The sequence below is a fragment of the Giraffa tippelskirchi genome, chromosome Y (genome assembly GCF_054371585.1).
Source record: "Giraffa tippelskirchi isolate mGirTip1 chromosome Y, T2T-mGirTip1v1.2.pri, whole genome shotgun sequence".
Lineage (NCBI taxonomy): Eukaryota > Metazoa > Chordata > Mammalia > Artiodactyla > Giraffidae > Giraffa > Giraffa tippelskirchi.
The window spans coordinates 8,968,214-9,039,967 of NC_137290.1; the positions used below are offsets into that span (position 1 = coordinate 8,968,214).

At 45.4% G+C, this 71,754-nt stretch overlaps 1 protein-coding gene, 1 non-coding gene and 1 pseudogene across 20 annotated transcripts; 1 reads left to right on the forward strand and 2 right to left on the reverse strand.

Moving 5' to 3' along the window:
• Positions 1–717: 717 nt before the first annotated feature.
• LOC145537645 (testis-specific Y-encoded protein 1-like) lies at positions 718–2,887 on the forward strand (annotated as a pseudogene).
• A 3,365-nt stretch (positions 2,888–6,252) lies between these two features.
• Positions 6,253–23,775, reverse strand: LOC145537644 (ubiquitin-like modifier-activating enzyme 1). Of its 19 annotated transcripts, none has more exons than XM_081568460.1 (25): positions 23,651–23,775; positions 21,159–21,217; positions 20,889–21,057; positions 20,661–20,795; positions 19,923–20,029; positions 19,622–19,712; positions 19,383–19,515; positions 16,968–17,065; positions 16,719–16,865; positions 16,414–16,590; positions 16,207–16,311; positions 16,036–16,116; positions 15,518–15,673; positions 13,513–13,678; positions 13,197–13,393; positions 11,532–11,596; positions 10,965–11,160; positions 9,967–10,041; positions 9,667–9,853; positions 7,917–8,005; positions 7,597–7,689; positions 7,280–7,471; positions 6,910–7,011; positions 6,703–6,803; positions 6,253–6,544 (listed from the first exon to the last, which is right to left on the reverse strand). In XM_081568460.1, the coding sequence occupies exons 2-25, from the start codon at positions 21,212–21,214 to the stop codon at positions 6,409–6,411; spliced, it is 3,054 nt and encodes a 1,017-aa protein (XP_081424586.1). In that variant the 5' UTR covers positions 21,215–21,217; positions 23,651–23,775; the 3' UTR covers positions 6,253–6,408. The 19 variants fall into 19 exon arrangements, with proteins under 19 accessions (XP_081424586.1, XP_081424582.1, XP_081424592.1 ...); XM_081568456.1 differs by having other exon boundaries at positions 10,962–11,160; XM_081568466.1 differs by having other exon boundaries at positions 6,703–6,799; positions 23,610–23,775.
• Positions 17,427–17,499, reverse strand: TRNAW-CCA (transfer RNA tryptophan (anticodon CCA)). The gene has a single exon. It is a non-coding gene; the product is annotated as a tRNA-Trp (tRNA).
• Positions 23,776–71,754: the final 47,979 nt, after the last annotated feature.

Consider the following 71,754-nt stretch of genomic DNA (forward strand, 5'->3'; position numbering starts at 1 on the left):
CCAGAGAAAACAGTGCTGTGCCAGAAGCAAAGACAAAGAGACACGGAGAGAGCTCTGTATCCTACGTCTCTGGTGCCCCTGAACGGTGGAGCTCGACTGTAGCAAACGCTAGGCTTTGAACCCACTCCCCTACCATCCGGACAGCAACAGGCTCTCTGTCCCACGGAGAAAACTATCCAGCCACTTTGCGTCCCTGCCTTTCCTTGGACACTCCGGGAGAGCTCCCAGGGATGAAGGTCCCGTGGGACACCGGAGTGTGCTGTTCGGATTGTGCAGCGGAAAGATGTGGATAGAAATTCCAGAGGCCAAGTCAACGTCAGAGGGGGGAAGCGCAAGATGCAAAACCCGCCGCCGCCCGGGAGCAGAGTTGGGCCACGTGGGGGCGCTGGAGCCCAGGAGCCTGGGACGATGCCTCTGGCCTAGGGGCGTGTCCATCGAGGGTGCCGCCCACCACCCTCTCTGCCATTGGACTAGATATGGGTCCAGCCTGGCTCACAGCCGGGGTATCCTGCGTGCTGGGCCCATCTCCCAGGGCCAGGGCGCCTTGCCCCAGGACATCCGGCACCCCGTTCTTCAGCCTCAGGCCCCACCCCACCCCCGCACACAGCAGCCCCCGCCCTGCGACCATCTCCCCCACTCCCCGCCCCCAAAGAGCCAGTGGTCGCGGCAGGGTGACTGCAGCCTGGGCCGCCGGTGCCCACCACTTGCTCTGCTATCATGTCCGGCCCCTTCGCATCGGCCCCAGCTCGGGGTCATGGTCAGGGCTGAGAGGAGCGTCAGAGGCGGCCCGAAGAAGGCGGGAGAGTCCCGGGACTCTGGACCTTCTTAGTTGGGAGCCCGGGTGCTCAGGGCGTGGGGTCCACGCAGCCTGCCGTCGCGATGCTGTGCGCGGCTGGGAACTTGCAGGCACCAGGTGGCACGCCAGGGGGAGAGGCCACCCTCTTCAGGCTGGAGGCGGTGGAGGGAGGCGTGGCCTGGGGAAAGGAGAGGTTTCCGGGGTTGGACGGGAGTTCCCTCTGCTGGCGGACGACCTCATGGAGGAGGTGGAGGTTGTGGCGGACGAGGAGCAGATCCAGGGGTCCACCCAGGAGCGAGAGGGGAAGATGGAGGAGGAGCAGGGCCAGGAAAGGCCCGGAGGCCCGAGTGAGCGGCCGGAAGTAAACGCCCTGCAGGTGGAACTGAGCTCTGATAATGAGAAAAACCGCTGGGCCTACTGCACAGGAACCGTCGGAGGAGGAAGTGTCACTTGGCTCAGAGAAGCGCCATCATCCCGGGCATCCCTGGCTTCTAGGCCAAAGCATATCCTTACTGCTGCATCTTCGTCCGCGGCCAAGGAGGAGGAGGAGGCCCTAGGGGCAGGAGCAGGTGCAGGAGGGGTGAGGCGGCAAGGGCAGGGGGAGGATGACGGAGGCCCCTGAAGGAACTGGGGGCCGGGGAGTGGTGAGCTCCCAAGGCACAGTGCCACACCTGTAAGTGTCCCAGCCAGGACTTTGGGTGTCTCCATTAGGCCTACCTCTGAGCAGGAGTAGTAGTCGAAACCTCGTGGTCAGGAATGACTAGAGACAGGAGAAGAGAGCAGCAACCCCAAAGAGTTATTGTTGCAAATGTGGATGAACACAGCAAATAGCTGAGACAGTGGGAGACACACACACACACACAAACATAACACCCCTTGTAACACACACACACACACACACACACACACACACACACACACACACACTGCCCCCCACATAGCTTTCAGACGCTGTTTGCACAGGAACTGCAAATCTGGACCATGTTAGCAGTGACATGCCGCTACCCAGCGCACACAGGCCAGGAGGACAGGAGCGGTCAGAAAGAGACCCTGCTTGGGGGATGCAGACCACCTCGGATGCAGAACACTGCAGGGAACCCAGAGCCATGAGCCTGTCTGGTGGTATTGCAGGGCCTGAGGAGTCAGTGGTGGCTGGGCAAGCGGAAGTGCCCAGAATCCTCACAGATGCCTGTCGTAGTGTCATCCTTCTGCCCCAGACTAGGGCTGTTGCTCGTGGTTCTTCTTGGCCCAGCATGTGGTCTGACTGGCTCCTTGACCTAAAGCAGATTATGAACCACCCCCAGGTGTCCGTCATGATCGGTGACCAAGATGAAGACTTTCTTAGCTACATGATGGACTTGAAGGTCAGTGAGGCTGACGACGGGTGGGTGGGGGCCCTGGGCGGGGAGTTGATGGATCCTGTTATCCGTGTGCCTGTGCTGTGAGTCCTTGGAGAGGCATCACAGAAGCATTTAATGCCCGCCTGGGAGGCAAGCTGAGGCCCCAAGAAGCTTGCACCTTTTTCCTCCTCCCTGTCCTGGCAGGTGCAGGTGCTGAGCCATCCACGGTCCCACTGCAAGCTGATATTTTCCTTTCAGGACAACCCCTACTTCGGGGACATGGCGATCATTAAGGAGTATTAACTTGACATCACTGGTACGGCAAGGCTCCTGGGCTGGTGTGGGTGGGTGCGCAAGTGTGTGGATTCTCCACCCGCGGGACCCTCCCCTGTCTCCCCTGTCTTCCTCCAGGGTATAGGGCGCATCATTCCACTCCGGTCCGGTGGTTCTGGGATTTTGAACGGGGAGCACCCAGCCGCAGGCTGGATGCCAGGAGTCTTAACTTTCTCGACTGGTTGTCAGACCACAACTGCCCAGAATTGAACAGGATTGCTGAGGTGGGGTTGCTTTGGGCCCGCGCACAGGTGGCGATTGATGTTGGAGTTCTTGGCTGCTCACGGGAGGGTACAGGGACTGGTCAGCCCTGGGCTGACCTTGCTCATGTTGCCAGCAGATCATTGGCAAAGACATGTGGGAGGATCCCCTGCAGTCCTACCCCAGGGAGGAAGGTCCTGCCATGAGAGGTAACTGACAGAAACACGGGTTGTGAGGGGGTCAGGTGGTGGGCCCTGATGGGTCAGCCATGTAGAGGCTGGGACACTCTCCTTTCCCAAATGCCTTCATGCAAGCTGGCTGCGGAGCCTAGATTCGGGTCATACGTTTGGCAGGTGACCTGCTGAGACTGGAGGCTTGGGGAGTCGATGTGTGTGTGAGGGAAGCAAGTCTCCCTCAAAGCAGCTGTGGTTGCAGCGCGAGAGTCCTAGGTGATTCTGCTAGAGGCAGGATGAATTAACGATCTTTGTCAGAATCATCCTCCCCCGGGTCCTGCCAAACCCCGGCCTCCTGCTGCTCACTGAGTTTGAGATTGCCTGGTCCCTTCCTTCCTGCGCCTCCTCCTTTGAAGGCCTATCATTGGAAGGGTGTCCTCTCCAGGTTCGCAGTGCACTTGTGTGCTGACTTTGGGGTCTTCTGTGAATTTCCACATCCACCACTCGGCCTCTCACCACCACCACACAGGCAGCCCTGGAAACAGCTTCAGGCTCGCTGGGGAAAATACGGAAGAGCTGGGAGAGGAGGTGGACAAGGAGCCCCAAGGGAAGGACATGGTGCCTACTGACGCCATCTCCTACATTGCTGGACACAGGTGTCTTCAGCTAGTGACACACCTGCGTTCCCTCTTTGGGTTTGTGGCCCCATGCCGTGCATGTGTGTGTATATACACGTGTGCTTGTCTGACCTGTGTTTGTGTGGGTCTGTGCCTGTGTGTCTGGCCCAGGGCAGACTCAGAGATGAAGGTGACAGGAGAGGAGGCGTGGAGCAACCAGAAGAGGAGGCATGAGGCGTCCCCAGACTGACGGTGGTTGGTCGACGTATCTCCGCAGTGACCCTGTCCAGGACGGGAACAAGGAAAGGATGGTGAGTGATAACTCAGGACCGTGACTCCAGAAATATGCAATTAGACCAAAAGGCAAAAACACGCTCAGCATTTCTGCCGAGTTGTTTTGTTGTGTTTGGACCGGGAAGAGGGGTGGAGGGTCTGAGGAGTCACCCAGAGCAAATCATGCGGCTTGGGGCTTTGAAACCCATGCCTGTGGACCCCTCCGTTTCTGGGGATGTGAGCCGGCCTGCGGAAATGCTGGCCATGCCTACGACAGACCCAGGATGGTGAGGAGGCTAAGGTCCCGCGGACAAGGGCTGAGACCCAAAGGAGGAAGAGGCACAGAGAGCCAGGTTCACTGGAGATTTGTTCCACACACGTGAGGAGGAGACTGGGGAAGGTACTGGGCAGGGCTGCCTAGGATCAGCCCATCAGCCAGCACCCTGCCTCCCCGAGGGTGGCACACCCTGGCACAATGCGAGACGGAATGCGAGACGTGCTGAGGGAGGATGTCTGTGCGAAAACATAGTCATCCTAGGAGAGACGGGCTGTGTGTGTGGCATGCCACCAGGCACTTCCAGCCTCCCTGGCAGTGCAGAAAGGCGAGGAAGGTGCAGGAGTAGGGTGTACGTGTGTGCCCCTCTGCAGGGTGTGCCTGTGAGGGAGGGACCAAGGAGAAAGCAAGGGTGGTGGGCTGGTTGCCTGCAGAGTCCTTGGGATTGTGAGAGACGCGTTGGCATGTCAGCTCCCTGGGGGTCAGTTCAGAGCCTGCTGTCATCCAGTTCCAGGGACTAGGCAATAGCGGTCCTTCTGAAGATGCTCCATTCCTCGGCCTTAAAGTCCTCACGTGAATTCTTTGCTTTGTCTGGGGTCTTGTCCTTGGCAATTTGTTTGTCTCCTGAGTGATTCAGAAGTTGATGGGAGATGAAGGCCAAGGAGCAGGGACGTTTTGCTGTTCATTGCAATAGCCCCTTTCTACATGTATGTATTTCAAGTTACAAAAAAATGAAGCATTAAGTTAATCAGTAGCAGTAGCCTCATTTCAAGTGCTAAACAGCCCCATGAGGTTTAAGGGTTGTAGTGCTGAGCACTGTTTGCCCAGACAGTCCCGTAATGCCATGCTTGAGGATCTGGACCTATGAGAGTGGAGAAAAGAGGTAGAAGAATACAGTTTCTAGGCAGCCTTCGAACACTAGGATGATGGAAACCATGGATAAATGTTAGTGTCTTCAGTGCTGTAGAGCAATGAGGATGCCCAAGTGCCAATCCTGGAGAAACTTCTCCATTTAAACTCGACAACTAGCACCACCATTCAGTAAGATACCAGAGGTAAAGAAAATCTGCTCATTGTGTCCATGGCTTTTCTGGGAACAAAAAGAACCTATGGAAGAACTGAGGTCACCTGGAAGATTAATACTGTGGTGATGAAGAGTCAAGGACATACACAGTGTCTGGCCTGCAGCTGGCCCAGACAGTAGCCTGGATGTTGACAGGCCTGCCTGGTTCATGGACTGGCTTAGCTAGTTCCAATATCCAGGTTTGAGTTAGGAATGAGGGCTGTTTCTAACTGCTGTGTAAGAACAAGGGTCTTACATATCTGGGTGACATACCGAGGGTTTGAGTAGTTACCTTTAAGCACCCAAGCTGGTACCAGAGGGTAAGGAAGAAATACAGTGGCAGCTGAACACACTCGTTCCTTCAGCCGTCTGGTCAGTGTGCCTGCTGTGCTCTGTGCTCTGCAGTGGTTGTGTGTACTCTCACTGTTCATCTATGAGATAAAACCCTTTTAAGTTTTCCCAGTCTGCTGATATCGAAGAAGGAAACAGGGAGACCCAGGGATGAGGGCATCAGGGTACAGCAGACAAGGACTTTTCTTCTCCGGTCAGTAATTTCTTCATAAGTGTACATCTTAAGGCCATGAAACCTCAGTTGAGCAGAGCTTAAGATGAGGATCCCGCACAGCAAAAAGGCACGGTTATAAACCATCCGAGTGCAAGTAAGCTAGAAGAGGACCAAGCTCTAGGACACAGAGAAGCTAAAGTATATTCTCAAAAAAAAAAAAAATAGTATCATGTGCAGTACTACTTGCAACACTTATAGGTATTAATTAAATCTTTTTCTTCTTGCAAACAACTCTTTATCTGATCACTCAAGAGATGAAACAAAGAATATTCACACTGGCAAGATTCAGACCCATAATCCAGACCCAAATTCTACCACCTTGCAAACTGTTATTGCAAGAGAGTAGAACTTGAATCAGATATAATGCATGCGGTAAGGCTAGATATGCTCTACATCCAACCTACAAGTGTCTCTATTTGTCTGTAAGCAGAGGACAGGAGGAAAATGGAGCAAAGCAAGCTCTGGCAAAACAACTGGATTTAATCTTATCTGATAACCCTGGATTTAAGACAAATTCCATGCTGGCGCAGTGCGGAGCCTTTTGGATTAATATGTGAACTTGCTCCTTCCAAAGGCAACTAGGTTCAGGCCTTTGCAAAAGGAAGGATACGGCACACTTGGATTAACACCTCTTTATTAAGAATTCCAACACTAAACACAGGAAGCCACAACAACAAGTTCTCCAAAGGACTTGAGGCTCAGCTTTTGCCAGAAATATAGGGAAAATGGAAACACTGAGTTGACTGAAAACTTGGAAGAGGAGCATAAAGGAATTAGCGAATGGTGTATCGTACATAAGGAACCTCCACATCTTTGCCATCCTCATTATTGCACCACAGCTCAAGCGCCAATGTTTGCACGTGGTGTCCCAGCTTTCGCTTTGATACTTGGCTCACAATTTCTGTCACCCTAGTATGAGGAATAACAGGGTCAGGTAAGTAGAAAAAGAGAAAAGGACATATAGGGGCAAATAACTAAGGAAAACAGTAAATATGAGTTGCATAGAGAGCTGCTACTTCCTAGCCCAGACAGGACCTCTTTCTCCCTGCCCAGGGAGCCCAACTCACGATTGATCCATCCGTTCTTTCAGCTTGCTGGATGGCATGTAAAGGGCGTAGAGCGTGGATACACCGTGGGACAGCATGGTGATCTCCAATTTGTGCTCTGTCTGAAGATAGTTAAAAAGGAGGGACAACCATGTCACTAGGATGGACAAAACCAGGAACCAGGGCAAGCACTACCCTACATGTAGTAAGTGAAGAAGGGGGCCTTACCTTAAAGTGGTCAAGGAACTGCTTGAGGGTCATCTCTTTACCATTAGGCTGCGGCCCCTGCACCTCAAAGCGATCCCATAGTGTCCACTCTTGGTTATAAAACTGTGGGATAAAGCACAGTAGGGTAAATCGGAGGAGAAGCCCAGGTTTTACTCTCCTCTTTCAATCACAAATATGCCAGTTTCACTTCCACAGTGCACGGGTTCAAACAATGAACACAGGATGCACAAAATTAAAGCAACCCTCCAGAATGATGAAAACTAGAGCCAGTTCTCCAAGGGTAAGATACATATACCACCTACTCATATACACATATAGTATCACTCACTGATGCGTAATACCAAAAGTTTCCATAAAAACAAGAGTTTACCTGGTGACGGGGTGGGGCAAGGGGCCCAGAGAAGCAGAAAAAGGGCAGGGCCAAGTTGATGAAGCTATTCTTATAGGACTTAAGCTGTCGGTGTCCCTGTACCACTTTGTACAACTCCAGACATACAAGGCCAACTATAGCTGCTGTGGTTGTAGCAATGGCTGGGATGATCTTCCCTGCAATCAGCTTACTCTAGGACACAGAATGTGATGAGCAGAGGTGGTTGTTATGAGAGGCTGAGGGGCCACTGAAAAGGTCGTTATGTGGCAGATTCAAATTTGGAAAGGGTTCCAGGTTAGATCCAAATTTTTAGTTACCTTTTGCCGGTCTGCGGGGGGAATGTTGTAGTTCTCTGCCCGGAGATTGGATGCAGCCACAATGAAATCCATGTGAAAGTTCGTGTCATCATCCTATTGTTGAGTGGAGACAGAGGAAGAATAGAGGAAGCAGATTAGGAACAAAAGGTTTTCAGCTAGTATGGACTGACATCTATTCTCCTCCATCACCTGCCAGTCCAGCCAAAGATGTCCAGACCACAAAATAACTGGGCCATATGGTAGGCATGTAAACCTCACAAAAGCTAAAGATGGCTCAGCCCGTCCTGTTCTCCTGCTGAGAGTCACCTCCTCCTAATCACCTTCTCAAAGTTGATGGGGTACATCTTGAACCCAGAAAGTCTCTCTGGGTTCGGCAGCATGGCCTTGAGCTCCTGTAAGCTGTTATCATCTGCAGAGAGCAGATAGTACATGTCAATCCTCAGATACATATTCGATTCCATGCCACGGTCTGAGGTGAAAGCAGGAGTCCAAAGTAAGGCAGAGAAAGTTCACACAGATAAAGGATTTAAAAAGGGAAGACACCTTGGAAAAGAGTAAAACAAAGCGGGAAAGGTAAGGCAGAAACACCCCAAAGAAAAAAGAAGTAGACAGGTGTGTGGGTCATGAAAATTGAGTACATCTAGAGACACTGAGGGAAAAAGACTGAGGCTAAGAAAGGTTTAGACAGCGATACTATTTGTAATAACGAGGGAAGCAGCCCAACTTGCTCACTGATGAATGAGTGGATGCAAAGATGTGGTCTATCCAGTCAGTGAAACATTAAGCCTCCTAAAAAAAAGGAACATTTGCAATCCTGGCAGTTTACCAGCATAAATGCACTCAGAACTACATGCTTAGCCGGAGATTGAAAGGCAAATATTGCATAAGGTACCTAAAAATCAAAATCATAGAGATGGAATATACAGTATTGTTTGCCAGAGGCAGAGGGGAAGAGGTCTGGGGTGTTACTGTTTAATGGGTATAGAGTTGAAGATTTGCAAGTTAAGTTCTAGAAATCTGCTGCACCATATAACTGTATTTAATACTACTTAAGAGTCTATTTAAAAATGATTAAGACGGTAAATCTCTTGTGTTTTTTACCACAATAAAAAAGAAAAACACAGGATGTCAATGAGGACATAAATATAAGACATTTTAAAGAAGAAAGACAGAGCCAAGTGGAGATAAGAAAGAAACCACAAAGGCAAACAGGAGACCAGGGGATAAAAGATACAGAAAGGGATATTGCCGGGAAATGCACCAATAGGAAAGAAGAGAGTAGTATGAAATGGGATAAACAGGACACATCTGAGAAGGAAGGAGGAGAATAACAGTGCAGATTGAAAAAAAAAATGTATAGGAAAGAAGACAGTAGAAAGTATCTGAAGGGGAGACAGGTAGGGAGATGCATAAAGAGAAATTTAAAGAGGAGTCGGTGAGAGTAGCTATTTCGACCGAAACTGCAAGAGATATATGAGGAGGGGAGAGATATACAAGGGAAGAAATTGAGGGATACATACAAAGAAGATAAAATGTAGACAGGGGCTTATAGATCACGAGACGGGTAGGGGAGACATGGAATTTTAAGTTGGGGGACAGTTACAGATGGGGAGATGAGGAATATCTTGAGAGAGAGGTGAGGAAAGATACCCAGCGATTAATAACAGGTTACAGATACATATCAAAGAGAAGCAGGGATGTAGATGAGGAGATCTGTCAAGACGAACCAGGGAAGAAATCAGGCAGAGAGAGACTAGTGGTAGAAATCACATCCATTTCTACCTCAGAAGAACACAAAAAGTAGTGGAGGAAAATAGAACAAAACAAAGAAAAAACACAAAAAAAGACATGGTCCACCTGAGAGAAGGAGAAGAAAGAAGTAGTGCAAGAGAGAATTTGTCTCAATCAAACCCTACTGGAAACAGAAGAAGCAAGGAAAAAGGGCACTGGATAAATCTCAGACTGGAGATGACAGAGAAGAGCCAGGGGCAAAACATCAGTGCACAGGAGGCTTGCATGGACATGGGCTGAAGTGGTGTGGTGGCTCCAGCCCAACAAATGTGCTCTCACCAGTGGAGGAACCGGTTTGCAGCGCCTGGTCAGAAACCTGGATCCTGATGCCAGACTTTGGGGTGAACTCAGGCAACTGCACAGACTGAATGAGTATGGTGATAGCAGTCCGGTCCTGAGAGCCCACCATCCCATAGGTCTGGGCAAACAGGTTGGCAGCAGCTATCACGTAGTCCAGGTGCAGGGGCTAAGAGAAAGCAAGGTAAGGAGGGGTAAGAACATCAGTACTCCCCTACAGAGGCTCAGCCTCCTTCAGCGACTTTGCACCCAACCACAGAAGACCCAGGAGAGTAGACTTACATTGTTGACATCAAAGATAAGCGGGTGTGGGCAGCGTTTAGGCCCCGACCAGAAAGGGGCTCCTGAACCTTTGAGCTAGAAAACAGAAAGATTTGGGGGAGCAGAACCTGCCACAAGAAGCCTCTCTCATAACCGTGACTCCTCATTTTCAGTCCTGGAAGGCCCAACTCACTATCCTTTGACACTCACTTTCTGCCAGATAGAGAGATATTTATGAACCTTTTATGGACAGCCAGCCACTTTGTTCTTACTGTTCAGACACTACGTCATGTCCAACTCTTTGTGACCCCATGGACTGCAGCATGCCAGGCTCCTCTGTCCATGGGAGTTTCCAGACAAGAATACTGGCATGAGTAGCCATTCCCTTCTCCAGGGGATCTTCCCGACGCAGGGATTGAAGCCAGAGTCTCCTGCACTGCAGGCAGATTCTTTACCACTGAGCCACCAGGGAAGCCCACTGGGCAGTGTACTAACAATTTACTATTAAATAGCAATTAACCTTCATAAAACTCTCATGAAATTAGGAATCACTATGCCTAATTCCATGATGAGGATACCGAGGTGAAGAGAGGAACTGCATAACTTGTTCCAAGAGAACACAGCTAGATTCTATGCCATTTACCCTGACTTTTTTCTTCTACACTTTTGACAGTCTTGACTGGTATTTCTGCAATGACACATCCTATGTCTAAGGGAAACTGATAACCAAGTATCTGACGGCTAGAGGAAAGAGTGACTGTGGATTAGAGAAGAAGGGTGGGAGTCTTTGACCTCAAAAATCACTTGCTTAATCATTCTAAGAGCTCTCAAAGCCTTGCTGAGCTTGCCACAGCGGGATTAACTGGAATGAATCATGTCAAAAGCATAGCGGAAGCCAACACAATAGTGTAAAGCAACTATCATCCATTTAAAAATAAATTTAAAAAAATTATAAAACGCTGGGGCAGACTGTTTCCGGTAAACCTGTTGACAAATGGTCCCTGCAACTGTGTTACTACCTGGTTAGGAGGAAAGTTGTGCAGCAGCTGTCTGATGCTGTTGGAGTACTGGGTATGCCAGTGGTAGTACGCCCAGGTCACACAGTCAGCCCATGATTGTGGCCGTTGCAGCACTAAGCTGCGCTGCACATCCTTCAGCACCTCCAGAGGTTGGGTGCCTGTCAGGCGCAGCGTTCGTTCCACAAACTTGGGGTCTCTATCAAGAATCAGAGGGGAAACCAATGCAGAATTACACAGTGATCCCAGGAGTAAGCTTATGTCTGTGGAAAGTCAGTCCTGACTTCCAAAGGTATAAGGCCCAAGCAACCATTAATTTATTCAGAAAGTAGACCAGGGAATTCCCTGGTGGTCCTCTAACTGTGCTTCCACCACAGAGGGTATGGATTCAATCCCTGACTGGGGAACTAAGTGTCCACGTACTACTGTGTGATTCTTGGTGTGTCCCCCAAGCCCCCTAAAAAAAAAAAAAAAAAAAAAAAGTACAGTAGCTCCTAACTGTTAAGAAGTTACAGAGTGCTTTGATGGGCCAGAGACAGGGTGAGGAGGCATTTGGACCAAAGTGCTCACGTAAGGTATTGGTTGACATTTTCTGCTGGCTTCTTGAAGAGACGTTCAAACTCATCCCGAGCCCACTGCAGACAGGGCAGAAAACATTACGTGAGGTACAGGAAACGAATGAGATAACAAAAAGTTTCTGCAGGCATAAGAGAGACCATCAGGGAAATAAAGCAAACAGGAAGAGCATGGCTGCTATGGGAAAACAGGCATGAAGCCATCCCAATGGGACACCTCAAACTTTTGAAGCCCCAACCCCCATTCTATTTAAAAATCAATGATGTTAATCTGGGCAGAGATTACTACACAAGCCGAAGTTTGTGGTAAACTTATTCTGAGGTTGAACACGTTACCCTAGGTATGTCATGCCTAAATTATAAAAAAAAGTTCACCCCAACAAGGAAACATGCATTATCTCTCCACAATGATCTTCTGGGGACTTGGGAGAAATAATAACAGCACTTTGCCCCTGAGAATTAAAGAGATCAATAAATACAGTCCCAGGCACAGTGATATGAGGCATCCTGTTGGTGGAGATCCAGATTCAAATGCCAGCTCTGCCACACTTTTGTGACCTTCATGTACATCTTGACTTTTGTATCCTCCTTTCACAAGTCTGTATCACTACTGTCTATACCTCAAGGAGTGAATATCAAAGAATAAGCACACAGGTGTGTATTTAAAACTTATTTTGAATGTCACAAGGACATACCAATGTAAATGCTTTGCAAAAGTCCTGTGAGTAACTCTCAATGTAAAATTTCCATTTCACAAAGCTCTTTTATTGGCCTCTCTATATGTTAGTAGAAAGAAACAGAGTAACGGAAACATAACCTTGCATAGGTTTTACATATTGAGAGAAACAGACACATACACACCAACACATCTTTCTACCTCTCCCTCCGTCTGTCTCTGACTATAAATATATACATACACACACAGACATGGGAGGCATGGACAGGCAGAGAGACACACTGTGTACTGAGTCCATAAGTATAAACTCATCCTGAAAGGAAAAGTGACAGATTCAACTGTTTCTTCTCATTTTCTGACTAATCTCATACTTCCGACACATCCTCAAAAACTGCATTAGGAATTATTTGGGTAAAATGATGGTTATTTTGGGACCGAAAAGGAGACAGGAATTAGGGCTAGCTTCTGAGTTCCAGTTAAAGGGAGGCTTTTACATTGTCAATCTTGATGACAAATATGTTCATACATTTATATATGCACGTTACATAAACAGAATTAGTCTGACAAACAAGTTGCTAAATGTATTTTGGACAAAAAATCAGAACATCAGTCGTAAATATGTACGCAGTAGAGACAGGTTTAAATAACCAGCAGAGCTGATATTAAGAAGTTGATTTTCTTTAGCAAGAAAACTGTATTCTGTATCTAAAGAAAGACATCTTCACTTTTTAGATATACACTTCTTATGTAAAATGTTTTATATAGTATACATAATACTTTCCTGTATGTTACCAAAATAAAATTCCCATGTTAAGAAAAAGCATTCCAAAAAGTTTAGGGTACTAGGTTTAAAGTGAAGGGAGGAGATTTGAAGGGAGGGCACATTTTATATACACTGAGGCTTGCATCATTGGAATAAAAAGAGCTTGGCACTGTCTAGAGGCCTGTCTTGTTCCACCTCTTTCTACCCCCACAGCTGATCACCTGCAAAGTGTGCTCGATGGCATTCGGGAAGTTCTTCAGGGTGCAGATGGGGATGGGCTTCTCAGGAGGGTCCTGGCTGGAGCTGTATGACTCTGTCAGGAAGGGGATAACCACTTGTACATTACCCTTGGTTCCCAGTGTACCTGACTCCAGAAGTGGCTTATGGTAGTAAACACAGCGGCGGTCCATGTATATGCCTGTGGGAAAGAGTCAACAGATGAAGGGGAGGTAAACATCAGTAGAGGAGAAGATGACACTCCCTCCCGAAAACACAAACACGGCTCTGGCCTTGTTCTCACCCATCCAGCGCACTTACGGGCGTCCACATTGTCCAGGGCATTGGCCACACCATCCAGGTTTTGGAAGAAGTCATCATCATATACATGCTCTGTCTCAGGGCCCACACGGTTCTGATGGCTTATAATCCGGATGTGTGGATTTATCTGGCTCACAGCTGCAGCGGCTGTATCAGACTTCAATTTCTGGTTAGGGGCAGGGGAAACAGAATTGTCATGTATAAAATCACCCAACACACCTGTGCAGACCTCTTCTGAAAACTGATTAAGTAATGATGCTCAAGACCAACACTGTTAGTTCAGGGGGCCCTGTGGCATATGACAAGTGCCACAGACCTGAGGCTGAAACAAATTGGGAACAGGGCTGAAAAAGAAAATAGTAATACGATAGGAGACAATGGGTCGAGCCCCTGTTTCTTCTATCTACCCAATATGCATTGTTATTTTTAGTTGCCAGCACCCAGAATGCACATGGTGTGCATTCACTGCGAGAAAACCAAGATCCTCTGGTTTACCGAAAGCACAATCCTCTGAAACCCCGTGTCAGCGCAAGTTCGTGGTCTGTTCAAAACCTTCTATCGGTTCCCACTTTCAACTAAGGATAAGATGAGGTGGCCCCTATTACTTTTACGAGTTTCTTTATTCCCATGATCTCCCACTGTCTCTGTCTCTCAACCACAGAAACAATATTTCAACCTTGAGATTTTCCTCATGCTGCTATCTTTATGTGGTATACTCTTTCCTGAGATTTCTTCCACTTCACCTGTATTATCTTTAATTCTCTGTGGAAATGCCACCTTTCCAATGAGAACTTTCTTTACCACACTGCAAACTATCCTCTCATGGTACTTGTTCTTTATCTTGCTTTTCATCCTTAGCCCAAAACATTATTTTTCACCCCATGTTTGAACTATACATTGTGCTATTGTTATTTATCCACTCTAGCACTTGGCAAAAGCAGAGCTCTTAGAAAGGTTTTTTTAATGTGATGCAAAGCCATCAAGATTCCCTACATTAGACATTTAAACAGAGAAATGTTTAAATTATATAAGTCTGTTTAAAAATCAGATAATTCCATTACATAACACAAATGTTAAGAAAAACATTGCAACATGAAACTTTAATATTAGACAGGAATCAACTGTATTAACAGTTTTGCAAATTTGTCTTAAGCTGTTTTAGAAGACAGATGAATTTTCACGAGTACTGCAGTCAATGCATTGTATATGTTGCTTAAAAGAACATAAGGGGTATTCAGCCTTGCCAAAAAAAGTTCCAGTAACAGTTTTCAGGTGATATTTAAAAAAATACATAAAAGTAGACAAGTGTTTACAAATGTAGTTGCAAGGTGAAATGTGGAATCCATAGCAACATCCACTGGTTTTCACTGCATTTTGAAAGGATCTCCTTTAATGCACAATTCTGTACCATCATACATTGATCTAGTCATGTGGAAAACACTGTGTCCTTTTCAGACAGCTTTCAAAAGCAGAGAGGAAGGTTCCCCATCCCACTGGTGAGATGAGAATAAGAAGAAAATAATATCCCCGTAAGTCTTAAAACAGCTGTGGACTTGAGGAAAGAGCGCTGTCTACCTCCACCGAACTTTGAGACTCTCTCAATGTTATGTCATCACATCAGAGAAGAGCAGAAACTTCTCTACTTTCTTATATATCTCAACTATCAAAGTAGAGCCTAGCACCTGCATGATAAAATGAAAGGCAGACACCGAGCAGGCAAAAAATAACCCTGACTTTAACAAAAGACTTTCCTCTATAACCTAGCTTCTGTAATCTCACATAAGCAGTAACTAAAAATCAAAGGAAAAAAAGAGTAGGGAGAGATGTAAAATGGCAAATGCAAGATATAAGTACTCAGTGAATACCTGCTGAAAAACTGAACTGTAGAGAAAAATTAAGGGAAGAGCTGAAGGAAAGGGGGAAACACAAAAGACCTAAGTCAGTATGATGGATAACAAGAAAAAGGAGAAAAACTCAACAACTTAACCCTGTCCATCTCACTCACCGTGACATCCCAAGGACGGAACAGAAACTGTCGGTTCAGATTTGACTTCTCAACGACGTCCATGTCTGTAACTGTGATTGACCCACCATCCCCACAGCCGAGGCCAATCATGGCAAAGTTCTTGAGCAGCTCACAGCCAATGCCCCCTGCACCCACCTGAAAGGCAGTCAAGAAGAGAGAGAGGTAATGGTTAGGGGGCCTTGGGTAACAAAGCCACCCCTCAGTCCTTATTCTTCCTGGAGACTGTAAGAGAGGTTGGTTAACAGAATCTAAGACTGCATATTTAAGGCCCAGGAGCATAAAAATGCATGCTCATCAGGAAAAAGGCAGAAGACCAGGAATCAAGGACATGGTATGAAAACAAAACAAAACAAAACAAAACAAAAACACAACAACAGTAAACAGAAGAGATGATAGTACAATCAAACACCCTCCCTTCTAAGGCAAGGGGAGACTCCAGAAGAGGTGGCCAGAGCTAGAATAAATAAAAGTAGCTTTTGCCCAACAGGCATTCTCACCAAGAAGTATCTCTGCTTTCCCAGCTTCTCTTGCAGGCTGGAGCCAAATACAGCCACTTGCCCATCGTAACGGTTCTGGCACTGCGTCATGTGAAGGGAGGAGAGGATTAGAGAAAAGGTCCATTAGAGAGGACAAAAGTAATACCTTCTCTGTGGGCCCCCATCACGTACTGGAAGGCATTTGTCCTCTGTGAGAGCCTCTTGGTCCTCAGGGAGACACTCAAGGGCATCAAAGTACAGCCACTGCATAATAGGCATGAACTTTCCAGAGCAGGCCTGAAGAGGAGGTAAGAAAGGGGAAGTGATCCCTGGCTAATCATAGCCTGACAGCAAGTAGCAGAGTCAGGAAGAAACCTGGCCCACTCCCACCACACCTACCTTCATAACCTCCTGAGCAGCCAGGCCCCCAATGAAGGCGTTCATGGGTGCTAGATCCCCAGCAGCCACGTAAGCCAGCTTCCTGATGAGGTCTTCACGCAAACTGTCTTGCTGCACTGCTGGCGGGGCTTGAGCACTCACAGCCTCTGCTAGGACCACCAGTTCTGTTGCATCCTCCTGGTAGGACACAAGAAACAAAGGCTCAGTCATGCCACTGTGGGGAGAGGGAGAAAAAGTAAAGAGATGGAAGAAGTAATGGCGGAGCTTTGGTGCAAGGACCCAGGCTGGCTTGATCACCCACCTACCTCACTGTGGGGCCGAGGGGGCCGGCCATGCCGAGCACAGAACTGGTGCAAGGCCTGGAAACCAATGTGCAGTTGAGCAGAGCGAGAATACTCGGCAATATCTGTTATCACAAAGTCTGGCTCTGCCAGTGAGTTGAGCAAGGATTTCTGGTGGAGAACAGAGAATAGCACATCAGAACTAGAAAAGCAAAATGAAACAAAAGAAAACATACCTGGAACCCTACAGTATACCCTCCCATACATACTCACAAAGCTTATCTTCTTAGGTATTTTGACCTGACTGACAATGCCTCCACGGATATAATCAGAGAAATTTGAAGTATCACAGATACTAAAGGTGTAGGGACCTAGAGGATAAAAAGCATGAAGGCTTATCTGTCAATTCACACCATCCCAAGATCAACAGGTCTATCAAAACCAGAATGGCAAAACCTCCCACTCTCACTCTTCGCCACCTACCTCTACCTTGGATTGGAAATGGGATTAGCAGATGCAAACTATTATACCCAGGAGAGATAAACCATATTCAATACCCTGTGATAAACTATAATGGAAAGAAAGAAAGAAAGAAAGAAAAGAAAGGGAAGTCGCTCAGTCGTGTCCGACTCTTTGCGACCCCGTGGACTGTAGCCCACCAGGCTTCTCCGTCTGTGGGATTCTCCAGGCAAGAATACTGGAGTGGTTTGCCATTTCCTTCTCCAGGGGATCTTCCCTGACCCAGGGATCGAACCCGGGTCTCCTACATTGGAGGCAGACGCTTTAACCTCTGAGCCACCAGGGAAGCACTATAATGGAAAAGAATACATAAAAGAATATATATACAACTAAATCACTTTCCTATAAAACAGAAACCAACACAAAAGATGCTAAGTCAACTGCACTTCAATTAAAAATACTTTCATTAAAAACTAACAAACAAAAAACTCCACAATCCTGACTTCTTCAATACCATAGCTACTCGATGTCTAAATTGTCACTCTGAAGAAAAAGCAGCGAGCTCTTACAGGATCCAACATCAACGAGATAAGCTCAAAACTTATGAAAACAAGAAAATGTAGCTTGACAACTCTAAAATCCACAATTATGTTGCTTCCATCAAAAATTTCCAGATTATGGGTCTCTGGCTTTAGTTTTCATCAAGTCTGTAAACTGTGAAGCATTATATCTTTAAAAAACATTTTTCTGCTCATGCCTTTGTTGGGATTCATTAAATTCCATGTATTTTTTTTCACTTGAAGCAGCTTGTGTTTTTTTCTATCTTCCAAATCACTCTTTACTTAATTTATGATTACTGAGAACTCCACTGACGTATGAAATGTTTTTATGACTTGACAGGGGTTGTTGTTGTAAAGAACCTGCCTGCTAATGCAGAAGATGTTAAAAGAGTTCCAGGTTGGATCCCTGGGTTGGGAAGATCCCCTGGAGAAGGAAAGGCTATCCCACTCCAGTGTTCTTGCCTGCAGAATCCCATGGACAAAGGAACCTGGCAGACTATGGTCTGTAGCGAGGCAAAGACTTGGACACAACTTCAGTGACTTAGCGTGCATGCATGCATGCGTGTGTGCACTGACTTTATATACTTGGTATGTTTGCCAAATTAACACACAAGAAACAAGTAGTAGATTTGACACGGTAGGAGAAATTATCCGCAATACAACAAAGAGGGGGGTAGAAAAACCAAAAAAGTAATGTGGCTTAAAATACGTGCAATTGGAGATCTGCAACAAGATGATGGAGTGGGGAGTGAGCTGAGAAAGTAGTATTTTGACCAAGGAAACAGGGGTGGGGAGGACACAGAAATTTTCCAAATCTGATAAAGCTATGAACTCAGAGTTAATATAAATTTGATAAATCACAAAGGAAACATGGAGAAAATTACACAAAGGTCTATCATAAGTGCAAAATTACATTCAGGTGTATCATAATCAATACATTGCTGAAGATCAGTGACAGAAAATATAAGCACATTAAAGACAAAGGAACAACGAAAAGAACAGGAGACTTTGCAGGGAAAACAGGCAAGAAAGAACAGAACCACATTTTTAGAATGCTACACTCTGCAAAAAATTGTTTTTCAAAATCAAGCATTCTGAAAGAAAGACAATTTCAAACATCAAAAAGCAAGAAGAGTCACCACTAAAATACAACATAAGATAAAGCGCTTGGGCGGAAGCAAAACGACACTGGATGCACATGTAAACCTAGAGAACATGTAACTGTCAAACAGAATCAAATAATTTTAATTTGAGCATTATAAAATAAAAATGCTCTTCGAGCTTTTTCATGCTTGAAGAACTTTATGACATGTATGAAATTGCAAATATTTTGTTGTGTGTGTGCAGTGATGAAGTATTACTTGGAAAAGTCAATGCAGAACTTACTTTTATACAGTCTGAAAGTTAAAGAAAAAAAAAAAGAGAGGTGCAATCAATGAGCCAGATGGAATCAAACGCTAGTGGTATTAATCTATTCTGCTTCTAGGTTCAGTTCACAGTTCTCAACTAAGGCTACTTGGATACCTGTATTATAAATCCCAGGTGAGAGATTAGAGACTTATCTCCCCTTGGCGTGTGGTATATATAATTCAGCACACGTCTGTATGACCACAGGGACAATTCTCCTTTTGCTCTAGGTAATCACTTCTTGACCCCAGGCTTAGCATACCCAGCACTTTGATCTCTAGTGGACAGATGCCGTTGAGTTCATTCATGCCCTGAATTTCTGTAAAGGAGACAAAGTCACCGCTCTCAAATCCATGTCGGGCTTCATCCAGGCAAGTGACAACACCAGGGTTGCCCTGGTTGGAAGAGAAGTAAAGAAAACCTCATATGTAGATCAGGGTACCAGGAGCATACACAAGGACCACGGCTACAAACATACCATCCTGGGGCCAGACTCCATACCTTGGTAACCATAGAAACCATAGCACTGAGAGGCTGTTCCCCATTGGAATCTGTGAGGATCATTTCCTCTCCAAAGTCACAGAACAATTGCCTGTAAAAGGAGAAAACAAGACTGAGACCAGGAACCTGGGTATTGAGGCATCATGCTGGTAATCAGACAGTGCTTACGCTGTATGGGCAGAGGTGGACATGCAGACCTGCACACCTGGTTTCCTTAAGAGAATCATTAGGGCACTGAGAGCCAGAGGGTTTGGGCCTGGGCTAGGAAGGAGTTAGGATAAAGGGAGAAGCAGGCACTCACCCAAAAAGACCTCGAGTGTCTGCTACCACCAGCTTGATTCCGTGTCTGTGACAGAACTCACCCACCTGCAGCTGGTCCTCCAAAGGAGAGTTGGTAAGGACCACCACCTGTAACAAGAAAGAAGCTCACTGCAAAAAGGACTGGCACTGAGGAAGGGGAGTAAGAAAATAAAGGAGAAAGGCAGGTCAGGAACTGCCAGATGTTCAGGGCTCAGGCTTACTAGTTCTGACCTGTTCTACAAATATAAAATACACGTATCACACTCAGTGAGGGCGAAATCTCAAGATGAATATGAATTCCCAGACTATGACAAGAAAAGTAAAGAGGTAGTAGTGGGACAGAATGTGAAGACCAACTAATTCACTTTTTTGAAAAGCAAACACCCACTCCTACCTTCCTACAACCATGCGTGCCCTTTTACATACTCTGTAAAAGTTGGCATTTCACCCCCAATCCTACGCTTTCATTAGTTTCCATTTTCAGACTAAACAAAATAGGACAAAGCTAACCCTGTTCAGCAATGATGTGGAAAGAATCATTGTCCAAATGTTCCTCCCTAATCACAAGGGTACGTTTCTACCACTACAACAAGGGTAGATGGGTACCCAGTACCCAAGTTCTCTGGGAAACCCCAGGCAGTGTATCAGCACCCACAGGCCCAATCCATTGAAAAAAAAAATAGTGAACAAACTAGAAAATGGATCTGAGAAAAGTGAGGCAGGTTGATGCTGCAGATACCTGGAAATCACTAAGGAAGTCTTCAACAAGGGCCCCAGAGTAGGTGCTGACTAGCACATAGCGGTTGAGTTCAGCAAGGCGGGACTGTGAGGCTTCAGCCCGGTTCTTACCAATGTCCTCCTCTCGCAGGCAGAACTAGAAGAAGGTACAGAAAGGAACAAAGTGAAGTGAATGCAGAGATCAAGCAGTTAGGTGCCTGTGCAAGGAAAGGGAGTCAGGAAGGGGTACCTGGGACGAGAGGTCAGCCCACTGAGCAGTGCCCTGATCATGCAGGGTGACAGCTTTGACACCACCGAGGATGATATTCTTGGCAATCTCCACCCCTAGGCCCCGAAGGCCTGATACCAGCACACTGGATGCTTGGAGATGCTTCATAGCCTCGTGGCCGAGGACATATCTGCCAGGTTTGAAGAAGACTCTGGGTCAGGGCTTGGCCCACCCTCCTTTGTCTTCTATGTCCCTCTGCTGCTTCATATACCCAGGTTTAGGCACACTTACAACTGTCGAGAGTAAAGACCCTCATCTATGTCTGTTTCACTGCACTTCTTTGGCATTTCCTAGGAATGGAGGGAAAAAAAGTTTCAGCAAGATAAAATAAGGGCTTAAATAACAGAGATACTGCTACTCAACCACCAACTACAACACCATCCCACCTCCAAGATTTATGTTAGAGACACTGGCTGATCCTGATGGCTCTGTGGACATCACAGAACAAGCAGAGGAGAAATCAGGACTTGGTTTTGAATCAGGTCCAGACATGCATTGTTTCGACAGTGGCAAGCTGGGCATCTTTAGAAAAAGGGTCAGAGATGAGCCAGATGTTGGCAGACTTTTCTTTTTGTTAATGGTAACTCTAAGGGAGAGAAGGGGTTTAGTACTAATAATCTCATTTTAAGAAAAGAAGAATGAAAACATGCTAGGTACTAAAGCCACTGAGAGGAAGGAAACAGAAAGCCGAGCTCAGACAGCTGACATTCCCTAGGAAGAGAAAAGAGTTTCAGGAAGTAACAGACTGAAGACTCAGGACCACACCCCGGCTAGATCACAACGTCTGCCTGGGTTTCAGGCAGGCTGAATAGATGCTGAGCAGGGGATGCAGGCTGATGTAAGGCTGTTGGAGTAGGGGATATGATAATGCTCTATGGGCCAATGAGACCACAAGTGAAGACTTGCAGCTTCTGAATGAGGATGCTGGGGGCCTCCCAAGGCCCTCAGGGTGTAGTATAAGGTAAGATGTGGAGTAACAGGATTTTTTAAAAAGCTAGAAAATTAGCTATTTTTCGAATGCACAGATAGAGCACCAGCAAGACTGGGAAGATGATCCTCTACCAGGGATGATTAGGACCAAAATCTGCAAGGGTGTTATCAGATGCTGCCACAGAAATGGGGGGAATTGGGGAAGAACTGGGGAAGGATGTCTGAAGGAGTATATATCCAAAGAATTTCTGCCTGGTGTCTTATCTCTTAGGGGGTTCTGAGGGATGATACCTGGGATTATTTGAAAAGAACTGTGCCACAATGAAAAACCTGGGTATTCTCCAACAGCAGATAATGGCTTAGGAGTAAAGCATATTAGTGAACAACAATATTGGATTCAGAGGTGTTTCCTTATGGAAATGCTAAAGTGGAGTTTGTGGAGCTGGGCCGCTAAGCAGAAATCTTGGCCTTAGGAACATTGCTTAAAGGAGATGTAGAAATGAAAGGTCTTTAAACTGACATGCTAAAAAAAGATTGTATTTTAACTGGAAATACTGGGTCCAGAGTGATCTCTGTGATAAGAGATTACAATGAAGGTGAGCTGTGTGGACGGGGTCTCTCAGCAGGGGTTAGTTAGGGTCAGTAGTATTCACTGGTCTTGTACTTTGTTTTAATCTCTGCAAGGTTGCTAGGAGGAGAAAACGAGTGAGTGAAATGGTGTGTCAGCAAAGATGTTCGAGAAAAGTCTCTTTGAGGGAACTGAAGGGTAAACACACCGGGCCCAGGCTTGGGTTCCTCCTGGAAGCTGTGAAGGTACTAATTTTGATTTAAGGTCTTCATAGGAATATATGCCTAGCAATTCTGAGCCTGGTGCTGTAAGATACTAGGCAGTGAGATTTTTGACTAGACATGTGGACCTGAGCCTCTAAAGGCAGAAATCGGGGCCTCTGGAGCCCTGAGGTGCGATTTTGGAACCCAAGGGAAGAAAGGGTAACATCCACCCTGCACTTGGCTGTTATGCCCTTGCACCAGCACTTACACGGCCCCTTAAACTCAGTTTAGGGTATCCCAGTTCAGTTCGGGAGAAGGCAATGGCACCCCACTCCAGTACTCTTGCCTGGAAAATCCCATGGACAGAAGAGCCTGCTGGGCTGCAGTCCAGTGGGGTCGCGAAGAGTCGGACACGACTGAGCGACTTCACTTTCACTTTTCACTTTCATGCATTGGAGAAGGAAATGGCGACCCACTCCAGTGTTCTTGCCTAGAGAATCCCACGGACGGCGGAGCCTGGTGGGCTGCCGTCTATGGGGTCGCACAGAGTCGGACACGACTGAAGCGACGCAGCAGCAGCAGTTCAGTCCGGTCGCTCAGTCGTGTCCGACTCCTTCCTACCCCATCAACCGCAGCACGCCACGCCTCCCTGTCCATCACCAACTCCCGGAGTCCACCCGAAGCCATTTCCACTGAGTCGGTGATGCCATCCAACCACCTCATCCTCTGTCGTCCCCTTCTTCTCCTGAATCCCAAGAGCTCCCCAAAACCCTTCCGAAAAAAGCTGGCTAAAAATCGCTGCCCGAAAGTGCTACCAGAGGAGAGCAGCAGACAAAAGCCATCTGTTACCAATGCCAGCTCGCCACGTGGCTCCGCCGGCTACTCCACGTGTAGCAGAAGCCAAACCCAGCCAAAGCACTCTTTTTACTCTTCCTTCCCCGCCGACTAACTAACAGATAGTTGCTGCAGCCTCAGCCTTACCTGCTCTCCCTGCTGCCCCTTTCACTGATACACCTTTTTACCTCCAACGCAGAGACAAAATGGTGGCCACTAGGCTTATCGCGGAAAGCTTGCTCTTCCTCTCTGTCTCGCCAACTGGTGAATCACGGCTGACGTCAGCCGCATTAGACACGTCATTACGTATGCTGCAGGAAAGGGGAAGATAGCTCCCTCTGGTGGCTGCATGCACTAGTGTTGATAGCTCAGTCGTTTCCTCCTCTTTGTGACTCCAGAGCTTGTAGTCCCACAGGCTGCTCTGTCCATGGAATTCTCCTGGAAATAATATTGGAGTGGTTTGCCATTTTAAAATTGGTACAAGGTAAAATACAATAGTTACATCGTTTTTGTGGGCTTCCTTCGTAGTTCAGTGGTAAAGTGTTGGCCTATCAAAGCAAGAAATAGAGAAAGTTCAGGAACCCGGGAGTTCAGTGTATTTGGGTGGAAACAGAAATCTTAAAGAAGTAACCTTTCCCATAGCTGCTTTTCTTCTTCTTCTTCTTCTTCTTCTTCTTCTTCTTCTTCTTCTAGCAACACATACTTTCAGTTCAGTTCATTCCCAGTCGTGTTAGGCTCCTTGATACCCTGTGGACTGCAGCATGCCAGGCTTCCCTGTCCATCAGCAACTCCCCCAGTTCTGGCAAACTTATGGCCATCCAGTCAGTGATGCCATACAACCATCTCATCCTCTATCCTCCTCTTTGTCTCCTGCCTTCAGTCTTTCCCAACATCACGGTCTTTTCCAATGAGGCAGTTGTTAACTCAGGTGGCCAAAGTATTGGAGATTAAGCTTCAACATCAGTTCTTCGAATGAAAATTCAGGACTGATTTCCTTCAGGATTGACTGGTTTGAGCTCCTTGCAGTCCAAGGAACTCTCAAGAGTCTTCTTCAACACCGCAGTTTAAAAGCATCAATTCTTGGATTCTCAGCTTTCTCTGGTCTAGTGCTCACATCTGTTCATGACTACCGGAGAAACCGTAGTTCTGAGTAGACCTTCCTCCCCAAATAATGTCTCCTTTTAATATGCTGTCTAGGTTGGTCATAGCTGTTCTTCCAAAGAGCACGTGTATTTTAATTTCATGGTTGCAGTCACCATCTGCAGTGATTTTGGAGTCCAAGAAGATAAAGTCTCCCACTGTACCTCTTGTTTCCCCAACTATTTGTCAAGAAGAGATGAGACTGGGTGTCATGATCTTAATTTGTTGTGTTGAGTTTTAAGCCAGCTTTTTTCAGTCTCTTCTTTCACTCTCATCAGGAGGCTCTTCAGTTCCTCTTCACTTTCTGCCATAAGGATGATGCCATCTGCATACCTAGGTTGTTGAAATTTCTCATGGCCATCTTGACTCTAGCATGTGCATCATCCAGCCTGGCTTTTCCGTGATGTACTCGGCGTGAAGGTTAAATAAGCAGGGTGACAATATACAGCTCTGACGTTCTCCTTTCCCACTTTGGAACCAGTCCACTGTTTCATGTCCAGTTGTAAGTGTTGCACCCTGACCTGCACGCAGATTTCTCAGGAGGCAGGTACAGTGGACTAGTATTTCCATCCCTGTAAGAATTTTCCACAGTTTGTCATGATCTGCACAATCAAAAGCTTTGAGATAGGCAATAAAGCAGAAATAGATGATTTCTGAGACTCTCTTTCTTTGTGTATGATCCAACGGATGGTGGTGATTGATCTCTTGTTCCTCTGCCTTTTTAAATATCCAGCTTGAATATCTGGAAGTCTTGGTCTCCATACTGTTGAAGGCTGGCTTGGAGATTTTTGAGCAGTACTTTGCTAGTGTGTGAGGTGAGTGCAATTGTGCAGTAGTTTCAACATTCTTTGGCATTGCCTTTCTTTGAGATTGGAATGAAAACTGACCTTTTGCAGTCCTCTGCTGAGTTTTCCAAATTTTCTGGCATATTGAGTACAGTATTATTACAGCATCATAGCCAGGATTTGAAATAGCTCAGCTGGGGAATTCCATTGCCTCCACTAGCTTTGCTCATAGTGATGCTTCTTAAGGCTCACTTGACTTCACACTCCAGGATGTCTGGCTCTAAGTGAGTGATCACACCCTCGTGGTTATCTGGGCCATTAAGATCTTTTTTGTGTAGTTTTTCTGCATATTCTTGCCATCTCTCCTTAATATCTTCTGATTCTGTTAGGTCCAAACCACTTCTGTCTTTTTTTTGTGCCCAACTTTGCATGAAATCTCCCCTTGGCATCTCTAGTTTTCCTGAAGAGACCACTAGTCTTTCCCATAGGAAAGACCTGGCGTGTGGGTCTCTGGCACCCCAGCGGCATTAGGGCACTGAGTGAAGACTTGTTACTGAAGGTCATCCAGAGGACCCAACACATGGTGGCTACTAGTCGACACTACCCACAGTGCTTCTCCATAAATGTGGGCTACCACAAGGACAGTGAGCTTCTCAGCTTCCCTTGAATTTGATCTGGGATGTGAGTGAAACTGTCTCCTGAATTGTCTTCTTGATTTTCTGCTGTGTATTGGATTCTTTATCAATGACCATGCCTAGGACATTGCTTAAGGGCAGTACTATTCTCTCAAGAGGGCAGAGTAGAAGGACCTATACTCATCTTCTCCTGTGAGAACTCCAAAATAACAACTCTGCTGAATAACCATCGGAGGAGAATGTTGGATCCCATCAAAAATAGATACCACACATCCAAGGGCAAAAGACACGCCCCAGCAAGTTGGTAGGGGGGACAGAATTGCCTTTAGAATCAAATCCCATGCCCACTAGAGATGCTCAGAGGGTTCAAACAAACTTTGTGTGCACCAAAAGCCAGAGACCCCACAGAGAATGAGCCAGTCCTGACTTTGAGTGTTTGAGGGCCTCCTTTTAGGACTGGATCAGCAGTGGCCTGCTGCGGGGGCAGGGGCTCTGGGTGCAGCAGACCAGGTTCACGGAACATGTAGCATAAGCCCTCTTGGAGGAGGTATCCATTATCCCCCATTGAGTCACTGAGCAGATGACCCATAAACTGAAGAACAAGTATACCAAAGAAATTATCACACTGTTAAGAAAGTTCTAGGACCCATAACAGATTTCCCTACCTGGAGATCTGACAAAGGAACTGAGAAACCCTTTGACTTTGGAGGCCAGTGGAAGTTGATTACAGATCTTCCACAGGACTGGGGAAATAGACTCTTGGAGGGCACAAACAAAACACTGTGTGCACTGGGAGCCAGGGGAAAGGAACAGTGTCCCCACAAGAGACTGAGCTGCATTCCCCTGTGAGTGTCCTGGAGTCTCTGGTGGAGGCGTGGGTGAACAGTGTCCTCCTGAATGGTCAGGGGCACTGAATACAAGAGTGCCGGCAAAAGCCCTTTTGAAGGAGGATGCTATCTTCTTTACCCCTACCACAGTTTGGATAACAGCTCTGCTCATCAACAGAAAATTGGATTAAAGGTTTACTGAGCCTGACCCACCCAACAGGACAAGACCCAGTTTCCCCCAAAGTCAGTATCTCCCATCAAGAAGCTTTCATAAGCTTCTTATCCTTCACCATCAGAGGGCAGACAGAATTAAAACCATAATCACAGCATACTAACCAAACTGATTACGTGGACCACAGCCTTGTGCAACTAATGAAACTATGAGCCATGCCGTCTGTGTAGGGCCATCCAAGATAGTCGGGTCTCGGTGGAGAGTTCTGAAAAAATGTGGCCCACTGGAGAAGGGAAGGACAAACCACTTCAGCATTCTTGCCTTGAGAACCCCATGAACAGTATGAAAAGGCAAAAACGTGGGATACTGAAAGAATAACTCCCCAGGTCATAGGGTGACCAATATGCTACTGGAAAAGAGTGGAGCAATACATCCAGAAAGAACGAAGAGATGGAGCCAAAGGGAAAGCAACATCCAGCTGTAAATGTGACTGGTGAGAGAAATGAAGTCCGATTCTGTACAGAACAATATTGCCTAGGAACCTGCAATGTTAGGTCCATGAATCAAGGTAAATTGAAAGCTGTCAAGCGAGATGGCAAGAGTGAACATCGTCTCGTTAGGAATCAGTGAAGTGAAATGGACTGGGATGGGCGAATTTAATATAGATGACCATTGTATCTACTACTGTGGGCCATAATCCCCATAGAAGAAATGGAGTAGCCCTCCTAGTCAACAAAAGAATCTGAAATGCAGTACTTGGGTGCAGTCTCAAAAATGACAGAATGATCTCTGTTCATTTCCAAGGCAAACTGTTCATCATCATGGTAATCCAGGTCTATCCCTCAACCAGTAAAGCTGAAGAAGCTGAAGTTGACCGAAAAAGAAACTAAAAGAAAAATGTCCTTTTCATCATAGAGGACTGGAATGCCAAAGTAGGAAGTGAAGAGATATCTGGAGCAACAGGAAATTTTGGCCTTGGAGTACAAAATGGAACAGGCAAATGCTAACATGAGTTTTGCCAAGAGAACACACTGGTCATAGAAAACACCCTCCCCCAACAACACAAGTGATGACTCTACACACGAACATCACCAGATGGTCAATTCCAAAATCGGACTGATTGTATCCTGTGCAGCTGATGATGGAGAAGCTCTAGACAGTCAGCAAAAACAAGACCTGGAGTTGATTCTCATTCGGATTATTAACTCCTTATTTGAAAATTCAGACTGAAATTGAAGAAAGTAGAGAAAACCACTAGACCATTCAGGTATGACCTAAATCAAATCTGTTATGATTATACAGTCAAAGTGACAAAACAGATTCACTGATAGACAGAGTGCCTGAAGAACTATGGACGGAGATTCATCACATGGTACAGGAGGCAGTGATTGAGACTACCCCCAAGAAAAATAAATGCAAAAAAGTCAACATGGTTGTCTGAGGAGACCTTACAAATAGCTGAGAAAAGAGGAGAAGCAAAAGGCAAAGGCGAAAAGGAAAGATATGCCCATTTGAATGTGGTGTTCCGAAGAAGAGTAAGGAGGGATAAGAGAGCCTTCCTCAGTGACCAGTGCAAAGAAATAGAGGAGAACCATAGAATGGAAAAGACTAGAGGACATACTATAACAGCCTAAAATTTCACGTCTGTGGCTTCAGCTGGCTGATTTCCGTTCCTCACTCTTGAACTGAATACTTCGCTATGGACGAATGCCTCACTGACCTCTTTTTATACAACTATGATGACAGCAGCACGCTCATATGTTCAGTCAGTTATGAAATTTGAAATACTAGGTGTATAGAAATAAGATATATTATGTAGTCAGTATTGTGTAAAAACTTGCTACAGAAAAGTTAGTGTTCTCTAGGAGTAAACACTGTTAAGTTTAAAGATTACTATAAAATTTATTAATACACCTTTTCCATGAAACTAAAAGAATTACTCCCTATTGTCTCCGACTCTTTGCAACCCTATGGACTGTAACCCACCAGCCTCCTCTGTTGATGGGATTCTCCAGACGATAATATGGGAATGGGTTGCCATGCCCTACTCCAGGGGATCTTCCTGACCTAGTGATGGAAGTCAGGTCCCTTACTTCAGGTGGATACTTCACCATCTGAATTTACTGCCTCTTTTCCATAGTCATATAAAATTAGTTATGGATTATGATATACCCAGGTACCAGAGAAACCTCCATTTGAGAACATGATTTTATAATAAGGCTGTAAAATACCTGTCCAGACTGAGCTTCAGTAGCAAAATGCTGATGTTACCAATGTGATTTCTTATTTTACTACAATGAACTCAGTAAAACACAGTGTCATCCGAGGCACCATCCTTTAATGAACTTCTCAATACACAATAAGAACCCAGTGCATTTCTGTTTAATAAAGATAAATATATATAGCTCTCCAATCAAGAGAAGAAGCTAATATCTCCTTGAGAAACTTTGGGCCTGGAATCTAACCCCAAAGAAAGGTGAAAGAAGAAAGTAATCAAGTTTAGAATTGAAATGCAATAAAATAAACAGAGAAAGAAGAGAACAAAAGTTGAAAAAACAAAGTTAATAAGAATGGGGGGAAAAGTAGGTAAACTGAACAAACAGAAGGGGAAGAGAATCAGTTACTGAAAGGAGAACAAATAAGATGGTCTTGCTATGAAATCATACTAAATAAAGAAGATTGTTAGGTACTTTGGACAAATATTTATGCTAAGAGAAGTTAAGTTGTGTGACACAGTCAAATTGCTATAAGAACAGACTGGCTGAAACAATTTAAAAAATGGGAAAATCTGAGTGGACTTAACAACAAAGCAGATGAATTAGTAATCCTATTTTCCATAAATAAAAGCATAGAACCAGATATTTTTTAAGGTGTACTGTACCCAATGGTTTTCTGTGCATGTAAATGGGCAAATATGAAAAGCACAGGTGTACAATATATATTAGCCATCAGTTAAAGTGATATTTTGTGTGCTAAGTCGCTTCAGTCATGTATGACTCTTTGTGACCACTTGGAAGATAGACCACCAGGCTCCCTTGTCTGTGGGATCCTCCTCCAATGGCAATGGCAACCCACTCACGTAACCTTGCATGGAGACAGGAAAAATCAACGAATTTAATTCATGCACACAGAGGTCTCAAGGAAACGGGATGCCTGAAGTGACCAAAGCATGCTCAATCTATATGATTTTATCTTTAATAAAGATAAAATATACAGCTCTCCAATCATGAGAAGAAACTAATGTCTTCTCCAGAAACTGGGAAAAAAAAAAATATCTAACCCCTAGGCAAGATGAAAGAGGACTCTGTATGATTTTTGGACAGATATTTATTTGCAGTTTTCACAAACAAAGAAGCGTGTGCTTGGAAAAGTACATTCATAGACAACTATAAGAGTTTGTTTATGTAGCTTTCTTACCCTTGAATTCCCTAACTCTGGGGACAAGGACTTTGTTTATCTAACCAGAAGCGAGGCGGCTGCGACGTCTCGGCGCAGAAGCATGGCCGAGAGGAGCTAGGCCGGGCCGGGGGCCGGGAGCCGGGGGCGGCGGCCGAGAGGGGCTAAGCCGGGCTGGGGACAAGGATCATTTCTAGGCTCGTGCCATAGGGATGGTAACATCATATGAATTCATTTCCCACATGCAGAGGGAGGCAGGGGGCTGTAATATTTTTATTTTTCTTTTTAATCATTTTACCTCATTGACCATTTCCCAGGCTGGCTTTATTCAAAACAGTCAACATGCCAGTAAGGTATGTCTTGAGAAGCCTGCTATGAGCCCCAAGAGTGTCCACCTCTGCAACTTCCCTGGCAGTTTCGCAAACTCAAAGCTAAGTTGGAGGCTGTGGAGAGCAAAACTGGGTCAGTAGCTCAGTGTTCAGAGATCTGCAGAGAGAGACAAGAATGTAGGCTAGAATGAAGATGAAGGAACTGAAAAGAACAAGTCAAGTCAAAGTACACCTTCGCAAACCCTATTGAAACAGCTCTGCATTCCTGGGGGTACGTGAGTCCAATAAAACGGCTTTGCTTTACCTGACAAAAGTGTTTTCTTCACTTTCCATAAGTTGTGCATCATTTTCCTCATTTGATTTACATAGAAGCAGCAGTTTTAGTGAAACGATTCACAAGCTTTTCTAGGATGAGGAGTCAGGATGCTCAAAGCAAGTCTATTCGAGGATGACTGAGGCTAGGCTGTTAACTTGTGGCTGAAGCTTTTTCAAAGTTTGCATAGGGAAAAAGAACTGAACTCTTCTTCCACTAATATGGAGAGAGAGAAGATGGCTTTTCTAATTTACAGTCTCCAAAGACGGGGAATAAGATCCTGAAAACTGAAAGGAAATTAAGAGTTCTGATATAGTGTGGACTGTCTATGATTTCCCCGCTGAGACATTTATGGGGCAGAGATACATGAGCAAAGGAGCCAGGTTTTCTAATTTGACTGGAATTTAGGGTGGCAGAAGGACTCAGTTACCCAAGTCCCCATGGTCCTGACCATTCAGAGGGACACTCTATATACATCATTGACCCCAGCTGAAAAAGACCAGTGTGGTTGGTAGACAAGGATAGAATGGAACCTGTTATCTCCAGGGTCTGGTGTATTCCTTGATCTTTGTCATTGTTAATGCAAGCATCCCTATGCCTCCATTGTCCATGTGCTCCCGTGAGAGCAGAATGGGTTGCAAAAGAGTTGGTATAGGAGGTCTGAACTCTGCCATTGCCAGCTCTGTGGCCAAGTGCGTCTAACTTTTTGCACTGTTTCACCCAGATGCAGTTTATATATAGCCTACTGCAGTCACTTACAGTCCTTTTCAAAGATTTGAAGTGCCATTTGTGGTACACTCTTAAGTGTACCACGGTCCTGGGGTGTCACTAGGGATAGGCCTAGTATCAAGTTTGTTTTCACAGTAAAGGGACCGTTTTCATTTGTACAAGGGACAGTTCTTGAACTTCCACAGAGGTTATCCAAGATCCATCAACTCAGCAGAAAAAGAATCACAGGAACATTTTCTTAGCTGTGGGTTCCATAACTTCTTCATTCATCTCCCATATTTAGACCATCAAATGTTCACATCTGTAGGAACAAAGAATACTCCAGGTTCTTTAGCCAGTGTCTAGAGGCCAGCATGACTATCAGTCAGACCAATTTTGTCAGGCAGTGGTAACCTGGCATAAGTTAACAGTTTGGATTGTACTCTTTGTATTGAAAAAGTCAAAGTTAATAAGAGTACCAATGGGTTGTAAAAAGACTATTAGTATTGGAGGAGACGAAGTACTATGGACAGATACCAGCTGATAGTACGGGTGACTCTCTGAACATTCTCTGACATCTCACGTCTCAGGCAAGTAACAGTTGTTTGCACATATTGAAGCTTAGATCTTGGGGCTACCTGGCCTCATACATGTATTCTTAAGAGAATGAGGGAGGGTATAAGCACAACCTGATTAGTTTAGCTCCAAGTAAAAGGGCATCAACCCACTAGGTAAGCATGGAGCCCAGGGTGAATGCTACAGGGTGTATAGTGGCCTTGAGAACTTGACAGAATTTTGAGGAGAACTCATAACCTTGCTGAGAAAAGAAAATGAGTCACTCAGTCATGTCCAACTGTTTGTGACCTCCTGGACTGTACAGTCCATGGAATTCTCCTCACTGGACTACTGGAGTGGGTAGCTTTTCCCTTCTCCAGGGGATCTTCCCAACCTAGGAGTCAAACCCAGGTGTCCTGTACTACAGGCAGATTCTTTACCAGCTGAGCCCAAGGGAAGCTAAAATTTCTAGGCTAAGGTCAAAAGGGTGAGGAGGAGTTGGCAAACAGTTTGTGGCCTTTGGTCTTGTACAATTTGATAGATCTGATTAGATTGCTGTATTAATCAAATTATCCTTCTCTCTCTACTGACAAGACAGCAGTGTTACAGGGTGGGGAAGTACACCCTAGTATATCTGCTGTGAGAGAAGCTCTATCGTAAGGTTAATTCATCCCTCTGCATCTCTAGAGAGAGGCTATTGACTGAGCTACTGATGTAAATGGCTTATTATTTTTCCAGGTTATGCACACAGGTTCTGTCCGCAGTCACAACCCTACTTCAACTTCAGTTATCTGTGTGGCCCAGAGACTGCTTAGGACATCTTGTAAACATTCATCTTCAGAGAAATGTAAATCAGGATGAATTTTTGATAAGCAAGTGGCTTCATCAGAGGGGAGGGAAATAAAACTTTTTTCTGAAAGTATGTCACCATCTAAAGGCTGGTTCTGCCAGTTCTTCCCAGAGCACAGAGTTCCTCATACTTGATCTCCACCCTGAATGCCTTTTGGATGTGTTTAAGCAGCAGTTTAGTTGCACTCACCAGGGACATAGTCCTTGTAGAGGCAGGTGGCCAGTGACAGCTTTTAGCTGGCGGAGATAAGAATGCATCAGGAAACACATTCACCCCATCCCACTAAATCTGTATATAAAATCTCACGGGCTCTAAGACAGCCCTTGGTGAAGGCCTGGAATTGTGGGGTCAAAGACTGTGCAAATGCAGAGATCTGGGAGACAACCTACCTCACAGCATAGTGACTTCCCAGACATACTCTTTCTGCATCTAGGTTTTCACTCTCAGATTCCCAAAACTCCTTGACCTAAAGCAGAATGAACCACCCCATGGTGTTCGACAGGGTCAGTGACCAAGATGAAGACTTGCTTAGCTGCATAATCAATTTGAATGTCAGGGAGGAAGACTGACAGAACAAGTTTGAGTAGAAAAGGGGCAGAGAACACAGTTTATCTGGAAACAGGCCTCAAAAGAGCTTGTTCTACACGTTACCCAGAATCATGGGAGAACAGCACAGTCACAAGAATTTCTCTAGGATCACATGACTCTTGCAGAATAACTTTGTCTTCCGGATGATCACTGTGTATTGTCAGGTTAGCTCCACTCTGTGGCCCACTGTGGAGAAGATGGTGGTGGCAGAGAGTAGGCAAAATGATCCAGATTCTCCTCCACATTTTCTTTCCTCCAGGACATAGGTTGCCATGTTCTCCTGCAACTCAGTGGGTCTTGGATAAGAAGTTGGGGCCTGAAATGCAGGCCTAAGCACCAGCTGATTCTCTGAGCTCTCCAACATTTTCACTCTCTTCTTTCACTTTCATCAAGAGGCTCTTTAGTTCTTCTTCGCTTTCTGCCATAAGGGTGGTGTCATCTGCATATCTGAGGTTATTGATATTTCTCCCGGCAATCTTGATTCCAGCTTGTGTTTCTTCCAGCCCAGCATTTCTCATGATGTACTCTGCATATAAGTTAAGTAAGCAGGGTGAGAAGACACATATATGGCTTATAAACACATGAAAAGATGCTCAGCCTCACTCATTATTAGAGAAATTCAAATCAAATCTACAATGATGAGAGAAAAAGATGGCAGAGGAGTACATGGATGTGGAGTACATCTCTCTTCATGAATACATCAGGGATACACCTGCAGACACATAAGTGCATTCAGAACACCAGCTGAGAGTGGACAGGAGTACCTGACCCGCAGAACAGAATAACTAGAACCACCAAAACTCAGTAGGACAAGGGAACTAGGGGGAAACACAGGAGTGTTACTAGGAATGAACCTGCCCTCAGAGGGTGGTGTAACTGAGAAGTGTTCAAGTCTGAGAGTGAAACAACTGATCTGTGGCAGCCTAAATGAAATGAGAAACAGATAGTCCTTGCTGCAGCCATACATACCCCAGACATGGATGCAGATGCCCTAGAAGGCACATAGCTGGGAGCCTGAGCTTAGGGGTTGTGAAGCCATCCCAGGGTGAGGGATTAGCTGTTATTAACTGTGGAGAGATGGACTGCAGGGATGTGAGGCAGGAGATCGTGGTTGGAAATGCCTGTGGAGGAAAAGCAGGCAAGCATGGAAGCAAGGCAATACTACTGAGTCTTGTGTAGGGGGTGGAGCCATCACTTTAGCCTCTCTCTCCCCACATGCCAGTGTAGGCAGCTGAATAATAAAGACTGTGGCCCATCAAGGACCTGACACACTTAAATACAGAGTAGACCCTACCCAGGGTGCTCCTTTAAGTGACTGATGTGCCAAACTACAGAGTAGGACCCGAGCCAGGGAGTCCCCTCTACGTGCCTGATGTGCTAACAACAGGGAAGGACACCAGGCAAGGGAGCTCTCTAAGTGGCTGAATGGGTGGGGCTATGAAGAAAGACTAGCCAAAGAGGCATTCTGATCAGCAGCTACCAGAGGCTCAAAAACAGACTCTGATATGGTCATAACTCCTGCAGCTGAGGCAGTCCATGTTCCTGCACACTTGGCACTACCAGGGTCCCTGTGACCCAAGCAGCTGCACCACCTTCATGCTCATCCCTCACTGGGGTAGAACTGCCACAGGCAAAAAAAAAAAAAAAAAAAAATGTCTTTCATCAATGCACGTGGGGTCGTTTAGGTCGTGTCCAACTCTTTGTGATCATGTGGACTGAGGCCTGCCTGGCTTCTCCGTCAGGGGGGTTCTCCAGGCAAGAATACTGGAGTGTGTTAGCCAATACTGGAGTGTGGTTACCATACCCTTCTAGAGCACGGTATTGCCTGCTGCCCTATCTGCCAACTCCTCTGAATACCTGTTGCTGCCAGAAGCCCTGTGATCCAAGCAGCTGTACCACCTCTGCCCCTTGCCCTCACTGGGTCAGACCCAAATCTTCCAAGGCAGCCTCAGAAGCAAACCCCAGTGGATGACGCACACACAAGTTCAGTTCAGTTCAGTCGCTCAGTCGTGTCCGACTCTCGGCGACCCCATAAATTGCAGCACGCCAGGCCTCTCTGTCCATCACCAACTCCCGGAGTCTACCCAAACCCATGTTCATCGAGTCGGTGATGCCATCCAACCATCTCATCCTCTGTCGTCCCCTTCTCCTCCCGCCCCCAATCCTACCCAGCATTAGGGTCTTTTCCAATGAGTCAACCCTTTGCATGAGGTGGCCAAAGTATTGGAGCTTCAGCTTCAACATCAGACCTTCCAATGAACACCCAGGATTGATCTCTTTTAGGATGGATTGATTGGATCTCCTTGCAGTCCAAGAAACTCTCAAGAGTCTTCTCCAACACCACAGTTCAAAAGCATCAATTCCTCGGCGCTCAGCTTTCTTCACCGTCCAACTTTCACATCCATACATGACCACTGGAAAAACCATAGTCTTGACTAGACGGACTTTTGTTGGCAAAGTAATGTCTCTGCTTTTAACCATGCTATCTAGGTTGGCCGTAACCTTCCTTCCAAGGAGTAAGTGTCTTTTAATTTCATGGCTGCAGTCACCATCAGCAGTGATTCTGGAGCCCAAAAAAGTAAAGTCTGACACTGTTTCCACTGTTTCCCCATCTATTTCCCATGGAGTGATGGGACCAGATGCCATGATCTTAGTTTTCTGAACGTTGAGCTTTAAGCCAACTTTTTCACTTTCCTCCTTCACCTTCATCAAGCGGCTCTTTAGTTCTTCTTCACTTTCTGCCATAAGGGTGGTGTCATCCGCATATCTGAGGTTATTGATATTTCTCCCGGCAATCTTGATTCCAGCTTGTGTTTCTTCCAGCCCAGGATTTGTCATGATGTACTCTGCATATAAGTCAAATAAGCAGGGTGACAATATACAGCCTTGACGTACTCCTTTTCCTATTTGGAACCAGTCTGTTGTTCCATGTCCAGTTCTAACTGTTGCTTCCTGACCTGCATACAGGTTTCTCAAGAGACAGGTCAGATGGTCTGGTATGCCCATCTCTTTCAGAATTGTCCACAGTTTATTGTGATCCACACAGTCAAAGGCTTTGGCATAGTCAATAAAGCAGAAATAGATGTTTAAAACCAAAATTGGAACCCAGGGGCACTGTGGGTAAGGAAGAAGACCCAAATCCTTCCCACCAGCTGTACAAGCTGCAGATTAAATCCATGTGATCAACTAGGTAGGTTCTGTGTCCACAGATTTTATAAAAGGAGCATTGAGAGCTCCCACAAAAGAAAACACACTACTTTTGATAGCTGTAGATACTGGAGGCAAGAACACACGGGAGTAGGACCAGATTAGAATCTGAGCTTCCCTCACATCAGGTCCAAAGACTAGCACAGAGTTGGAGAGTATTCTAGGGAGATGAGGTGAACTGTGGCTCCCAGTAAAGGAAAGGACCCCGACAGCAGTGACTCAAGAAAACACTACTACTATATAAAAGGAACATTGAGAGCTCCCACAAAAGAAAACACACTACTTTTGATAGCTGTAGATACTGGAGGCAAGCACACACAGGAGTAGGACCAGATTAGAATCTGAGCTTCCCTCACATCAGGTCCAAAGACTAGCACAGAGTTGGAGAGTATTCTAGGGAGATGAGGTGAACTGTGGCTCCCAGTAAAGGAAAGGACCCTGACAGCAGTGACTCAAGAAAGAAACTTATTATTCTTATGCATTGACTTATCTGTAGTTTGTTTGGGATTTTTTTTTTCTTTTTCCTCCCCTGCCACTCTGCTGTAGTCATCAATGTTAATGGCACCATGAAATCTAATTAAGCTTTTTAATTTCTTTTTTAAATCACAGTTTTCATTGTTGTTATAAATGCTGAGTCTTCGTTGGGCTTCCACTGTTCTATTTTTTCCTTTTTTTTTTTCTTTTCTTTCCTCTTCCTTTTCTCTTTTTTCAAATTTTAATTTCTTTAAACCTATTATTGCTATTTCCACATTTATGCCTTCATTTGATTTTTTCTACTGTCCTTTCCCCTTGCAGTTAATCTTTAATGTATATACATCTTCTATATGTACATCTATTTAACTTTGCAAGTCTATCCTTTCTTTCTTTTCTTTCCTTCCTTTCCTCTCAACATATTTGCTGGTTTTTTCATTGCTTTATTCCCCACTTGGCACCTTGCTTTAATTTTGTTTCCTAGTTTCTGCTCTAGAGAGTTGTGTTCTTCACCGGTAGATATCATTTTTGGTTTCCTTTGATCACTGTGTCAATCTGTTGTACTTTATTTTTGTTGGATTATTTCATGTTGTTTATGGGTGTATATGTATATGTTTATATTCCATTATTTATTATTTGTCTGATTTCGTAACTGCCATTTGCCTGGGGTTCATCTTTGGATGGTTGTTTTTGGGTATTTGTCCTAAACTCATTTAGTGCCATAACAAACCACTTGTGGAATCTTTGTTCCTGACCAGAGATCAAGCCTTTGACGTGAGAGCACTGACTCCAAGACCTTAGACTATCAGAGAACTAACCCCAGGGAGTATCAGATAGTGAGAACTCCCACAAAGGAAACCAGCTGACACAAGACCTGGCATCACGCAACCACAAGTAACACCCTGTGCAGGACGGCTTATCTGAAAAATGAACAAAACAAAAATACAAACCTAGTCATCAGCAGACAGGATTACCAGCACACTCAGCCTTGCCCATCAGAAGAAAAACAAACAAATCAAAACAAGCGAGCAAGCAAAGAAACAAAGAAGAAAACTCAGCACAAATCTCACTCTATGTGAAGCTTACACAAACCACCAGACCAACCTTAGGTGAGCAGAAGCCAAAAGGAAGAAAGAATACAACCTTGAAGACTGGGAAAAGGAGATCTCAAACACAATAAGGTTAAACAAATGAAAAGGCAGAGAAATACTGCACAAATGAATGAACAGACTGGAAATATAGAAGTCTAAATAAATGAAGAGGAAATAGGCAAACGACCTGGAAAAGAATTCAGAATAATGATAGTAAGATGATCTAAACCCTTGAAAACAAAATGAAGAAAACACAAGAATCAGTTAACAAAGACCTAGAAGAGTGAAAGAACAAATATACAAAGACACAATAACTGAACACAATTACTGAAATTAAAAATACCTAGAAGGAATCAATAGCAGAATATCTGAAGCAGAAGAATAAATCAGGCAGCTGGAAGATGAAATGGTGGAAGTAACTTCTGAAGAGCGGAATAAAGTAAAAAGTATGAAAAGAACTGATGATAGTCTCAGAGACCTCTGGGACCACATCAAACGCATAAACATTCAAATTATACCGTCCCAGAAGAAAAAGAGAAAAAGAAAGGGTATGAGAACATTTTTGAAGAGATTATAGTTGAAAATTTCCCCTACAAGGAAAAGGAAATAGTTAATCAAGCCCAAAAGGGGCGAAGAGTCCCATACAGGATGAACCCAAGAAGAAACATGCCAAGACACATACTGATCAAACTAACAATGATTAAACAAAGAAAGAATATTAAATGCAGCAAGGGAAAAACAACAAGTAACATAAAAAGGAAACCCCGTACATTTAGCAGCTGATCTTTCAGCAGAAGCTCTGCAAGCCAGAGAGGAATGGCAGAATAGATTAAAATATTAAAAGGGGAAAATCTACATACAAGCTTACTCTACCAAGCAAGGATCTCATTAAAAGTTGATGGAGAAACCAAAAGCTTTTCAGACAAACAAAAGTTAAGAGAATTTATTACCACCAAACCAGCTTTACAAAAACCATTAAAGGGACTTATATAGTCAAGAAATACAACAGAAGAAAAATGATCTACAAAATCAACCCCAAATAATTAACAAAATGGCAATAGGAACATACATAGTGATAATAACTTTAAATGTAAATGGAATAAATACTCCAACCAAAGACACAAACTGGCTGAATGGATTAAAAAGCAAAAAGACCCAAGTATATGCTGTCCACAAGAAAACCACTTCAGACCTAAAGACCTATATAGACTGAAAGTGAGAGGGTAGACAAATATATACCATGCAAATGGAAAGCAAAAGCAAGCTGGAGTAGCAGTCCTCATGTCAAACAAAATATACCTTGAAATAAAGAACAATACAAGAGATAAGGAAGGACTCTGCATAATGCTCAAGGGATCAATACAAGAGGAAGACATAACAATTATAAATATTGATGTGTACTCAACATAGAACAAACTCCATACATAAGACAAACACTAAACGACATAAAAGAAGAACTTGACAGTAACACAGTAAGAATAGGAGACTTTAACACCCCACTCATATCAATGGACTGATCATCGAACTAAGAAATTAACAAGGAAACACAAGTCTTAAATGATACATTAAATGAGATGAATCTCATTGATATCTTCAGGTCATTGCATCCAAGTGCAGACTACATCTTCTTCTCAAATGCACATGGAACATTCTCCAGGATAGACTGCATCTTGGGTCACAAGTTAAACCTCAGTAAATTTGAGAAAATTGAAATTGTTTCAGGCAACTGCTCTGACCACAATGCTATGAGACTAGATATCAATTACAAAAAAAAAAAACCTGTAAGAAACAGAGACACATGTAAATTAAACAATGCTTGTCTAAATAACCAACAGGTTACTGAAGAAATCAAAATATTTCTATAAACAAATGACAGTAAAAACATGACAACTCGAAACGTATGAGATGCAGCAAAAGCAGTTTTCAGAGGGAAGTTTATAGCAAAGTAATCCTACCTTAAGGAGCAAACAACAAGAACAATGGCAAACATTGAATATGCAGCCTAGCTTTACCCCTGCAACACCTAGAAGAAGAAGAAGAAGAAGAAGAACAACAACAACAACAAAACAGCCAAAATTAGCAGAAGGAAAGAAATCATGAAGGTCAGAACAGAAATAATTGAGAAAGAAATGAAAGAAACAATAATAAAAATTAATCAAACTAAAAGCTGGTCCTCTGAGAATATAAACAAAATTGACAAACATGTAGGCAGACTCGTCAAGATAAGAAGAGACGAGAATCAACTCAAGAAAATTAAAAGTGAAAAAGAAGAGGTTAAAAAAGACGATGCTGAAATATAAAGGACTCTAAGAGACTATTATGAACAACTATATGACCATAAAATGGATAACCTGGAAGAAATGGACAGATTCTTAGAAAAGTTCAATCTTCCAGGATGGAACTGGGAAGAAATAGATATTTTGAGGAAGCAAATTACAAGCACTGAAATTAAAGCTGTGATCAAAACTCTCCCCCAAAATGAACGCCCAGATGGCTTCACAGAATTCTATCATACATTTAGAGAAGAGCGAACTCCTGTCCTTCTAAAATTATTTCAAAAAATTGCAGAGAAAGGAACACTTCCAAACTCAATCTACGAGGTCACTATCCCACTGATATCAAAACTGGGCAAAGACAACACACACAAAAGAAAACTACAGGCCAATATCCGTGATGAAAATAAACACAAAGTTCAGGTCAGTCGCTCAGTCGTGTCTGACTCTTTGCGACCTCATGAATCGCAGCACGCCAGGCGTGTCCATCACCTGTCCATCACCAGCTCCTGGAATTGACCCAAAGTCTTGTCCATCGAGTCGGTGATGCCATCCAGCCATCTCATCCTCTATCGTCCCCTTCTCTTGCTGCCCCCAATCCTTCCCAGCATTAGGGTCTTTTCCAATGAGTCAGCTTTTCTCATGAGTTGGCCAAAGTATTGGAGTTTCAGCTTCAACATCAGTCCTTCCAATGAACACCCAGGACTGATCTCCTTTAGGATGGAAGGCTTGGATCACCTTGCAGTCCAAGAGACTCTCAAGAGTCTTCTCCAACACCACAGTTCAAAAGCATCAATTCTGCGGTGCTCAGCTTTGTTCACCATCCAACTCTCACATCCATACATGACCACTGGAGAAACCATAGTCTTGACTAGACAGACCTTTGTTGGCAAAGTAATGTCTGTTTTTTAATATGCTATCTAGGTTGGCCATAACCTCCCTTCCAAGGGGTAAGTGTCTTTTAATTTCATGGCTGCTATCACCATCTGTAGTGATTTTGGAGCCCAGAAAAATAAAGTCTGACACTGTTTCCACTGTTTTCCCATCTATTTGCCATGAAGTGATGGGGCCGGAAGCCATGATCTTAGTTTTCTGAATGTTGAGCTTTAAGCCAACTTTTCCACTCTCCTTTTTCACTTTCATCAAGAGGCTTTTAAGTTCCTCTTCACTTTCTACCATAAGGGTGGTGTCATCTGCATATCTGAGGTTATTGATAGTTCTCCCGGCAATCTCGACAATCTTGATTTCAGCTTGTGCTTCCTCCAGCCCAGCGTTCTCAAAATATACTCTGCACAAATGCAAAAATCCTCAACAAAATTTTAACAAACAGAATTAAATAAAACATTAAAAAGCTCATACACCATGATCACTTTGGCTTATTCCAGGGATGCAAGGATTCTTCAATATATGCAAATCAATCAATATGAAACACCATATTAACAAACTGAAAGATAAAAACTATATGGTAATCACAATACAGGCAAAGAAAAAGCCTTTTTCAGCACCCATTTATGATTAAAATGCTTCAGAATGGACATAGAGGGAACCACCTCAACACAGTAAAGGCCACATATAATAAGCCTATAGCAAACATTATTCTCAATGGTGAAAAACTGAAAGCATTCCCCCTATTTTCAGGAACAGTATAAGGGTGCCCACTTTCACCACTATTATTCCACATAGTTCTGGAAGTCCTAGCTACAGCAATCATGGAAGAAAAAGAAATAAAAGGAAATCAGATTGGGGAAGAAGAAGGAAATCTGTCATTGTTTGCTGATGATACTGTACATAGGAAACCCTAAAGAAAGTATCAGAAAATTACTAGAGCTCATCAGTGAATTTGGCAACATTGAAGGATACAAAAGCAATACACAGTAATCACTTGCATTTCTATATGCTAACAATGAAAAATCAGAAAGAAAATTAAAGAATAAAGCCCACTACCATTGCCACAAAAAGAATAAAATACCAGGAAATACACTCATCTAAGGAGACAAAAGAACTGTACACAGAAAATTATGACACTGATGAAAGAAATCAAAGATGACATAAATAGGTGGAGAGATATTCCCTGTTCTTGGGTAGGAAGATTCAATATTGTGAAAATTACTATACTACCAAATGCAACCTACAGATTCAGTGTGATCCCCATCAAATAACCAACGGCATTTTTCACATAACTAGAACAAAATTTTCACAATTCATATGGAAACACAAAAAGACTCCAAATGGCCAAAGCAATCTTGAGAAAAAAGAAGAGAAGTGGGGAATCAACTTTCCAATCTTCAGATTATACTACTAAGCTACATTCCTCAAGACAGTATGGTACTGGCACAAAAGCAGAAATATAAACCAATGTAACAAGATATAAAGCCCATAAATCAATCCAGGTGCCTATGGATACCTTATTTTTGACAAAGGAGGCAAAAATATATGATAGGGAAAGATAGCCTCTCAATAAACGGTGCTGAGGAAACTGGACAGCTACATGTTAAATAATGAAATCAGAACACTTCCTAACACCATAGCCAAAGATAAACTCAAAATGGATTTAAGACCTAAAGGTAAGACCAGAAAATACCAAACTCTTAGAGGAAAACTCAGGCAGAACACTTGATGACATAAATCAAAGCAAGATCCTCTATGACCCACTTCCCAGAGTAATGGAAATAGAAACAACAGTAACAGGTGGGACCTGGTTAAATTTAGAAGCTTTTTCACAGCAAAGGAAACTCTAAGCAGGGTGAAAAGAAAACCCTGAGGATTGGAGAAAATAATAGAAAAGAAGCAAAGGACAAAAGATTAATTTCCAATATATACAAAGAGCCCATAGAACTGAATACAAGAAAAACAATCAACCCAATCAAAAAGTGGGAAAAAGCCCTCAACAGACATTTCTCCAAAGAAGACAAACAGATGGCTAAGAAATATACATGAAAAGATGCTCAGCATCACTCATTATTAGAAAAACGCACATCAAAAGTAGAATAAGATATCACCTCACACTGGTTAGACTGGCCATCATCAAGAAGTCTACAAACAATAAATGCTGGAGAGGGTGTGGAGAAAAGGGAATGCTCGTACACTGTGGTGGGAATGTAAATTGATCCAGCTGCTATGGAAGACGTTATGGAGATTCCTTAAAAACTAAGGATAAACCCAACATATAACCCAACAATGCCACTCCAAGGCATGTACCCTGAGGAAATCAAAACTGAAAAAGACCCATGTACCCCATTTTTCATTGCATCACTATTTACAATAGCTAGAACATGGAAGCAACCTAGATGTCCTTCAACAGATGAATGGGTAAAGAAATTGTGGTATATATGTGCAATGGAATATTACTCAGCCATAAAAAGAACAAGTTTGAAACAGTTCTAATGAGGTGGATGAACCTAGAGCCTATTATACAGACTGAAGGAAGTCAGAAAGAGAAAGATAAATATCGTACACTAACGCATATGTATGAAATCTAGAAAAATGGTACTGAAGAATTTATTTGCAGGGCAGCACTGGAGAAATGCTGTCTCTTGAGAAACCTGTATGCAGGTCAGGAAGCAACTGTCTCTTGAGAAACCTGTATGCAGGTCAGGAAGCAACAGTTAGAACTGGACATGGAACAACAGACTGGTTCCAAATAGGAAAAGGAGTACGTCAAGGCTGTATATTGTCACCCTGCTTATTTGACTTATATGCAGAGTACATCATGAGAAACGCTGGGCTGGAAGAAACACAAGCTGGAATCAAGATTGCCGGGAGAAATATCAATAACCTCAGATATGCAGATGACACCACCCTTATGGCAGAAAGTGAAGAAGAACTAAAGGGCCACTTGATGAAGGTGAAGGAGGAGAGTGAAAAAGTTGGCTTAAAGCTCAACGTTCAGAAAACGAAGATCATGGCATCTGGTCCCATCACTCCATGGGAAATAGATGGGGAAACAGTGGAAACAGGGTCAGACTTTACTTTTTTGGGCTCCAGAATCACTGCTGATGGTGACTGCAGCCATGAAATTAAAAGACACTTACTCCTTGGAAGGAATGTTATGGCCAACCTAGATAGCATGTTCAAAAGCAGAGACATTACTTTGCCAACAAAAGTCCGTCTAGTCAAGGCTATGGTTTTTCCAGTGGTCATGTATGGATGTGAGAGTTGGACGGTGAAGAAAGCTGAGCGCCAAAGAATTGATGCTTTTGAACTGTGGTGTTGGAGAAGACTCTTGAGAGTCCCTTGGACTGCAAGGAGATCCAATCAATCCATGCTAAAGGAGATCGGTCCTGGGTGTTCATTGGAAGGTCTGATGTTGAAGCTGAAGCTCCAATACTTTGGCCAGCTCATGCGAAGGGTTGACTCATTGGAAAAGACCCTCATGCTGGGTAGGATTGGGGGTGGGAGGAGAAGGGGACGACAGAGGATGAGATGGTTGGATGGCATCACCGACTCGATGAACATGGGTTTGGGTAGACTCCGGGAGTTGGTGATGGACAGAGGGGCCTGGCGTGCTGCAATTCATGGGGTCGCAGAGAGTCGGACACGACTGAGCGACTGAACTGAACTGAACTGAACTGGAGAAATGCACACAGAAAATAGACTTATGGACACTGGGAGAGGGGAGGAGAGGGTGAGATGTATGGAGAAAGTAACATGGAAACTTTCATTACTTTATGTAAATTAGATTGCCAATGGGAATTTGCTGTATGTCTCAGGAAACCCAAAAAGGGACTCTGCATCAAACTAGATGGCTGGGATGGGGAGGGAGATGGGACAGAGACTCAAAGTGGAGGTAATATATGCGTGTCTATGGCTGATTCATGTTGAGGCTTGACAGAAAACAAAATTCTGTAAAGAAATTATCCTTCAATGAAAAAATAAATAAACTTAAAAAAAGCTTAAATGAGAAATAACATTACACTGGTCATAGTGGCCATCTTCAAAATATCTTCAAAGAGTAAATGCTGGAGAAGGAGTAGAGAAAAGGGAACTCTCTTGCTCTATTAGTGGGAAAGAAAATTATTCCCATTATGGATAGACACTGTGGAAAACAGGAGGGAGATTCCTCAAAATCTTGGAAGGAAACTACCATTAACCCAACAGTTCCACTGCTGGGATACGTATACTGTGTGGAAACTGTTATTGAAAAAGGCACATGTACTCCAGTGTTGCTCACAGAATTGTTTACAATAGCTGCTACATGGAAGAATATTAAATGTCCATCCATTGACAGGTGAATGAATGAAGCAGTTGTGTTACATATACACAATAGAACATTACTCAGCCACTAAAAAAAAAATGCATTTGACCCATTTCTAATAAGGTGCTTCAACAGGGCGTGAACCGTGACTTTCAGGATGTTTAAGTTAGATTAAGAAAAGGCAGAGGAACCAAAGATAAAATCGCCAACATCTGTTAGATTATAGAAAAAGCAAGAGAGTGCCAGAAACACAGCTACTTCTGCTTGATTGACTATGCCAAAGCCCTTGACTGTGGCAATCACAACGTACTGTGGAAAATTCTTCATGAGAAGTCTACCTTACCTGCCTCCTGAGAAATCTGTGTGCAGGTCAAGAAGCAAGAGTTAGAAATGGACATGGAACCACAGACTTGATCCAAATTGGAAAAGCATTACCTCAAAGCTGTATATTGTCACCCAGCTTATTTAACTGATGTACAGGGTACATCATGTGAAATGCCTGGCTGGATGTATCGCAAGCTGGAATCAAGCTTGCTGAGAGAAATATCAATAACCTCAGATATGCAGATGACACCACCCTTATGACAGAAAGTGAAAAAGAACTAAAGAGCCTCTTGGTGAAAGTGAAAGAGGAGAGTGAAAATGTTGGCTTAAAACTCAATATTTAGAAAACAAAGATCATGGCATCAGGTCCCATGATTTCCAGGCAAACAAATGGAGAAACAAAGGAAACAGTGACAGACTATTTTTTGTGGGCTCCAAAATCCCTGCAGATGGTGACTGCAGCCAAGATATTAAAAGACACTTGCTCCTAGGAAGAAAAACTTCGACCAACTTAGACAGCATATATTAAAATGTAGAGACATTACATTGCCAATGAAAGTCCATCTAGTTAAAACTATGGTTTTTCCATTAGCCATGTATGGATGTGAACATTGGGCTATAAAGAAAGCTGAGGGCTGAAGAACTGATGCTTTTGAAATGTGGTGTTTGAGAAGACTCTTGAGAGTCACTTGGACAGCAAGGAGATCCAACCAGTCAATCCTACAGGAAATCAGTCCTGAATGTTCATTGGAAAGCCTCATACTGTAGCTGAAGCTCCAATACTTTGGCCACCTGATGTGAAGAACTGACTCATTGGAAAAGACCATGATGCTGGGAAAGTGTGAAGGCAGGAGGAGAAGTTGATGACAGAGGATGAGAGTTTGGGGTGGCATCATCGACACGCTGGTCATGAGTTTGAGTACGCTCTGGGAGTTGGTGATGGACAGGGAAGCCTGGCATGCTACAGTCCATGGGGTCACAAAGAGTTGGACATGACTGAGGGACCGAACTGAACTGAATAAGGGGGATGAAACTACAGCCTGTTATATAGAATGAATCAAATCAGAGAGAGGACTTCAAATATTGTATATTAAAGCATAGATCTAGAATGGAATCTAGAAAAATGGTACCAATAACCTATCTGAAGGGAAATATTGGAGACGAAAACATAGACAACAGATTTCTGGACCCAGCAGGGAAAGGAGCAGTTGGCACGGTTTGAGAGAATAGCATCAAAACCTATATATTACAATTCATAAAATTAGATAGCCACTGCAAACAAGCTATGTGATGTAGAAGCTCAAATCCAGTGCTCTGTGACAATTAGAGGGGTGCAATGGGGTGGGAGGTGAGGCAGGCTCAAGATGGAGGAGTCATAGGTACACTATGGCTGATTCGTGTTGATGTGTGGCAGAAACCAACATAATATTGTAAAACAATTATCCTCCATTTAAAGATAAAAAAAAAAATCTATGTAGAGAATTATATCATCTGCAAAAAGTGAGAATTTTACTTCTTCTTTTCCAATCTGGATTCCTTTCATTTCTTTTTCATCTGATTGCTGTGGCCAAAATTTCCAAAACTATGTTGAATAGTAGTGGTGAGAGTGGGCACACTTGTCTTGTTCCTGACTTGAGGGGAAATGCTTTCAGGTTTTCACCATTGAGGATAACGTTTGCTGTGGGTTTGTCATATATTTATTATGTTAAGGTATGTTCCTTCTATTCCTGCTTTCTGGAGAGTTTTTTTTTTTTTTTAAATCACAAATGGAGGTTGAATTTTGGCAAAGGCTTTCTCTGTATCTATTAAGATAATCATATGGTTTTTATTTTTAAATTTGTTAATGTGGTGTATTACATTGATTGATTTGCAGAATGGCATTGAAACATATATATTATCATATGTGAAACGAATCGCCAGTCCAGGTTCAATGCATGATACAGGGTGCTCGGGGCTGGTGCACTGGGAAGACCCAGACGGATGGGATGGGGAGGGAGGTGGGAGGGGGGTTCAGGATGGGGAACACATGTACACCCATGGCGGATTCATGTCAACGTAGGCAAAATCAATACAATATTGTAAAGTAAAAAAAAAAAAAGAAAAAAAACTGAGATAAATTCAAAAAACTAAAATATAATAAAATAAAATAAACAAATAAAAATAGAAAAATTACATTAGAAAAAGTAGAAATATACCATTCAATTCATATTTAGTCAAGTAGGTGGAACCTAGCTAATTTTTTAGCTAAGCAAAATTCACATTCTCTCTCTCTCTCTCTATATATATATATATATGTGTATATATATATATATATATATATATATATATATGCGTATGTATATACAGAAGCTCTTTCACTACACTTGATAAAGACTTGCAAGATGATGATAACAATAACAGCAACCAAAAAGCATGGACAAAATGGAAAACAAACCAAATGAAATGGGAGAAATGAATATGAAGTAGGAAAAGTGAAACAAACTAGAAAAAAAGTAGATCATCCTATATAGTCCAGTTGTTTTTAGACATGGGTGCTCACTAGAATCACATCTGGGCTTTGGACAAAAACCATTATTCAGCATTTGCATTTTTCAAAAAATTCAAAGATAATTTTACTGTGCACATGGAATTTAAAAGTGACTACAAGTTGTTTTATTAAATGGCAGTTTTAGTAATATAGAATGCTATTGTTTTCTGTTGACAAATACAAGAATATTAAAACAAATAATAGTTTCACAATCACAGTAAAAATATTTATCAGTATTCACAATCAATAGTCAGAGAAAAGATAAAAGATAATTACAATTGCAAGGCATAATGGCAACACAATTAACCTAACTATATAAAATAACTACATACAGTTTGGGGGGTTGAGTAGAGTGATGTGGGAAGCAGATGTGTACACATGCACACGTTTACATACACCTAGCCAGTGTATGTCTTTCCAATTTACAGTTAAGGTGATTAATGATATGTATGTGCCTATACCATTTTCTTAATTGTTTTGGTGTTATTTCTTGTAGATCTTTTCCCTCTCTTATGTTTACTGCCCAGAGAGTTTCCTTTAGCATTTGTCATAAAGCTAGCTTGCTGCTGCTGCTAAATCTCTTCAGTCGTGTCTGACTCTGTGCGACCCCATAGACGGCAGCCCACCAGGCTCCCCTGGCCCTGGGATTCTCCTGGCAAGAACACTGGAGTGGGTTGCCATTTCCTTCTCCAATGCATGAAAGCGAAAAGTAAAAGGGAAGTCACTCAGTCGTGTCTGACTCCTGGCAACCCCATTGACTGCAGCCTACCAGGATCCTCCATCCATGGGACCCTCCAGGCAAGAGTACTGGAGTGGGTTGCCATTGCCATGAGGCCATTTGACTAGTATACCCAGGTAGAACAAAAGTTGTTTATCTGCACTATATTTAGTGCCTGCAACTCTGAAGTCATATCTGTATGAATTAAACCAAAAGGTTTCCGTCTAGAGCTCTGCCAACTGAGTTAATTCAGCCACTTAAACCAACAAGCTTAAAGTTAGCTTTTATTTACCAAAGATTATCCTAGATTATGTGAACTTGAAAAAATATTTGGGTTAGATTTTATTGTATTTTGAATTTTTCTTTTTTTTTTTATAAATTTATTTTAGTTGGGGGCTAATTACTTTACAATATTGTAATAGTTTTTGCCAAACATTGACATGAATCAGCCATGGGTTTACATGTGTTCCCCTTCCTGGACCCCCCACCCACCTCCCTCGGCACTTGCTTGTTTAGGTCAAATAAATAGACCTCTTTTACAAATTAATTTTGTCAAATATATGAGTGTAGAAAAATACGGTATCTACAATGTACATGTATAGGTGTGTAGAAAGGTACCACCAGAGATTGCAGTTATCATTTTAAAACTTTCGTCATTAATCAGGTAATCTAAAACACTTGCTAGTTTATCAATAACAGTTAAATCAAGTTTACTTGCTCATATAACTAAATTCTCTTAATATTTATGGAGAATACTTTAATATCTGTATTTGCCCGGCCCAAGCAATTATAAGGAGGCTGTGATTTATTAGAGATACAAGAGTATCCTTTTAACAATTTGTATTTAAAAAGACCTGTTTCCTTTTTTGTTTGTTGTTTGTTTCACATTCAACAAATGGAACTAATGCAGGCTCAGTCTCAAGCAACATGGGCTATGTTTACATTTCCAAGACATCATAAGATTTATGTCTTTAATGGACAGAGAAAAAAATTCAAGTTTTCTCCTAGGAATTTTGGAGTGTATTTGTCTATTATAAGTCTCAGGGCAATCATTACTAAAAAAAAAAAAAAAAGTTTATTTTAAGTGTGGAAAATTTTACTTCAATATCCTGATCTTTTATACTATCAACAAGCATTTTGAGAAGAATAGGCAAAGCTTTGGGATTGGTAAAAATAAGTGGGCCTTGATTTGTTTCTAGAGTTGCATTTCTGGTGCTGTTGAGGTTTGTAAGACAAAGACAGCTGTTTCTAATGGTCCTTGGTATTGAGTTCCGATGATCTATTTCTTGATAGTTTGTTGGAGAGTCTGATGATGGTCCTTTTTTTCCCCCTAAGAGGAGGAATTTATGTTGCATCCTTAAGGCTAATTTTGTTTTTTGTTTCTGTTTTTGTTTTTCCAGAATAAGGGATCCTTAAGGCTAGACATTACACTTCCCAACCCCTCCCACACTTTGAGTACTCCTATGATAGTTGTTTCCAACGAGAGCTCTCAAACTTTTTCTTTTAAATATAACCATTTTAAAGGTCCATTGTCTTTCCACTGATGAGTAGGATCTCTTATTAATTTCAAATAATGACTCAAACCAATAAGCCTTTTTCTGTGGCCTAACTAAAGATGCAAAGAGGCATCTCACAAGAGAGCCCTCACAAAATCCAGAAAGCTCATTCCCAGAGTTTATCTAAGAAAAGGGATAAACTAGGAATTTAAGGTTAACAGGTACACACTACTGTACATAAAATAAACAATAAGGTCTTACTGCACAGGGAACTAGATTCAGTATCTTATAATAACCTATAAAGGAAAATAATCTTAAAATATTTGTTTGTATGTATGTGGAAAACTTAATCACTTTGCTGTACACCTGAAACCAACACAACGCATTGTAAATCAACTATGTACTTCAATTAGAAAGAAAAAAAAAGAGACTATCAGAGACCAGGATTTCCAGGGCTCACAAAGTCCAAGAAACTAGCTCTATAAACATTTTCCCTTGCTAATTTTAAATTTATAGAGGGTAAAGAGAGTCTCACCACTTTTCCTGCCACCAGCCCTTGCAGGCATTTGGTAAGAAATTTAACCTCCTACCACCTTTAGTCATGTATGGATGTTAGAGCTGGACCATTAAGAAAGCTGAGAGCTGAGGAATTGATGCTTTTGACCTGTGGTGTTGGAGAAGACTCTTGAGAGTCCCTTGGGCTGCAAAGAGATCAAACCAGTCCATCCCAAAGGAAATCAACCCTGAATATTCATTGGAAGGACTGATGCTGAAGGTGAAATTCCAATACTTTGGCCACCTGATGAGAAAAGCTGACTCATTAGAAAAGATCCTGATTCTGAGAAAGATCGAAGGTGAGAGGAGAACGGGACAACAGAGGACGAGATGGTTGGATGGTATCACTGACTCAACAGCCATGAGTTTGAGCAAGCTTCTGAAGATGGTGATGGGCAGAGAAGCCTGGCATGCTGTAGTCCATGTGGATGCAAAGAGTTGGACAAAACTGAGTGACTGAACACCACCACCACCACCAACTACCACCTTTGTCAGAAGTCCCAGTTCTTATCAGCTGCAGCAGTCTCAGGGTAGGAAGTGGGCATTCAGCTAGCCCTCTGGTGGCTCACCAACTGTCTAGAAGGGAAAAAATTTCCCCTCTACCTCTCTTGAGTTCTCATGGCTGGACAAATAATAAAATGGACACTGGAACAGGTTGACATTTTCCTTCTCCTAGGGATCTTCCTGACCCTGGGATTGAACCTAGGCCTCCTGCATTGCAGGCAGATTCTCTACTGTCTGACCCACCAGGAAAGCAAGCTGGACACAAGAGAGGTTAACTGGAAAAAAGAAACACATTTTAAATCATGTGTATGGAGATTTCATATTAGTGGCCACAGCAGGAAACTTTTGTGCTTTTTAGACAAGGAAACAGCGTTCTTGTGAAGCTATGGACAGGACAAAGAAATATAGCCTTTGGGTACTTAATGAGTAAAGAATCTAAACAGAGTTTGGGCTTGTAAATTAAAGAAGTAGCAAGGTTTGTTTACATAGACTTCTTGGCCCCATGTTCCCAATTTCTGGTGATAAGAGTATCCTTCTACCTCTAGACACATGGAGGGCACCTGTTATATGAGAGTTTTATTTCTTGCTTTAGGGAAACATAGAGACATTGTCCCTGTTGGGTTGCCTCTTTCTTCAGTAACTTTAATTCAAAGGAATCAGCACACCACTGAGGCACATTTTGGGACAGCCTGCCATGGACCCCAACACACTCAACTACTCTCCAACTGTGCTCCTTATCTAGTCAGGGGAACTTGAGAGACGTGTAATATGCCAGAAGTTAATTGGTCAAAATCTAGAGGAGAAGCAGACACTTAGGGTGGCTTCTGAGTATAAACTGATTCAGAGACAGATGTTAAAATTGTGGCTTCAAAATTTCCTGGGTAGCCAGTACAAGTTCTACTAATAGAGTTATTTCACAACCTTTAATACAATTATTTCCACCAGAAAGGACAAAATATGTTATTTGCGGCTTCCATTTTACATAATTTCATAGTTGCTTTTTGTTTGTTTGTTTGTTTGTTTTTAGGACTAGGACATAAGGCAGAGACTCCAAGTTTCAATCCTTTGTTTGGGCTTATTTTCAAGCATCCTCAGGAACCTGATATTAACATTTTTAATCATTTATCCATGGCTTTTTTTTTTTACCTTGAAATTTACATCTCTTGGACTCAAGTGGTTAAGTGTAATTTTTATTCTTCTTAAAGTAGCACAATAGTTGAGAAATCTATTGCATCAGTGCAGTTGCAATTTGTTTATTGTTCTCCTCTTGAGAGTTGGATTCCATCTTTGATAATTTAGAATGCCAAATGAATAAGAAAGACAATATTTTAAATATTTCATTTGTATTAGAAATTTTTGGTGGTAAAGCAATGTTACAATCTCAATTATCCTAACAGGTTTCTAGAGGAAAGCAGTTCTATCTGCCAAGGAGGTAAGAACCAATGCTTAGAGAATGATTATAAAGCAGAGAGAAGTAGAGTAGCTATTCTCCATATATGCCATTGAAATCGGATAGGCTCAGCTTTGATACCTTGTCAGCTTTCGAAGTGTCTAATGGTGAGTTGAGCCTCAAGGATGATTGAATTATGGTCTTTAAGCATATTTACTGGTCGACTACTGGCTTCATAAAGTTTGGTGATTTTGTTGTGAAGTTAGTTACTCGTAATAACATGACTGAATAAAACAATAAATTTTGGGGCATTTGTATGAAATGGAAACTGGAAATTGGCAACATCGACATGTGAACTGAGAAAGTAATCCCTATGATTGTCCTTTATAACTACCCTGTTTGCTCCCTTGCATTAGCTATACTTTGCCAGTGGGAGAGAAAGGACTTATAAGAAAGAAGACAAGAATTTTGAATAGTTGGCTAGTGGCTCAGTAGTAAAGATTCTGCCTGCCAATATGGTAGATGCAGGGTTTGATCCCTGGTCCTGGAAACCTATATACTGGGAGAAACTAAGCCCTTGTACCACAACTATTGAGCCTGCACTCTAGAACCCTGGAACTGCAACAAATGAGTTCAGTTCAGTTCAGTCATTCAGTTGTGTACGACTCTTTGCGATCCCATGAATTGCAGCACGCCAGGCCTCTCTGTCCATCACCAACTCCCAGAGTCTACCCAAACCCATGTCCATCGAGTCGGTGATGCCATCCAACCATCTCATCCTCTGTCATCCCCTTCTCCTCCCACCCCCAATCCTACCCAGCATGAGGGTCTTTTCCAATGAGTCAACTCTTCGCATGAGGTGGCCAAAGTATTGGAGTTTCAGCTTCAACATCAGACTTTCCAATGAACACTCAGGATTGATCTCTTTTAGGATGGATTGATTGGATCTCCTTGCAGTCCAAGGGACTCTCAAGAGTCTTCTCCAACACCACAGTTCAAAAGCATCAATTCTGCGGCGCTCAGCTTTCTTCACCGTCCAACTCTCACATCCATGCATGACCACTGGAAAAACCATAGCCTTGACTAGATGGACTTTTGCTGGCAAAGTAATGTCTCTGCTTTTAAATATGCTATCTAGGTTGGCCATAACCTTCCTTCCAAGGAGTAAGTGTCTTTTAATTTCATGGCTGCAGTCACCATCAGCAGTGATTCTGGAGCCCCAAAAAATAAAGTCTGACACTCTTTCCACTGTTTCCCCATCTATTTCCCATGGAGTGATGGGACCAGATGCCATGATCTTAGTTTTTGGAATGTTGAGCTTTAAGCCAACTTTTTCACTCTCCTCCTTCACCTTCATCAAGAGGCTCTTTAGTTCTTCTTCACTCTCTGCCATAAGGGTGATGTCATCTGCATATCTGAGGTTATTGATATTTCTCCCAGCAATCTTGATTCCAGCTTGTGTTTCTTCCAGTCCAGCATTTCTCATGATGTACTCTGCATATAAGTTAAATAAGCAGGGTGACAATAGACAGCATTGACGTACTCCTTTTCCTATTTGGAACCAGTCTGTTGTTCCATGTCCAGTTCTAACTGTTGCTTCCTGACCTGCATATAGGTTTCTCAAGAGACAGGTCAGATAGTCTGGTATTCGCATCTCTTTCAGAATTTTCCACAGTTCATTGTGATTCACACAGTCAAAGGCTTTGGCATAGTCAATAAAGCAGAAATAGATGTTTTTCTGGAACTCTCTCGCTTTTTTGATGATCCAGAGGATATTGGCAACTTGATCTCTGGTTCCTCTGCCTTTTCTAAAACCAGCTTCAACATCTGGAAGTTCACAGTTCACACATTGCTAAAGCCTGGCTTGGAGAATTTTGAGCATTACTTTACTAGCATGTGAGATGAGTGCAATTGTGCGGTAGTTTGAGCATTCTTTGGCATTGCCTTTCTTTGGGATTGGAATGAAAACTGACCTTTTCCAGTCCTGTGGCCACTGCTGAGTTTTGCAAATTTGCTGGCATATCGAGTGCAGCACTTTCACAGCATCACCTTTGAGGATTTGAAATAGCTCCACTGGAATTCCATCACCTCCGCTAGCTTTGTTCGTAGTGATGCTTTCTAAGGCTCACTTGACTTCACATTCCAGGATGCCCTGCTCTAGGTGAGTGATCACACCATCGTGATTATCTGGGTCATGAAGATCTTTTTTGTACAGTTCTTCTGTGTATTCTTGCCACCTCTTCTTAATATCTTCTGCCTCTGTTAGGTCCATACCATTTCTGTCCTTTATTGAGCCTATCTTTGCATGAAATATTCCTTTGGTATCTCTAATTTTCTTGAAGAGATCTCTAGCCTTTCCCAATTTGTTGTTTTCCTCTATTTCTTTGCACTGATCACTGAGGAAGGCTTTCTTATCTCTCCTTGCTATTCTTTGGAACTCGGCATTGAGATGGGAATATCTTTCCTTTTCTCCTTTGCTTTTTGCTTCTCTTCTCTTCCCAGCTATCTGTAAGGCCTCCTCAGACAGCCATTTTGCTTTTTTGCATTTCTTTTCCATGGGTATTTTCTTGATCCCTGTCTCCTGTACAATGTCATGAACCTCTGTCCATAGTTCATCAGGCACTCTGCCTATCAGGTCTAGTCCCTTAAATCTATTTGTCACTTCCATTGTATACTCATAAGGGATTTGATCTAGGTGATACCTGAATGGTCTAGTGGTTTTCCCTACTTTCTTCAATTTAAGTCTGTATTTGGCAATAACAAATGAGTTCACTGCCCTGTAATTACTGAAGCCTGCACATCCTAGAGACTGCTCGGCAACAACAGAAGCCCCTGCAATGAGAAGCCCTTGGACCACAATGAAGAGTAGCCCCTGATCTTGGCAACTACTGAAATCCCAAGTGCCGCAACAAAGACCTAGCACAGCCAAAAATGAATACATAAATAAATATGATTATAAAAAATAAATATCCTGATACATTTATGAAAATGCTTTCTATCACACATATGGAAACTAATCAAAATATTGAGAGCTACTGGTCCAGTCTATTACATGACTTTGTATACTTGTGCACTGTGTTGGAGCCAGCAGTCTAGTAGGACTAAGATTTCACAGTAGAGACTGACTCTATGGCAATTTGTCTACTTTTAAAATTTAAACTATGGAGAAATGTCTGTTTAGTTCTTTGGCCCATTTTTTGATTGGGTCATTTATTTTTCGGGAATTCAGCTGCAGAAGTTGCTTGTATATTTTTGAGATTAATTGTTTGTCTGTTGCTTCATTTGCTATTATTTTCTCCCATTCTGAAGGCTGAATTCCCGAAAAATAAATGACCCAATCAAAAAATGGGCCAAAGAACTAAACAGACATTTCTCCAAAGAAGACATACAGATGGCTAACAAACACATGAAAAGATGCTCAACATCACTCATTATTAGAGAAATGCAAATCAAAACCACAATGAGGTATCATTTCACACCAGTCAGAATGGCTGCTATCCAAAAGTCTACAAGCAATAAATGCTGGAGAGGGTGTGGAGAAAAGGGAACCCTCTTACACTGTTGGTGGGAATGCAAACTAGTACAGCCACTATGGAGAACAGTGTGGAGATTCCTTAAAAAACTGGGAATAGAACTGCCATATGACCCAGCAATCCCACTGCTGGGCATATACACCGAGGAAACCAGAATTGAAAGAGACGCGTGTACCCCAATGTTCATCGCAGCACTGTTTACAATAGCCAGGACATGGAAGCAACCTAGATGTCCATCAGCAGATGAATGGATAAGGAAGCTGTGGTACATATACACAATGGAATATTACTCAGCCATTAAAAAAAATACATTTGAACCGGTTCTACTGAGATGGATGAAACTGGAGCCCATTATACAGAGTGAAGTAAGCCAGAAAGAAAAACAACAATACAGTATACTAATGCATATATATGGAATCTGAAAGATGGTAACGATAACCCTATATGCGGGACAGAATGAGAGACACAGATGCATGGAACAATTTTATGGACTCTGAGGGAGAAGGTGAGGGTGGGACGTTCTGGGAGAATGGCATTGAGACATGTGTATTGTCATATGTGAAACAGAGCACCATTCCATGTTCGATGCATGTGACAAGGGCTCGGGGCCGGGGCAGTGGGATGATCCAGAGGGATGGGAGGGGGAGGGAGGTGGGTGGGGGGTTCGGGAAGGGGAACACATGTAAACCCATGGCTGATTCTTGTCAATGTATGGCAAAAACTATTACAATATTGTAAAGTAATTAGCCCCCAAGTAAAATAAATAAATTTATAAAAAAAAAATAAATAAATAAAATGTACATATTTAAAATCAAAAAAAAAAAAAAAATTAAACTATACCTCATCTCTAAAATTCGCTCCTCTTTACCATTCATATAACTGGATTAGGAAGCCACTAGGCTTCCCTAGTAGCTCAGACCATAAAGAATCTACCTGCAATGTAAGAGACCCAGATTTGATCTCTGGGTTGGGAAGATCCCTTGGAGTAGGAAACTGCAAACCACTCCAGTATTCCATGAACAGAGGAGCCTGGAAAATTCCATGGACAGAGGATCCTGGCAGGCTGAACTCCATGTGGGCATAAAGAGTTGACACACCTGAGTGACTAACACACACACATCTTCATTTGTATTAATGTCATCATTAATGACATTTCTGGAAAGGGCAGGTGCTATTTATGTGTAACAAAGTGTGTAGTAAATCCACTTAGATGAGGAACATGTTCTAACATTAATCTTATCAGATCACTTGGTGCATGTCGTTCTCTTGCGTACTACTTGAGGGAACTTTATTTGTATAGCTTTCCCATCAGGTGTCTGGCTAGAGGTTTTGCTGAATACCTCCAATATCAACAATTCCACTAATTCTTTTAGTGACTCATTAAGGCAGGAGGAGAAGGGCACGACAGAGGATGAGATGGTCAGAGGGCATCACCGACTCAATGGACATGAGTCTGAGTAAACTCCAGGAGTGGGTGATGGGCAGGGAGGCCTGGCATGCTGCAATCCCTGGGGTGGCAAAAAGTCAGACATGGTAGAGTGACTGACTCTGTCTAATTAAACTATACATTAAAGTATGTTAAAAATGTATTAAAAACTAAATTTATATCCCCTTATTTTTGACTGTTTCTTTACACACTACACACAATTAAAGTTTATTATCTCCTTTCCTTTCACACCTTTATTTCTTCTAGGATTTTGTAATGGGTACATTTTCACTGATACTATATAAATTCTTCATTTACGAAATTTGGCTCCTCCTGCTTACAAGGAAGAACTGGAAAAGGTGCTGATGGAATCAACACAGAAAAACCCTGGGGGAAGGGCACTGCAGGGGGAGGAAACAGCCAGTGCAAAGGCCCTGAATCAGGGTTTCTGTTGCTTGCCACCAAAGGAGTCTGATACAGAGGCTTTTGTTGTTGTTTAACTGCTAAGTCCTGTTGGCACAGTCTCTGGAGTCAGCCTCCTTGGATTTGAATCCTGGCTTGGCTCCTTATGATCTGCGTGACCTGAAGCAAGCCACCGGAACTCCCTGCCTCTGTTCTCTTATCTCAGAAAGAGACAGAATAACAGAATTGGCCACGTGGTCGTGAGCATTAAGGGGATCAACATGTGTAAAGACACTGGGTTGGTGCCTACCGCATGGTCAATACCCAAGAAAACGTCTTCATTCTAATTATCTGCATAAAAAAAACAGAGGAGAGGAGATTCTGGTCCATGGAGGAGAAATACATCTTGGGGCTTTGAGAGTAGGCCACTGTGAGCAGCAGTGAGTGTGTGGGCGTGCCTTGGGGGTCACTGTGTATCTGAAGATGGCACAGGGCGGGCCCCCAGGGCCCAGACATCAGTGCCACCCCCCCCCGACCCCCGGGCATCCAGGCCCTTGGGTCTCCGCGGCTCGGCAGTATCACACGGTTCTTGGTTCTTCCCTGTCAACCCCACCTGCCTCCTGGAAGACCTGGGCCCGGGCTGGGTCGAGGTCGGGGAGGGGAAGGGGCACTGGGGGCGGGGGGCCCAGGTGGAACCACCGCCAGGGAGACAATATTCCAGGGACGCTGGGCTCACAGAGCAGGTATGAGAACAACATTTCCAACCCTCCAACCCTGGTAATAAAACCACAGCCAGCACTAGCACTTGCTCTCTGTTTTGGGCACTGTTGTAACCACCGATCCGATCTGAGTCCCTGTGGGCCGGGGCGGGGTCGGTGGTCTGGAGCCGCTCCTTCCGTGCTTTTGTCCAGGGTGTCCCCAGGCGGGTTTTCAGGGAACCCACCGCCCACACCACCCCCGCGGGACGCCAGGAAGCGGCGCGGGGCCAGCCCGCCCCGACTCTGTGCTTCTGGGCAGCCCAGAGCCGAGTCGCTGCCGGGGCTTCGAAGGGTCTGCACCATCCGGGCGAGTGCGCTGTGCGGGGCGGCGGGCGAAGGGCGGCGGGCCGCGGGCTGGCGCTGCGGAGTCGCCGCGGGGAGGGCGGAGGCGGCCCGCCCGGAGGTGCGGGTGCGTTCTGGCAGCGGGGCGCGGGCGCGCGCGCTGAGGAGCCCCCCGAGGAGCCCGCGGCTCCCCGAGGGTGGCCGCAGTCCTCAGACCCTTCTGAGGCGCGAGGCGGGCGATTCGTGGTTCGAGGGCTCCTCGGGCAGCCGGGAAGAGAGCAGGCTGGAGGGCAGCGAGGAGGACTGGGCCGTGTGGGTGAGGGCCTGGCTGGGCTTCCTCCCTGGGCAGGTGCAGGAGGAGCAGGCGCCCAGCCCGAAGACGCCAGGAGGTAGGAGCGCAGGTCTGCGGGCCGCGCGGATTCCGTAGGGGACGAGGCGCTCTAGGGAGGCGGCAGGGCCAGGGCCTCCTTCCGGAACGGCCAGAGGCAGCTCAGGAGGCTGACTCGGGGGAGCCTAGACGGGGGCCTGGGGGAGTGCGGAGGGGCGTGGAACCCCTCCGGAGCCTTTCGGGGGCACCAGAGCAAGCTGGCAAGAAGCATGCTTGCCAGAGCGTTATGGAGCCTCGTGTGTCTCCGCGCCCGCGTCCGCTCCCACACCTGCGGCCTGCGGCCTGCGGGTGCCTGGAGCGCGCCGGAGACGCACATCTGAGGGGGGCGACCAGGCCAGCCCGAGGGGATCCTGTGTCTGGAGGCCTATTCCGGCTTTCGAAACGTGTCTGCCAAGGCGTCTGTGTCTTTATGCCCCCGTGTCCGAAGTGTCTGTTTGAAAATAGGTGTTTCTGCAAGTCCGTACATGTGTGTGTCTGTGTGTGTATCTGCCCGGACTGTCTGCTCTTTCAAGCTCCATGAACCAGAACCTGCACGTTTGTGTGTGTGGATCTGTGAGCGGGTCTTAGCGTTTCCAAAAGGCCCGCGAGCTGAAGGGGTGTCTTTGATTTTCCAGGAATGTCTGTGACTGCGGTGTGGGTGTGGGTATGTGTGTGTCTGTGTGCATGCCTGGGTGTCTCTGAGGGTGTCTGAGAGAGACACGCCAGGGTTTCTCTCTACATATCTGTCTGATTTGATTTCCTAGTAGGTTTCACTTTTTTCCAAGCCTGTAACTACAAAGGAGTAATTCTGAGGTTTAAGAAAACCATTGGGAGAGAGTGTAAAGGGGAGTGAACCTCAGGGGGTGGTCGGAGAGGGGAGGGCTCTGAGGGATGGGTCCCCAGATGAGACTGGGGGTGGAGTCTGGGGTGTCAGACAGAGGTGGTCTGGGTGTCCCATTGAGTGTCCTTTCAGATCTAATTGTGCAAATATGTGTGTCCTGAGTGTGTGTGCCTGGAAGCGCCCAGTATTTGAAGCTGTGTGTATCTGCACGTCTGTGTGTGTGTGTGTGTGTGTGTGTGTGTGTGTGTGTGTGCGCGTGCATGCATGTGCCTAAGCGTTCCTGAACCTCAGGATGTTACTGCCCATTTGCATGTGTTTCAGGATCTACAAGTGTGTCTTCATTTGCACACATGGGGCTCTGGGCCCAGGGGTGTGTCTGGGAGTTGTTGAGAATGTCCCCCTGTGAGTCCCGGGCAGGGGGTCAGCTCAAGAGAGGGAGTCACTGTGTGTCTGTGATCCTGCAGGACCCAGCCCCTCCCCCCACCCCCAGGGGGCCCCAGCTCTCCCCAACCCTGGGTCTCGGAAGCCTGAGCCTCTGTGCCTTTCCCAGGAAGGCCTGGCCCCCCAGTGGGGGAGGGGCACTGGGGAAGGGGCCGGGCGCTGAGGTCCAGTAGGGACAGCTCATAAGAGGGACAGTGATGCTGGCAGGCTGGGGGTCTTCCTGGAGGAAGAGGCCCAGGACCTTCCCCACGAATAACGGAATTGCGGTGAACATTCTGACGCCTGTGCGGGTGTCACAGACCCTGTTAACCACTTGACTTAATATTTGGGGGTTGGGGGCAGGGATGGGGGCCTTGTGTGACTGGGCAACCCAGGCGCATTCATTCTCTCGCATTTGTCCATAGGCTCTGTGGGCATCCCCAGAGCCAGCCCTGTCCGGGCGTCAAGCAAAAGCACCGGGGCCCCCATCCTGCTCATGCCCAGGGTGGAAGACCTGGGTTGCGATGGTAGTCTCGAGGTCACTTCCTTGGCCATGGTCCTGAAGGGTCTCCACCTTTCACATTCGGGTGGGATGGTGCTGTGGGGGTCTCCACGGGGAGCATGGGGTAGGGGGCACCCAGGGAGGATGTGCGGGGGCCTCCTGCGGAGGGGGCACAGGGGCGTGGCCTGGGGGTCACTGAGACCCAATGGGGAGGGCAGTGGTGCCCCTTGAGGAACCAGGCCTCCCTGAGGGCCATCTCACCTTCTGAGCCTCCTGGCCCCTCCCAAGTCTGAGGGTTTCTGGGGTCACTGGGAGGAGCCACGACTGCAGTGGGCAGAGGAGGCTGGGGTATCTGCAAGAGGGGATGGCGGTGACCCCCTCCAGGACAGCGGAGGGGGAGCTGGGTCCTGGTCCCCAGGTTTTAGGGAGCACAAGGGACAGACCTGTGGACTTGTTAGTTTGGGGGAGGAGGCGGGACTTTGTGCAGGACACAGGAGAGGTCAGGTGGGAATCACGGGTCTAGGCACAGCCCTGACCAAAGAGAAGATTGAGAAATTATCTCTGGGGGGAGCCTGTTGGGACAAATAGGGGCAGAGAAATTTCTGGAGGCATTTGGAGGTCCTTGGAGGATGGCTGTGATGATGTGCTGCTAAGTACGGCCCTTAGAAATGGGCTTGTCGACCTCCAGGGACTTTGGGGGGTCGTGTCTGGTTTTGGGGGCCCGGGTGCCTCTCTGAGGGGCAGTCTCTGGGGGAAGCACCAGGCCCGGGCGGGCCAGGGTCAGTGGGCGGGGACGGTGGGTACAGGGCAGCTTGTGTCAGAGGGGCAGCCTCTGGGGGAGGTGCCAGGGCTGGGGGACAGGCTCAGCGGAGGGGACGGTGGGCACACGGCTCTTGTGTCTTCCCCTCTGGGGCTGCAGGGCGGTGTGTCCGCCTGCGGCTCTCGGTTCTTTCGAATAAACTTCTGGGCGCCCCAGGTGCCCCAAGCGCTTTGAGCATGTCATGGAGAGCCAGAGTGTGTGAGAAGCCCCGAGGGGGGCACCCCATTCCTGGGGGTTTGTCCCAGCTCTGAGGGTCCTGGAGGGCTGCCCCAGTTCTGAAGCCCACATGCCCTACTGACCAGCACCTTGTCCCTGTGCCTCAGCTGCTTGGTGACCCAGGGGCCTTTTCCCTCCCGCAGGGTTTCTCTCCCCCAGAAAACCTGGCCCAGAACGAGGCCCTGGACTGATGGGAGAGAGATCAAAGGTCAGAGGTCAGGCTAGAGGGTCCCAGGGTCAGAGACAGTGATTCAGGGAAGGTGGGTGGGAGACGGTGGGGGGAGGCCTCCTGACACCGCCCCCCCCACCCCCCACCAACAGCGATAGAGTTTGATCTGACACGGGACTGCCTGAGTCTGGGTCAGACTGTGTTCTCAACACTTGACATGCATTTAATTCTATTTAATCCTCATGTTTCATCATTCTGCTCATTTTGTGGATGGGAAAGCTGACAGCACAAGAGGTTAAATACCCCCAAACTGGGGTGTCCCAGGTAAAATACATGATAAATACTTAAATTGAAATTTCAGATAAACAATGAATTACCTTTTAGTACAAGTACATCGAAAGTAGTCCATGGGACATGCCAATACTGAAACACAATTTAGCAGAATAAATACAAAATGAATTTTTATGTCATGTAGGACATGACCCATGCAGTGTTTGGAGATACTTATGCTAAAAACTGATCTGTGTGTCTGAAACTCAAATCTCAGTGTGCTGTGCTTTCTTGTGCTGTTGGTAAACCTTGAGCTCTCTCAGCTAGTTACTGGCAAGCTGGAATCCCCCCAGTTCTCACCCCCAGACCCGCTGGCCCAGGTCCTGCCCAGGGAGATGCTGGGGCAGAGGTGAGGACCCCAGACTGAGCTTGTGCGGAGCACCCTCCCTGCAGGGCCGGTCCCTCCCCAGGGCTGTGCTTGGGGGTCTGGGGCTCGGCCCCTCCCTTTCACCTCAATCCTGAGGGCAGGACTGAAGCCCCCTGTTCCTGGACAGCACTGAGGACAGGGAGGGGAGGGCCTGTCTGAACCCTTTGGTCACACTGCCTGGTAGCCCTGGGACGGAGCTGAAAGCGAGCCCTGGGAATGCTCCAGGAGTGCACTTACTGACTGCCTGCTGTATGCCAGAGTCCTGAGGCCCTTTTGATACCCAGTTGGCCAAGCTGCAGCTTCTTGGCCCCAGCACTTTGTGTCACAGGTTTTCTAGTTTTAGTGGGGGGTAAGCCCCAGGTACCACGAGCTCTGCCCTTGTCCTTGCCAGGCGCCATGACAACCGGTCTCCCCAGATCACATGCTGGGCCTTGGACGGAACCAGGAGGGAAGCATTGTCAACACGTCCCCTTGGATGTTGGGGACCTGGAGACGGGGGGAGGGGATGGACTGTCTGAGTCCACCTGACCTCTGAGAGCCACACCCAGGCCCCCGGCTCCACCGCCGAGGCACTGACTGCACTGTCTCCTGTCTGCAGGGAGCACCTGTGGAGTCACCATGTTGCCTCTGAGCACCATCGAGGGCCAGGAGACTGAGGAGGTTCAAACCAGGCCACCAGAGAAAGGAGGTGAGACCCACGTGCGGTGGGAACTCTGGGCAGGTGGGAGTGGGGAAGTGTCTGGGGCATGGGTCTCCAACCCCAAATATTTACCCTGGCTCTGCTAAAGGAGGAAGGGCCCCGAGTGGTGCCCGGGAGGAAGCCCGAGACATCACCGCATGCAGTAGGCCCCGTGACTCCCCTGCTTGTAGAATACTGAAAAGCGTGCCTGGCACATGGCAAGTACTCAACATGGGTTACTTTTTATCACTGGTTTCATGATGAAGACCTTATTACTGAGTTTTTCAAGCCTCAGAGGGTACGATGGCCTCACACCTCTTTCTCCCTCCCTCAGCTCTGCCTTCTGAGAACCCTGACAACCTGCTAAACAAAGAGGAGAGGAAGATGTCAGCCAAGCTCCTGCCCATCTGTCCCTTGGTAAGTCTGCTCCTTTCGTCACTTTTACTGGAGCCCCCTTGGTTCTGAGACGAAAGGCACATACATCACCCTCTCTGCCCAGGAGAACCTGTGGGTGGCTAGGGACCCCTTATACCCTTGAGAATGTGGCCCCATCCTCTGGGGGCTGGTTTTCTTGGAGATGCTGCCCTCTCTCCTGCCTCCTCTCTCTCCTAACTCCAACTTCTGCTCCAGTGTCACCTTCTCCATGAAGCCTCCCTTAGACACTTCCTCCCCATCTGGCTCTAACCCTCTGCCTTGCTGAGTTTTCGTCAGCGTTATTATTGCTACCTGAGAACATGTCTTGTATCTGTGTGTTCATCATCTGTCTTCCCTCCTAGAGTAGTTCTGTGGGGGCAGGGCCCTCCTCCATTGTTCAGTGACATATCCCCCTCTGCCTAACACAGATGTAACCCATGTGAGGCACTGTATACACTCGGGCTGATTAAATGAAGGAATGAATTAGGGAACGGTCCCTCCTACGGAGGCAAGCGTGGCCTTGTCCACCTGGGTACCATTCCTCCTTCTCCTACTAACACCCTTGACCTTTCTGAGGGAGACCACGTGTCTCCATGCTCTTTGGATAAATCTGATCCCATCCTCAGACCAGCTCCAGGTACGCCCCTGACCAGTCAGAGCCAGCGGTGCCAAGGTTCCCTGTGATTGGACCTGGGCTGGGCACGTGACTCACCCTTGGCCAATGAAGCATCTGCTCTGTCTCTGGGCTTCTTAACAGGCAGGTGGGGAGCTGGAGGGACCCTGGGGAGGACCAGGGAGACCCTGGGGAGGGGTCGGGGGAGGCAGAGGGTCAGATGTCTGCGAGAACGTCTTTCCTGTTAGTGCCTGCCACAGTCCCGGGAAGGTCTGGTTAGAAAATCTTATTAGAAAAGAACATGAGAGACACAGATTTTGCAAAAATAGTATAAAGTTCACCCAAATTCACCAACAGTTAATATTTTATTTGCATGTTCTAATAAATATATTTATACATCCATTCCTCAGTTTTTATGTTCTTAGATAGAGAATGCACTCTTACATAAGTGTGGGCTGTTTTAACATTCAGACTTTTCACCTTAAAACACACGTTCATCTAGTCTTTGTCCATATTCCTGTTTCGTGAATTAGCTACATGCTACCTTGTTTTCATTCTTTTCCCCAGACCACAGGGTACATTCTGGGCCAGGTGATGTGGTTATCTTTGTGTGAAAGTGTGAAAATGTTAGTTGTTAAGTGTGTCCAACTCTATGTGACCCCACAGACTGTAGCCCACCAGGCTCCTCTGTCCATAGGATTCTCTGGGCAAGAATGCTGGAATGAGTAGGCATTCCCTTCTCCAGGGGATCTTCCTGACCCAGGGATCCAGCCCAGGGATCGAACCTGGGTCTCCTGCATTGCAGGTGGACTCTTTCTCACTGAGCCACCAGGGACCCTAAGGGTAGAGGCCAGAGATATCTCCCAGCACCCTGCGATGCCCAGTATGGCCCCCTGCTCCTCACTGCAAAGGATGATCTGGACCCAACATATCCTTAGTGTGGAGGCTGAGACACCCAGGAAGACAGGCAGGCTGGTTTTGGTCAGCCTTGTTCGGGCTGCCTGTTAGCCCTGGGACGGAGCTGAAAGACCACCCTGGGAATGCTCCAGGAGTGCACTTACTGACTGTCTGCTGTATGCCAGATTCCAGAGGCCCTTTTGATACCCAGTTAGCTGAGGTGCAGCTTCCTGGCCCCAGCAAATTGTGTCACAGGTATTCTAGTTTTAGTTGGGGGTAAGCCCCACATCCCAGAAGCCCTGCCCTTGTCCTTGCGAGGCACCATGACAACCGCTCTCCCCAGATCACATGCTGGGCTTGGATGGAACCAGGAGAGAAGCATTGTCAACATGTCCCCTTGGATGTTGGGGACCTGGAGATGTGGGGAGGGGATGGAGCTGTCTGAGTGCACCTGACCTCTGGGTTCACACCCGGGCCCCCTGGCTCTGCCACCCAGGCACTTACTGCTCTCTCTCCTGTTCATAGGGAGCAGCAGTGGAGTCACCATGCTGCCTCTGAACACCAGTGGGGGCCAGGAAAGGGAGGATGTGCAGACCAGGCCTCCACAGGGAAGAGGTGAGACACACGTGGGGTGGAAACTGTGGGCAGGCAGGAGTGCGGAGGGCCTCAGGGAAAGGCTGATGGGGAAGGGATGACCCTGAAGACTGGCCACAACCCCAAGTATCTCCCACTGGCTCCTCTTAAGGAGGGGGGCCCTGGGGACACCCAGTCATGGTAGCTGACGTGATGATGGTACAACAGATATTGCCACAATCCACCATGTCTTTCCCCACGTATATTATCAAATCTGTAGCAGCCTATAATTATCACACAAAACAAAAGACATGCCTTTCCGTCACTCAGCTTTGTAGTTCCTTCCCCAGACATAGGTACTTTCCAGCTCCTTGTCCAGTCTTCTAGAATATTCTATGCTCACTCATGGAGACAAGGATGTGTATGTGTCTGTTACTGTGTATTTATGTCTGATATATGGGTGCATACTACACATGCCACTTTCATTCATACTGGGCCTTATTTCATTTATTTCTGATCTGACAATAAGAATCTTCCAGTCACAGTCCCAAGGCTTTCCACACATCCAGTCATACATGGTTCACAGTGAGGGAGGGACAGGAATTACCTCCTTTTCAGATGGGAAATCTGAAGGGTGACAAGTGTGAATAATCAGCTCACGGTGGGATCTGAACCCTGGCCATCTGGCCTGGGGGTCTTTGACCTTAAGCACTTAAGGACAGTCCCCTGTCCATCTTGAGGACTCTCCCCCTCAGGATGCCCGTTTTGTGTTCCAGCTGCCTGGGATTCCACAGTCTCTCTGTGCTATGTGTGTGTGCTCAGTTGCTTCGGTCATGTCCGACTCTTTGCTACCCTTCAGACTGTAACCGTGCCAAGGTCCTCTGTCCATGGAATTCTCCAGGCAAGAATACTGGGGTGGGTTCCCATTTCCTTCTCCCAGGGATCTTCCTGGATCCAGGGATTGAACCCAGGTCTCCTGTGTCTCCTGCACTGGCAGGCAGATTCTTTACCACTGAGCCATCAGGGAAGCTTAACCAGGTTCGTGCAGGTGGCCATTTGGGTTATTCCCAGTGTTCGATGATGACAATATATGCAAGTAGAAACAGGACTCTACTTGGGTCACATTACACAGGGGAGTGGATCCAGGACCATATGTTTAGAAAGGGAGATGGCAGTGTCCAAGGGGACGTTTGCACAGGTGGCCTGGATGGTCCTCCAGAGAGGGGCCAGGAGTGGAGGAGTCTGTAAGGAAATAGATGGATTTGTGGGCAGCTTTGAAATAGCAGGAACTTGGACTCCAAATCGACATGTCTGTCTTCTTCGAGGAAACTCTAGTGGTTTCTGGAGAGACGTGCCCCACTGGCACCTGCATATCAGCTGTGCCTTCCTCCTGGGCATGGGAGCCCCAGGGCGTTACTATCTCCAGAGCTCCTGTTGTCTAACTCTAGCCTCTCCACTCACTGACAAGCCCTGTCTGTTCCCTGGGGACCTTCAGGATGCAACTTCATGCATCTCTGCAGGCACTGCTGTGCAAACTCCCACAAGTGTCCCAAGCTCTCTGTTTCCTTATTGCTAAAGTTGGAGGAATATAGTGCCCATCTCAGAGAGTTATTATGAACAGCCAAACAAGCGAATGCCTGCAAAACACTTAAAAACATGCCTGACACATAGCAGGTACTCCACAGGTATTAGCCGTCTTCACTGGTTTCCTGATGAACATCTTATTATTATCGAGTTTCTCAAGCCTCAGCGGGCGAGATAGCCTCATGCCTCTTTCTTCCTCGCTCAGCCCTGCCTTTTGAGAGCACTACCGGTCGGCAAAGGGGGCCCACCGGAAAGAACGCAAGAGTGTCAGCCAAACGGGCACCGACGTGTGGCATGGTGGGTCTAGTTGTTTTCTCCTTTGCCCAGAGAACCCTGGGCCTGAGAGGTCAGGCTTATCGGCCAGCCTCTCCACCCAGCAGAGACCCTTGGGTGCCTGGGTGCCCTGTGCCCCTCCACCGTCCCAGATGGGACCCCTTCCTGTGGAGGGGATAGTTTTCCTTGAGGGTGCTGCCCTCTTTCCTGCCTCCTTCTCTTTGCTGATTCCAACCTCTGCTCCTGTGTCACCTCCTTCATGAAGCTGCCCTTGACACTGCCTCCCCGATGCCTTGCCTTGCTGAGTTTCTTCAGCACTATTACTGCTACTTGAGATTACACTGTGTATCTATTTGCTCCTAATCTGTCTCCCTTAGGAGAGTAGTTCAGGGGGAGGATGCCAGCAGGAACCCCCGTGTTGTTCAGTGACACATCCCCTGTCTAGATCAGGTGTAACCGGTGTCAGGCTCTGTATACACACAGGCTGATTAAATGAAGGAATGAATTCGGGAACGGTCCCTCCTGTGGAGGCAAGTATGGCCTTGTCTACCTGGGTACCATTCTTCTTTTTCCTACTAACCACTTTGACTTTTCCGGGGAGACCACGTGTCTCCATGCTCTTTGGATGGATCTGATCCCATCCTCAGACCAGCTCCAGGTATGCCCTGACCAGTCAGAGCCGGCGGTGCCAAGGTTTCCCCCGTGATTGGGCCTGGGCTGGGCACGTGACTCACCTTTGGCCAATGAGACATCTGCTCTGTCTCTGGGCTTCTTAGCTGGCAGGAGGGGAGACTGGAGGGACCCTGATGAGAACCAGGGGGAGCCGTGGGAAGGGATGAGGGGAGACCCTGTGTCAGATGCCTGCGAGAATGTCTTTCCTATTAGTGCCTGTAGCACTCCTGGGAAGGACTCCTTAGAAATCACATTGGAAAAGAACGTGAGAGTCACAGACGGTGTAAAGATCACCCAAATTCGCCAATTGCTAACATTTTCTCTGTTTATGTATTTTCTTTAACAAAATGTAATATATATGTATATTTATTGCAGTATATCTGCACATAATATACCTAAGTGTGTATCGCCTGAGAAATACAATATTCTGTTATTTAAGGGTGGGGCTATGGTCACCTTCCTGCATTCAGCCCTGACACACACTTCATCTTATCCCTGTATCGGTTTTGATATTAATAATATGCTCCATACTGTCCATTTGGCATTCTTTTCCCTCCAACACTAGGTCTAGTTGTGTATGCAGGGGTTGTACTTAGTAACGTATCTGTAGTTTTCTTTACGCTAGACAGTCTCCTAAGCCTTGTTTGCCTTTTATGAAGGCATTTTGAAGTCCAGAGTCACCCCCATCCCATATTGTGGTATGTTGGTTGTATTTTTGGCCATCTCCCTATGAATGAGATTCAGGATAAGCTCTGATCTCTGGAGCACCACCTAAGTGATGCCGTGTCCTTCTCAGAACATCACATTTTGATGCACATGAGGTCTGTGCGCCATCACTGGTGATGTGAATTTTGAGCCATTGGGCCAAGATGCTTGTCCCCGTTCTTTGCTGAATAATATCTGACTTTCCCCTTTCTAATAGGGACTCATTGGAGAGACACTTGTAGATGCACTAAATAACCTAGAAGCAGAGAGAATTCTGACTGTGCCTTCCAGGCCCTTGCTCACCTGTGTCCTCCACAGAACCAGTCATGAACTGAGGTGATGCAGGACCCTAATGGCCCCAGGCCAAGTCAGCTGACCATGGGAATGCAATGGGAAGACGATCCCTCCCTTTCCCCAAACCTGGAGAACACAAGGAAGGGATGAGGTGGTGATTCTCCTCCAGAGGCGGTTTGCCCCTCAGGGGACGCCTTCAATGTCTGGAAACATTTTTGTTTGTGACAATTGAAGGGGTCGTGCTAATGGCATCCAGTGGCCAGGAATGCTGCTTAGCATTTCTGCAATGCTCAGGACACCCCTGCCCCACCCATCGCAAGAAGGATCTGGACACCAAATATCCCAAGTGGGAAGGGCTGGTAACCTGGGAACAGGAGAAGGACGGTTCTGCAGAGGTGAGGGCACCGTGTGGAGGGAATGCTGTCCTGCCCACCCCAAGCCTCCCAGCTGGCATCCCAGCCCTCTGAGGCTAAGGGCCCCAACTCCAGGGTCTCAGTGCTGGGTTCAAACCCAGCTTCAGCCACTACCAGCTGTGGGACCCGGGACCAGTTCCTGAACTCCTCTGTGGCTCAGTTTCCTCATTTGTGAAACAGGGCAGTAGGAACCCCACATGGGATTACTAGGAAAATGAAATGAATTCACATCTGTGCCACGCTTACCTGGAAAAATGGGCTTCCCAGGTGGTGCCAGTGGTAAAGAACCCATCTGCCAGTACAGGAGACACAGGTTTGATCCCTGGGTTGGGAGGATCCCCTGGAGGAGGGCATGGCAACCCGCTCCCATATCCTTGCCTGGAGAATCAAGAAGGTTATGTACTCACTTCTAATCCTGAGTGCCGCATGCTCCCAACCTATACGTCTGATCAAATGTCAGAGTGGGAATGCTTACCAGGGCCTCCCTAGCCCTATTTCCTCATCTGCAGGATGGAGAAATAAGATCAGAGGCCACCTCGTGAGGATTAAATGGGGCGTGACATGTCATTCAGGCTGAAGCGTCCTAAACGCTCAAAAACCACGGGATGGAAATAGTAGTCCTCCCAGAAATTACTACAGCTTCAATACTGCCAGCACTGTGGGTGAAGCTTTCTGTTGGGAAGAAGTGTTTAAT

Coding starts and splice junctions, on each gene's coding strand:
- LOC145537644 (XM_081568453.1), bottom strand. CDS start 21,449: ATGCCCAGCTTGCCACTGTCGAAACAATGCATGTCTGGACCTGATTCA. Junction 20,030..20,660: donor ACTTCCTTAGTGATTTCCAG/GTATCTGCAGCA, acceptor TTCTTGTTACAG/GTGGTGGTCCTTACCAACTC. Junction 7,472..7,596: donor CCCCCGCAGACCGGCAAAAG/GTAACTAAAAAT, acceptor TCTGTGTCCTAG/AGTAAGCTGATTGCAGGGAA.